The 71,257-nt window shown below is 43.6% G+C and overlaps 2 protein-coding genes and 2 long non-coding RNA genes across 4 annotated transcripts in view; 2 read left to right on the forward strand and 2 right to left on the reverse strand.

Moving 5' to 3' along the window:
* Positions 1-2,001: 2,001 nt before the first annotated feature.
* Positions 2,002-44,678, forward strand: Mttp (microsomal triglyceride transfer protein). Its single transcript, XM_060392651.1, has 18 exons — positions 2,002-2,304; positions 7,798-7,985; positions 9,102-9,245; positions 14,817-14,924; positions 16,509-16,625; positions 16,888-17,027; positions 17,702-17,852; positions 18,771-18,928; positions 20,469-20,637; positions 21,331-21,438; positions 26,720-26,932; positions 28,749-28,960; positions 30,576-30,673; positions 30,760-30,881; positions 32,191-32,418; positions 39,664-39,788; positions 41,705-41,875; positions 43,285-44,678. The coding sequence occupies exons 1-18, from the start codon at positions 2,244-2,246 to the stop codon at positions 43,457-43,459; spliced, it is 2,688 nt and encodes an 895-aa protein (XP_060248634.1). The 5' UTR covers positions 2,002-2,243; the 3' UTR covers positions 43,460-44,678.
* Positions 30,767-32,195, reverse strand: LOC132656880 (uncharacterized). The gene is made up of 2 exons (XR_009594663.1): positions 31,949-32,195; positions 30,767-31,817 (listed from the first exon to the last, which is right to left on the reverse strand). It is a non-coding gene; the product is annotated as an uncharacterized LOC132656880 (long non-coding RNA).
* Positions 44,679-49,572: 4,894 nt separating the features above from the next.
* LOC132656882 (uncharacterized) lies at positions 49,573-65,019 on the forward strand. Its single transcript, XR_009594664.1, has 5 exons — positions 49,573-49,682; positions 52,053-52,349; positions 52,461-52,559; positions 58,521-58,588; positions 64,606-65,019. It is a non-coding gene; the product is annotated as an uncharacterized LOC132656882 (long non-coding RNA).
* Positions 56,326-71,257, reverse strand: part of C10H4orf54 (chromosome 10 C4orf54 homolog) — a 15,082-nt gene continuing 150 nt past the window's right edge. Inside the window, exons 1-2 of the mRNA XM_060392652.1 lie at positions 65,904-71,257; positions 56,326-57,421 (exon numbers count right to left, since the gene is read on the reverse strand). The exon at positions 65,904-71,257 is cut by the window's right edge and continues 150 nt beyond it. Of these exons, the coding sequence (XP_060248635.1) occupies positions 65,925-71,257 (5,333 nt within the window). The 3' untranslated portion in view covers positions 56,326-57,421; positions 65,904-65,924. The remainder of the gene's footprint in view (positions 57,422-65,903) is intronic.

Below are 71,257 nucleotides of genomic sequence, written 5' to 3' on the forward strand. Positions count from 1 at the left end.
TTAAAGGATGATATCATGACCAGCAGAAGCAGCCTATCTGTGTGTCTTGTGATGAAACGACTATTGAATATAGTGCTTTCTAGTGGAAATAAAATGCTGGATTGAAACAGCACTGACTTGATTGGGTAATAGTGATATGGCTTTTATTGGTTGGACTCTGATACAAACACCTGACAACTACTAGAACTTTACCCAAAGAGACACGTATCACACACCACACAGTCTAATGATGGCTGGAAATATATGCAACTGTGACTCTGAGATGAAAATGTAAGATATTTATTATGCGCTTGACTGAGATCCAAAAAAGTTGTTGATTGAAATAAATATGAGTGTAATCTTAAGAGACGATAAGGGCTTTCTTTGTCTGCCTATCTAATATTGTGGACACATTTGGCAATCTATTAAAATTAAAGCAAAGGTAGAGATTGTGGCACACGTGTTTAATCCCGGAACTTGGGAGGCAGAGAAAGGAGGATCATTGTGAGTGGAAAGCCATGCTGTTTTACACTTCGAGTTCCAGGTCAGCCAAGGCTGCATAGTGAAGTGTCATCTCAAAAAACAAATTATAGTAGCAGCAACAGCAGCTAAATAAAAAGGAAGTGACAAGCACTTTCACAGTACATTCTATGTGGATATTTAGTATCCACAAATTCTTTTCCAGTAGAGCTTTTTTATTTTTTATTTTTATTTCTTTTGAGCCTGGCCCCAGAAAGCAGTGATAACAAATGAAATTCTAGTTTCAAGAGGGGATTCAAAATAATTTTCACCTTTCAATTCTGCTTATAAAAATACATGTCAAGGGCTGGAGAGATGATGGCTCAGAGGCTAAGAGCACTGGCTCTTCTTCCAAAGGTCCTGAGTTCAATTCCCAGCACCTACATGTTAGTTCATAATCATCTGTAGTGAGATCTGATGTCCTCTTTTGGTGTGCATGCACATATGCAGGCAGAATACTGTACAAATAATAAATAAATAAATCTAAAAAAAACATGCCAAAGAAAATGCTTGTTTGGAGATTTTTTAATTTTGAATTGTGTTTTGCCAAACTTATTGCTGGCTATCTTTAATTAAGTTCTTTAAAATATTTAAACGCGAGGTTTGAGGAGTGCTGGGTTTTCAGAGAAGTCAGGATAAATTTAAGAACCCATTTTATACATAAAACATGGCCATGCGTATTTTCATAGGCATTTCAATAACCCTGCTGCCAGACTTTCTTCTCCTCCTTCTCCTTCTCCTTCTCCTTCTCCTTCTCCTTCTCCTTCTCCTTCTCCTTCTCCTTCTCCTTCTCCTTCTCCTTCTCCTTCTCCTTCTCCTTCTCCTTCTCCTTCTCCTTCTCCTTCTCCTTCTCCTTCTCCTTCTCCTTCTCCTTCTCCTTCTCCTTCTCCTTCTTCTTCTTCTTCTTCTTCTTCTTCTTCTCCACCTCCTCCTCCTCCTTCTTCTTCTTCCTCTTCCACCCCGCTGCTCACCCCCTTTCCCCCTGTCCCCTGCTCCCCTACCTTCCCCGACCACTATGACACTTCATTGTGGAAATGTTTATGTTTCTATGAGGACTCCAGTGGGAATTTCCTGTGACAAGTGTCTGGGTCAGCTGCTGAGGCCTGAGCCTGAGCTACACAAGGGCATTCACCTTAAAGAGCTCTCCTAAATAATATTTGGCTGCAAGTGGTGAGAATTGGGACTCATCCTCTGATGACTAGTATAGACATTCAAAACTAACCATAGAAGATGTATTCGGGCTCAGTCAGTTTCAATGTGTTTGGTACTAATTGGACCTCACCACTTTTTTAAATATAAATTAGGGAACTATTCCAGCTTGATAATAATTATCAACTTGAGCAGAAAAGTATTACAACAAGTGATTTTTTTTTTTTTTTTTTGGTCATATACCCTCCCCTACCCTCCACCCACCCCTACCCAGTGCCTTCTGCATTTGTAACACTGTGGACTGGTTTAGTTTGGATTCCAAGATGAAAACTTCCTTGATTTTCCTTCATGAACGAAACAAATGTCTTAGAAGTGAGAGACTAAAAACTATAGCCCACCTACGTTTAATCATTAATAGTGAGCCCTTCCATGAACTTAGGTCCTGATTTTGGAGTTTGGAATCTGACCTTTCCCCTATAGATAAACACTGTTGTCGCAGCTTCTGAGGAGGGTCACTTCCTTGCTGGCTGCCACCAGAAGAGTCCACTTCTCAGTGACTCCTGGGAACTGGATGTGGCAGAGGGTAGCCAGGCAGCATGATCCTGCTTGCCGTTCTTTTCCTCTGCTTCTTCTCCTCGTATTCTGCTTCTGTTAAAGGTAAGTTTATGTTGCCGCTTCCTAAACTTGAATCTCAGTCTCCCCTTCGCTCTCTCTCTTTCCCTCTCCCTCAACCCTTACTATGTATGTGGGTGTTGAAAGAGTTCCTAACTACACAATTTTTAAAAGTTGGAATAAGACTGGAATATCTGGGGGTGGGGGTGGGAGACAACTAAGTGGAAATGAAAACAAAATTTTAATTTCTGGCTGTCTCATACAGAAACGGGGTCCCTTTCCATTTCAGCCCACCATTCCCCAGAGCAGTGTCTCTAGCTTCGGTTTCTTACTCCTGGAAAACAAATGTGAGCTATTGTTACCTGCTGCTGATGGACACACAGAATTCATTTGAATTGTAAAATAGGATTAAAAAAAAAAAAAAGAACACAAAAACCCAGTCCTGAAATTTTCTTCTAGTTGCTTAGCAATGAAATACCAAGAAGAATCAGACTTAAAAAAGAAAAAAAAAGGGGGGGAGGGGGATTTGATTGCCAAAGAATTATGAATGAAATGGTAAAACATGTATGGAATTCTGTTGGCTTTCAAAAGAAGTAGAATAATCCAAGTCAGTGAATTAAAGGAAATAAAGCTATATAATATGGATTTAAAAAATAAGACATCTTAAAATATGTATTACTAGCCAACAGTTTCTGTTTTAAGACGAAAATTACTTTAAAAATAATGTAAGAAAAAATACAAAAGAAAAAGCATCTCACGAGGAATGGTTTCAAAGTGGTATGTAGAATGTACTAATTTGAAATCTATCCACCAGTTTATAAACAAGTTTGGGTTTTGGATTGTTACCTTGTATAAAGATGTCATCTTTTATAGTTCATAAAAAGTTATACTGTTCAAACCAATGATCTAAGGGCATTCTGTCATAGTAGAGGCCAACTTTTAGTACTATGTATCCTGAGCGATTGATAAAATAATTACACACAGACTTGTTAAATCTGTGGCTTGTGATCATAGAATGAAGTTTGTCTCAAGATGTGTGTGCGTGTGTCTGAAGTTTCTACTTGAAAAAGGACTACAACATGATACAGAGGGCTGTAATTCAATTATTTCACCAGAGCAAATATGTTTTTAAACTAGATGGAATATTTTCAGTACCTTCAAAAATCATTAGTGTAAAAGAAACAACCCTTACATAGGTGGAAAAAAAATCTTGTAAAGCATGTAAGACAGTGTTTTATTGTTTCTCTAATACGATGTAAACAGTATAATATAGAACCCAATACCATGATTATTTTGAAGAAAAAATAATGGAGATATAGTAGTTGCTGTAGCTTCTTGCTTGATTCCCATTCTGTAAACTAAAAAGTAGCAAATGCACACACACACACACACACACACACACACACACACACGCGCGCACACACACCTCAGCAGCATGCAGGCACGCCACCAGCGCATGGGAGAAAGGTGACTTAGAACATGACAGTTTGTTGTGTACAAGCCCCATGACAAATTTAGAGTTTTCAGAACCCAAGGCTTGTGCAATTGAGAGGCCGTCTTTGAGAAAACATTACAAAAATACCTTATGCTTACAAAGGTTACTGAGGGAAGATAAGGAATGAGTACAGGTTGCTAGGACCCTCCTCCAAAGACTTGCAAGGGGCCCAGGGAAGTGAGAGGCCTAGGGATTATGCTTCTTCACAGGAGTTTCTCCATTCCATTTTATTTCAAAGACTCTCTTATGCTAAATATAACAAACATACAATATAGGGCTTAATTCCCTCCGTGTACATGCAATGTCCTTTGGGATTAGGGGACCCCTGTAGCTTCTCTGCCCTCAGAATGATTGATATGTAACCGGCAAATGACTCGAGACGACTCTACCTTCCTTAGGATGAAGGTGGTGTGGAGGGCAGTCAGATTTATGGAGCACGAACTTCAAAGGCTCAGGGAGTCCCCACCTGTTACAGGTGCGCCTGCTGAGAGTGGATCTGTCCCCAGTACTGACTTGGGTTTTGTTCATGTTGGGCTTTTACTTTCTATTTGCTTTGTCAGCTATTGTACTTCCTATTGGCTTCTTCACTTCCAGTCTTCACTCGGTGCCTGACCCACCCTCAGTCTAAGTCCATTGGCAGTCATCACCCGCTACCTCTGCACCCATCCCTCCTTCTGTCTTACGTTCTCCCTTCCGAATCTCAAACTTTAAGTCAATGATATATTGGATGCCCAGTGTTGCCGGAGCCCTGGACAACATGAACAGAGAACTACCAGAGGAAGGGTGGCAAGTAACACTGGAGCACAGGCCAGTTATTTGGACCATCTTAAACTTTGATGAAAAGGTCAGACCCTTGCGGCCTGGTGAAAGAGGGAGAGAAGCGATGGGAGAGCAGAGCCGTTCCTGCTCTGGGCTTCACCTTCCCAGCACAGTCAGGCGCTCATCTGTCGTTTGCTCCTTGTTACTGGGAAAGTAAAAGAAAGAAAACATCAGCACAATAGTTTTGAAAGCTTTGGACTTTAAGAAGTACTCCCACCTATACATTTTCCATCATGACTTTCATCAGAAGGCACCTTCATGTCCATAAACTCAGGTTTCATAAAACCTAAACTTCAAAGTCTGCACTGTGTAGGGGTTGAACTTGGAGTCAGCCTTTGTCAGCTCTCCCGTACTGCTTACCTTTCAAAATTGCTGTCAGGATTAGATAAGACAGCACACAGTACTTTTGTGCCCTATATGGAATTTGATAGATGTCACTAAGAATTAAAAAAAAAAAAAGTCTTTCTGGCCAAGATTTCCTTCCTGGCCACAAACTAGTGTTTGAACTGCTGCAGAGCAACCAGTTAAAATGCAAATGAGGTGGAGGAAGAAAAGGTTGACAGAGTTATAGACTGTGTCCCATTCAAGGTCTTCTTGACATCTTCCTTCTACATCTCATGCCTCAGGCTTGGCCAACTTGGTGTCTGATGCTTTATTTATTTATTTATTTATTTATTTATTTATTTAGTGCTTTGCCAGCCCTTACTCATCTGTCACCTGCCTCTTCTGTGTTCCTATTGAATCTCTTGCCCTCCTTTTGAACCTTTGTCAGAGCATGGAACCTAGAACTGGGTCAAAAAACTTCTTTCAGCTTCCTGTCTCACAGAGTCAAACTCTAAGCCTATGGACTTGTCCCGTTAGTCTCCCTGGTGCCCAGAGGCACTTATTTAACCCCACCTTCTTCTGCTGTGTTGCTCACTTAGTTAAGTCTGCATAAGCCCTCTTTGGGGCCTTTGTGCTTGCTGCTCTTTGTGAGAATCGGAGTGGGAAGAGAAGAGCATGACTCTTGCTGTAGAGGTACATGTGGCCAGCCTAAAGCTGCCCTTGCCACACAGAGGTCCACCCAACCCCTTTTCTAGCAGACCTGTCTCCATTAGCATGCATGGCATCCTATGGTATTTCCTCATACGTAATGTTAATTCCGTAAGGGTAGAGATTGTGTCTCCTCGCTCATTGGCATGACTGTTGACTCTAGAAAACTGCCCATGTCCTAGGAGTTTCTCCGCACATCCTTGTTGAAGGAAAGAGTAAAGTCCTGTCTCCTTTCCTAGGAATTAAAGAAAAGTAGATCTGCAATTTTAGAGGCGTGTGGTAAGAGAGCAGGATCTTTAGAGCCAGATGGCTATTGTACCCGTCATGTCACTATTGTTAATTACCTGAGTAACCCTAGGCAAACTGCAATCTTTATGTCCTTCCATTTCCTCATCTAACGAAGAGCAGTAATGCCCATGCAGCACCACATGTGGGGGTGCAAAATTGTAATCCAAGCAACTGCAGCAAAAGGCAAGAGAAAGAAAAGTTCCAGGCCAGCCTGGGCTACATAGTGAGACCCTGTCTCAAAAGAGACAAATAAATAACAACAGAACAAGGTTGAATTTATTAGATTTTTCTGACTGTCATCACACGTAATCTTGAGGCAACATGTTTTGGTCTCTCTCTCTCTCTCTCTTTTTCCTGGAGACTATATAGTTATTGCATGGCATGGATGGGCAGTATCTGATGTAGACCAAGCTGGCCTCAAACTCAAATCTACTTGCCTCTGCTTCCCAAGTGCTGGGATTAAATCATGCACCACTAACATCTGGATACGTACATACTTAAGGAGAAAGTAATTTGTGACCTCCCGTTAGAATTAACTAACAAAGCAACCCCAGTAACCCCAAGGAAGAGTATCCATACCGAATCCTTCTTGACTACATCCAATGAGCGATACACAGAAAATATACACACTGGCTTTGGTGATCAAAAACTTTCTGTGTCTGAGAAAAATTTGAACCTACACCTTTGAGTGTCGTGGGAGTGAGTTAAAATGAATTGGAAACTCTGTGAACTTCTCCTCTGTGCTTATGTTGTTGTTGTTATTGTTTGTTTTTTGTTTTTTTTGGGGGGGTACCCAATACAGACCTGTATACTATTTGATATTAAATATCAAATTAAATCCCATGTAAAGATTTTATGTAACTGTCTTTTTTTCAGGAACAATCAATTTAAACTTATTTATAGGAGTCTCTAAAATGTTCCAATTTTCTTTAAAATATTATGACAAAATAACATACCTGGGCATGTGCTTTTAATTAATTAATTAGTTAATTAATTTATTTTTGAAACATGGTCTCACACTGTACCCTATGTCGGCATGAAACTCACCATGTAGTCCAGGCTGCCCAGGCTACCCTCAAACTCACAGGCATCTTCCTGTCTCAGTCTTCAAAGCTCCAGGATTACAAGAATGAACCAGCACAACCACCACTGAAATGTTCTTTGGACAAGTTTCCTAATTAAGCTTGTAGAGAAAACTACAACGAAAAGACATTCTTTAAATGCAGCAAGTATGCAAACGGAAGAACTCTTTCAGATGACTAACACTTTTTGACACCCAGCTGTTGGAATTAAAAACATATTAATTATGGTAAAGATAGATGTGTGGTTTGGGTAAAAGAACCTGTTGCTCTTCCGGAAGACCTGTACCCACATAGCAGCTCACACCGGAATGTAGCTCGGGTTCCAGGAAATCCAATGACCTCTTCTGGCCTCTTTGGGTACTGCGTGCTTATGGTGTACATACAGGAAGGCACCCATACACATACAACTTTAAATGTTAATTACCAATGCTGTTACTCAATTTGTAAAACAAATCTGGTCAAGACCTTTGCTTGAACTTAGAGTCACGTGACTGAAAGCAACCTGACTGTTACTCTAGAACTGAATTGCTGTCCAATCAGGGCAATATAGGGATAGACAGGGATGACAGGGATAATTTACAGAAACAGTGTTTTCTGTAATGGAAGCTTGTTTGTATGTTCATCAGTTCACTTAGGCTTTGTGGTTTGTGAGCCACTGATTTTAGTAGATGGAGAAGCATACCATCTTCGGTTCAGGAGGTGCTTCTAAGCTCCATCAGCCCCAGTGAGCTGGAAGAATGCAATGGTGGTGAGACGGTATGTTCTCTGGCCTGACAGGTGCCTGACAATTAGAACTTGACCAGTGTCCTTCCTTTAATGCAGGTCACACAACTGGTCTCTCGTTAAATAACGAGCGGCTCTACAAGCTCACATACTCCACTGAAGTGTTTCTTAATGGGGGCAAAGGGAAACCGGAAGACAGCGTGGGCTACAGGATCTCATGTGACGTGGACGTTGTGTTACTGTGGCGGAATCCTGACGGGGACGATGACCAGCTGATCCAAGTCACGGTGGGCACTTTCTACCAAAGTGAAACACACAAGACCACACTGAGATTAGATGTCAGAATCACCCAGATGCACTTGTTTTGTACTCTTGGTTAAACTTGGTTCGTTATCTTTCACAAAAGTTGCTGCTGATCACTAGTGAGTATTTGGCAAATTATTGGAGCAGGCTGTTAGGAGATACTGGCTCCATGCTGCTGAGTAGCTGGAGTCTGATCTCCAGTTCTTTATCTCATCTTAATATGAAAGGGACATTGTATTGGAGTCCGTTCAAAAAGTTCTGCGTGGAAGGGATTTGCAATGCATGCCGTGCAAGGAACCACGGAGAGTGAAATAGAGATATGTTAGAAGAGGCCTTATTTAACAGGTGGAATTACTAATGAGGGACAGAGCCTCTTCTAGAAGGAACCAAGTTCTTTATAGAATGGCAGTATTTGATCAGCCATGATGGTTTAGATTTGTGAGACTTTTTCTAATGTTGAAACATTGTGATTCTACTTTCCAAGAACCTGACAGCAATGGATTCCTTTTGAAGTTAGTTTTTCTTCTGCTGGTTATGGGACCTGATACACTGGACCAAGTGCTTGCAACAAATAGCTTTGGCTGTTCTTTATAGTGTGGTTTATTGCAACCTAGTTGCCAATCCCTTGCTGTTTCTTTGGATGTCTCTAGTGGTCATTGTATTTTCAAAGCTGGATCAAAACATCACAATCCACTCTGAGTCACTTATCACTAACAGCAAGCTTTCCTGCAGAAAACAGTGCCTACATCCTTATTCTGTAATGCTCATCTTTCATTTTAAAAAAACACAAGGATGCAGGATGGGCAGGAATCCTTGCAGACACACCACAGACAAGGAAAGGATGAGGCAGATAGCAACTGTTCAAAACAAGTGACAAAAGTGACAGTGACACAGAAAAGCCAAATTCAAGCCACAGATATAACTCGAGATGACGGAGTCAAGTATCTTCATTTTTGACTAGTTAAACTATCCAACATTAAATTCTTTTAAAGGAAATGACATGGTAAGGCTCTGTAGCTTAGTGGGCTCCTTTACCACTTTATTTTTCAAGAGAGCAGACGTGGGAATTTTTTCTCATAGTTTTATTTCATTGACCTTAGATAACAGCTGTCAACGTTGACAATGTGAATCAACAGAGAGGAGAGAAGAGCATCTTCAAAGGCAAAACTGAAGCTAAGATCCTAGGCAAGGACAACCTGCAGGCTCTGCAGAGACCCATGCTTCTTCATCTAGTCCATGGAAAGGTAAAGGCTCTGGGGTTGTCTTCCCTGCTTCCTAGTCTGGTCCCTTCAGCAGGCGGTGCTCTGAGGGAGTCATATTGCTGCTGCCTTTATTTTCAGTGGAATCCTCTCAAGAACCGAGGGGCAAAGGCTACTGACTAAATGTCTCCAAAGTAAATAAAATCATGTCCTGAATTCTATTTCCTATCCAGCTTCTCTCTCTGTGTGTGTCTCTCTCTCTTTCATTAAACTCTTTGTAATAGAATGGCACATTGGCTTATGTGAGAAACACTTTTCTAAAGTGCATCTCTTATTAATATTAAATTAGGAAGGGTTTCAGAGCTAGCATAATAATCACAGCATGCTCACATAAGTTCAGGAAAATAGGCAGATTAGAATGGAAGGTTAGAGCCTAGAAAAACAGTATTCATTTGTGAGGATATCTGTCTGGGCAAAGTACGAAACTAATGTTTTGCTGTATCATGTTGAAGACAGGGCAGCTTTCAAAATATTTAGATATTCTTTATAAATCTGACTTGAAAAAAGCATTACACAGAGCAAAATGATGAATGAATATTTTAATATCTACCTAGAAGCCTGGCAATGAAATTCTATAAGCTTTCAAAAGTTTTATGATTTAAACCCAACCCATGTCATGGTCTTAATATGTTGAAACTGAGAATTTTGATCAGTTAATTATTAGGCATACCACATTCTGTTTTAGGAAAATTGCTGAAATTTTACTCACATTGAGAAGATGGGAGCTCAAGTTCTGTCATGAGAGAAAAACAAATGGGAAAGTTAGTTTTTGCTTTGCATGTCTCCAAAGTTCTTCTTTCTTTTCTCTTTTTTCTTCCTTTCTTTGTTTGTTTCTTTCTTTCTCTCTCTCTCTCTCTCTCTCTTTATTTTATTTTATTTTATTTTATTTTATTTTATTTTATTTTTTGGTTTGTTGAGACAGGGTTTCTCTGTGTAGCCTTGGCTGTCCTGGACTCACTCTGTAGACCAGGCTAGCCTCAAATTGACAGAGATCTGCCTGCCTCTGCCTCCCCAAGTGTTGGGATTAAAGGCTCCTGACACCACTCCCAGGTTAAAGTTTAACTTTCTACACTCAAAATAACGAAGAGAAGTACTCGAATGTAAAAAACATCAGAAACCTTTACTGCAAACAGTATGCACATTTTTATGTTATGAAGTCCTGAAAGAAGAACTGCAGGCAGGCATCATAGAAAATGCGAACCCCAGTCTCTCAGAATGCCTTCGTCTTTCTCCACCACTCCAGTAACTACGTGATTCGAGCCTTGCTCACATGTCCGTCTTTCTTTTCTGACCCTCCTAGTCAGCAGGAAGCAAGCATTTGACTTCACAACACTCCTGATACTTGGCAGCCCACTCATGGTTCTTCCTGTTTTCCTTTTACCATCTATATCCATTTCTAATTTACAGCTTTCAGCTGAGAAAAGGCCCAATCCTCTCTACAGTCCAGCCCCTCCACTCTCTGCACCTTTCCCAGAGTACCTCCGCCTTGTGCTGACTGGTGTGCCCATGAAGCTTTCCTCCCATCCCCCAAGCCCACAGCCCCTTGAGATCATTTCTACTGAAGAAGTTGTCACCTTGCACTCCATAGCAGCGAGTTTCTCATGGGCTGCCATTACATCTTTCTCTCAGAGCATCGGGCCACTTGCTTATAGTGAAAATTCAATGAATGCAAAGCAAAGGGATGAACACAACAGTTTATGTGAGGCTAAGTAAGCCATGAGGCCTGTGATTTGGTCAGTGATAAGAAAGGGGAACTCGATGCTTACAGCACTGAGCTCTATCAGAAGACACTGAACACTGTCTCCTGTGTTAGTCACACACCTAGGAGGCGCCTGCTGGGTTATTATCATCCTTCTGTGATGTCTGAGGAACTAGAGTCCTGAGAAGTTAAGAAAATTTCCAAAGAGCACAGAACTGGTAGGTCCTGAAGTTGGCACTTGAAGCAAAGTCTGTACTCTAAGCTTCTCTCTTCCACTGTCCTCTCTCTCATTGCAAACCCTTCTGGGCTGACTTGGAGGTTTTTTTAATTTCATTTATTTTTTCTTTTTACCACATGAATTCACGTGCTTGATTTGCATATGGCTCAACTTTATTAACACAAAACAGTCGTTTTCTTCTCTGGCCCTCCAAAGTGGCAAACTTCTTGAGTGCATTAAATATTAATTGCATTTATGATCTTAACCACAGCCTATCATTTTACAGTGTCTTTGCAGAAAGCTGAGTACAAAGTCTTGTTACACTGACACACACACACACACACACAAAGAACTGGGTGCCCTCACTGTTCAAAGGCTGGAGGAAGCTGCCACATCACTATTTCGGTGACACCAATGTGCCAGCCCAGCGGGAGCTGTGCTCTGTGACGATTTGCTGTAGCCACAGGTTAAAGTGCATCATTCTATATCTCTCAATTGTACAATAAAGTACTCGGAAAAGGCTCGACCCTGTAGACTAAGAAGAAGCCAAAGGGAATTTCCGGCCACATCACTGTTGGAAAGGTCATTGTCATTTCAGAGTACAAGAAGAGAAACTGTGAAGGCAGAGAACTGTTGATGAACTTTTTTTTTTGGAGGACATTTTCTATTCTAAGCCAAAATTAAAGTCTACATAAAATTTAGGGGATTTCAGGAGAATCTTTGTTCTTCTAGAGCACCCCCTTTCTCCTCTCCCCATTTAAAGCTCCCGTATTTACATTGTGAAAGAACCTAAGGAAATACCTAGATACATATTCGTTGTGTATTTTCTCTTCCACACAGTCATTCATTGCCCATATGTAAGTGCTTGGGCATGATCTGACTTTGTGTGCACGGGATAAGTAAGCTGGGAACGAGGCGGTTACCTGTTAAGTTCATTAACACTGAATTAACTTTAGTCATAACACAGAGTCTGAAAAGCTAATCCAGCCAACCAGACAGCTTCCAGGCTCCACACCTGCTTTTGCTTCTCTCTGTTGATGAAATTTGCCTCTTATTTTGCATTTTTTCCTGGTGTGGCTCTGCTATGTAAATCTGGCAAAGGAGCTGTGTGTGGTACCTGTCAACATCACCTTGGAAGCTTCCAAGTTCTTCTTCACCCATGTCTTCCCTTGCTTCTGTCTCAAGACAGCACTTGTTAACTACGCTCTGTCTTAAATAAATACCAAAGATGAAATGGTGAATCCCTGTTTGCCAGGATCAATCTGACTTATTCATGTTGTTTAGGCAATGGATGTAAATTTGCCTTCTGTTATTGTGTCCGTAAATTAAGAGGGCATTTTGTTCCTAGGGAAAATATAGTTCCCACCCCACCCCCCAAAAAATGGCTCTAGGTTTGACCGCGTGATCTGGATGCTCCTTGCTGGCAGCCTGCCTAACCTCACTCTGAGTTCCTTGTGTAGAAAACTCAGCTTGCTCTTCTCTGGAAACTCTGTTGACTGTGGATTCAGATCAGAGGCTTGAGCACGTGGGTATTTAGAACTCATTTCAGAGCTAAATGAAGTTATCAGTTTTATGGCCCGAACACCATAAAACATACTCAGCTCCTCTTGCAAAATAGTGAATTTAAGATTACTGCTGTGACAGTCACCTGGGTCAAACTTCAAAGTTCTAGTTTATTAATATTATCATTGTTAAGTCATTTTCACGGTTGACGGATATAGGTCAGAATGTCAGCTTCACTTGGGGTCAGATGGGCCTGCTTTAAAAACGAACAGTTTTAGCTTCTGAAGTTGCAGCCATACAAAGGAAACAAAACAAAACAAAAGGCTTGTTCACTTTTCTAGTTGTAGGAAAACAGTAAATATCAATAGAAAAAAATTAAAACTTTTTGGTTGTGTCTCAGAGTTTATGCTTTTCAGATTTACTTACTTGGGGAAAAAATAATGCTGTAGCATCGTTTTCTTTAAGTGCTGAGGCAGCCAGATGGACGTCACAGAGGTGATCAGTGAAAGAACAGTGTGTGACCTGATTTGTAGACTTAATCCAAGCCATGTGTCTCCTGCGACACAGCCAGAACTCTAAGAACTCTTTGTGGGCTAGGGACATAGGAGCTAATGAGATAGTGCATTAGCTTCCCCATTTAATGCCTCCTGAAGCATTTAAGACTCTGACCAAAAAATGTCACTTTCCATGGATACACATGCATGCAGAACTCTAGTTATAAGACTCCTGGAGCCATGAAATCCAGACATATTCTTCCCCCAGGCATTTGCACTGGAAACCATACTGTTAGTGCTAACAGAAGAAAATCCATTTGCTAGTATAGAGGTCAGCTCTGAGAAACAGCCAGTGATTTGTTCGAGAAGATGTTTCCTGGAGTTTTAGACAGTGAAGTCACCGGCTCAGGTCCCTTTTAACCAGCACAGACAACGCTGTTCTAGTCCTTAAGGATTATGCAGTGTAGTGACTAAAACTGAACACAGATACAGTATCCAGAAAACCTGGCTAGGCAAAACATGTCTAGGAAGTAAAAATAGAAATTTGAGACACCTGCGTGGTTAATTCAGGCACAATATTGTCTCTGAAGACATGAGAACTTTTTAGGTAGGCTGAATTATTCAGATTAGTATTAATTAAAATCATCCCATTACTGAGGTTGTTTTTTGTTTTTTGTTTTTGTTTGTTTTTCCTGAGACAGGGTTTCTCTGCATAGACTTGGCTGTCCTGGACTCGCTTTGTAGACCAGGCTGGCCTCGAACTCACAGCGAATCCACCTGCCTCTGCCTCCCTGAGTGCTGGCATTACAAGTGTGCACCACAGAGCCTAGTGAGTTCTCTATTTTGTTTGAAATTCTTTCTTTCTTTTGTTTGAAATGCCTTCCTTCCTTCCTTCCTTCCTTCCTTCCTTCCTTCCTTTCTTTCTTTCTTTCTTTCTTTCTTTCTTCCTTTCTTTCCTTCTTTTTTGAAAATAGGAAAGCATTGGGGGTTGAGGGTAGGGGCAGAAATGCTCTTACACAGCTTCTGTAGAACATGGTAATTTTTAGAGGAAAGGCATATCTGTTCCTTGCTTCTGAACCATGTGATATATTTAAAGTCAATACAAGGTGAAAACAATAGGCTGCCCTCTAAAAACTTCTCCATATTTTGTGTTGTTTCTTACAGATGGTCTGACTCATTCAAATAATAAAATATAAATATAATGTAAATGTCAAGGATAAAACAAAGCCAAGCCACTCTTATTCTTGCCAAATCACATTCACCTCATCTCAACCTCTTCCTCTATCTTCTTTCTGATGTGAACCGTAAGCAGTGGCTATGGGCAGGCTGTACGGTAGAAGCACCCTCTAGTCCTTCGACCTCTAAACGCCCTTCTACCCAAAGCAGTATCAATGCTCTGGAAACACTTTGGCCCTCATGATGCTTAGAGCCTTCATTTTTGGCTCCTAAGTCCCATTTTCTGATGATCTAGCTTCTTAGAAACCTGCTTCCTTTCACAAGAAAGAAATCACAGCCTTGTACTAACAGAATAATCCCTCACACTATCAGTAGGGGTGAGAATCTGGTCTCTCTGGCCACTTATTTAACCAAATTTGATAAACAATGTACCATTGCTTCATTTGTATTTCTCTTTTCCCCTTTAGGTCAAAGAGTTCTACTCGTATGAAAATGAGCCTGTGGGCATAGAGAACCTCAAGAGAGGCTTGGCTAGCTTATTCCAGATGCAGCTGAGCTCTGGAACCACCAACGAGGTATTTAGTGACAGTTCTAAGAATGCAGTGAGCATCTTGGTGAAGGGGGAGGGGGGCTCATCTGCAGTCTCAGCTACGAGGAAACCCAGGCCCTATTTCCAGCGAAGGCCTGCCTGGGCCATACGTAACTTTAAGGCAGCCTGGGTAACAGTGAAACCCGCCAGATCTCCACCACCCTTATAAGAGCTGGATGTGGCCACTTGTGTTGCCAGTACTACAGGGCAGAGGCGGGTGAATTCTGAGAGTTCACTGGCCAGCCGTGCTGACCGAGTTGGTGAGCTTCGGGGTCAGTGAGAGAGCCTGAGCAAGGCAGTATGTGATGGAGGAAAACACTCTATGTCCTTTATGACATACATGTATGCATATGGATGCATACACACATACACACAGGTAGTCACACATGCATTTACCACACACACATACACAATACACACATACCTCCCCAGCAATAATAAAATAAAATATAAAGATGGCTGGGGGTATGGGTCAGCAGTAGGGAGTTCTTTGAGCATGTAGGAGGCCCAATTCAAACTCCAGCACTACAAAATAAACAAGCAGGTCAGTAGATACATCAACCAGCCTCTTATTTGTTAATAGGCACATCAAAAACATTTACAAGCATTTCTGCCTATTGAAATGCCACAGGAAATTATAACTGCTGTGTTGTTTTAGGAAAGATGGCTTGAACTGAATAGTCAGAGTTCATTTACATATGAAATTATTGCTTCAATACAGAATTAATCAGTTACGTGAAAGGAACTTTGGATAAATTGTTAGATATGCAGAAAACTTTGGGGACCCAATGGTTGTTAGGTGTCTCTGTCCTGCTGTGTTGTGAGAAGCATGTTGGTATATTCCCCAGAATTTTCCTAGGGAAGCTGAACTCGTAGATAAGCAAGGAGCTGGGCAGCTGTGTTTGAATAATCTCCGGTATTTGGAATGTACTGTTGGTATGCAGAATCACTGCTCAACCCAAGTCCCCTGACTCAGTGAGGAAAGAGAAATGACTTAGAGAACTCAGGGGATCTCAGTTATCACTCTTGAGTCAAGCTGGACACCAGTTTTCCTGGTCTTAACTCACCCTGCCCATGAGAAAATGTGATGGCAGGGTTAGGCCAACGGAATGTGGCTAGCTTGCTAAAATAGCAGCAGGCATGGTGCTGGCTCCAGGCCTAAGGGGAAGGCTCAGAGGAGCCAAACAGAGTCTATTTTGGGATGTTTTTGTCTAAACTCAAATTCTTATATGAATGAAAATGAATGTAGTTAATCCCGTGAGTTTCAAGAATTACAAATTTCAAAAATTTCCTCACTTAAAAATCACACATACCATCTTTATACAGCCTTTAAAAACATTCCACGATTCTTGGGACAACTGAAAAGGAGTTTTAAGACTTAACCAAAGACAGTGAGAATCAGCATCCTGTAAGAGCCTTCAAATGGTTCTGTCTTTTTTTTTTTGTCATCCTGGGGTTGGGTGGGGTTCTTAATGGCATAACAGGAAACCTAGGGTTCAAGCACCTTTCCATGAGAATGCAGATGGCCCACATGGCACCCCAAGCATTATGATCTTGCTTTCTGTTCCAGGTAGACATCTCTGGGGATTGCAAAGTGACCTACCAGGCTCAGCACGACAAAGTGGTCAAAATTAAGGCCCTGGATACATGCAAAATCGAGAGATCTGGATTTACAACGGCAAATCAGGTATGCCTACCGGATAAGGACATTTTGTAGCAATTTCAAATAACAGAAAAGGCAGCAAAGCGGCAACATTTGTTATTTTTAGTTTAGCTTGTATTTTCACACAGGCCAAAACAGCAGACATTTAAATGTGTGGTGGCTGTGTGTGGGTGATGGGTGATGGTGTAAAAGAGGCACTCTCCCGCAAACTGATAGACAGCCGCTATTTGATTCAATTACATGATTTCAGGATAATCTACTTTCTACTTCCTGTTTACTTGCACAGGTGCTGGGCGTCAGTTCAAAAGCCACATCTGTCACCACCTACAAGATAGAGGACAGCTTTGTCACAGCTGTGTTTGCAGAAGAGACGAGGACTTTCTCCTTGAACTTCCTACAAACCATCGCAGGAAAAATGGTGTCGAAGTAAGACAATGCTTCAAGTCTTGTTTTCCTTCAAAATATTGCTAGAGTCAACCTTTTCTTTTATACATTAGTGTATCTGACTTGTAAATAGGTGTGTGTGTGTCGCGCACAGACCTTCTTCATTTAGACTGAAATCCTTGTGAGCATCAGGTACAACTTGTTCATCTTTCACACACACTGGAGGACCCCTAGGAGGTACTAGTTTCAGGATTGCCTGTATTTTGATGACAGGGAGACAACATTCTAGGAGAGTATGTCAGAAAAGAAACCACCACTAAGACCAACTCTTGGAACATGAGCTTTGCTGACTGACTTGGTTAACAGGCGACACGTATTTGCCTTGAACGTGACCCTCAGGAAGCTGGTCTGAACTCAAGAGGGCTAGCATCCCATGTCTTGCTCGGCATCCAGGCAGTTTTTCTTCCTTGTATTGTCTGGCATGATATTTTGAAAATCTAGACTCAAACTTCTAAACCTTTGAATAAAATAGCACCAGAAAATGCATAATGTTGGGGTTTAAGGTATCCCTCGAAGGGCCGCAGCTTGAGGGTAAATGGACCGGAGGATGTTAGTTGGTTTTGTGCTTTCTGAAAGAATTGAAACTTTAGTATCCTTTTCTCTCTCACACACACACCAGTTCTTAAAGTGTGCTGTTCCGGTTTGGTGTTGCACAGGCAGAAACTGGAGCTGAAGACGACTGAAGCAGGCCCAAGGCTGATACCTGGGAAGCAAGTTGCTGGAGTAATTAAAGCGGTTGATTCGAAGTACACGGCCGTTCCTATTGTGGGACGTGATCTCCAGCGCGCCTGTAAAGGCTGCCCCTCTGTAAGTGCGCAAGCGCCACACTAGCTAGCTAGATTGGAATCGCTCACTCTCTTTCTCTTTCTTTTCCTCTCTCTCTTTCTTTCTGTCTTCGTTCATTCCTTCCTTTTTTTCTTCTCTCTCTTTCTTTCCTCCTCCCTCCCTTTCTTCTTTCCTTCCTTTCTTTCTCTCCACAGCAAACGTATCTACTAATTCTGTAAAGGGATCAGCCATTCTCAAACAGACAGCATGGTGATTTACCACAGAGTTAACGGTCACCGGTACAATTTAGCACTCTATACAATGAGTTCTGAAAATAAAAGTACTGAAGGAGGGAAGCGAAGTTATTTGGCTTGTTTCAAAGCTGAAAGGTGCCACTGATTAGAATTATTCTTATTTTCAAAACCATTGTACAATAACCGTAGTGTGTGAGAATACTGCCCTTTTCTCAATACTACCCATTAGCATAGATCCAAGCTCTTAGATCCCAGCAACAGCATGGTATTGGATTTCACACAAGCAATACCATAAGGAGAGCAGGGAGCTCGGACTGTTTGAAAATGTGATTTGCAGTGAGGTTCAAGTAAGTCAGAAAACAGATCTCTCTTCGCCCTTCCCAAATACCACATCCCCTGCTGTTGGTGAAAATTCTGCACACTTCCACTGGTGTTTTCCAAGCCTGGCCTCGGGTGCAGTTATCACAACCCAGTCATAGGTGGACCTACACATCCAAACATCAGTTGGCTATTGTCTTAGGTCCTGCACAAGCAGAGGGTGATGGTACTGAAGAGCCAAGGCCCCCAGGGGAAGCAGGCTGCCCTACTTGATTCTAGCTTCACAAAGTGTATGCGATGAGCATCTCTGCATCTCTGTGGAGAGCAGCAGCTTTGGTAAACTGGGAGCTCTGGATTAAGACAATGGCACCTGTGGCTGTGTTCGCAGCTGGCGGAGCACTGGCAGTCTATCAGAAAGCACCTGGAGCCTGACAACCTGTCCAAAGCCGAGGCTGTCCGGAGCTTCCTGGCCTTCATTCAGCACCTCAGGACTTCCAGAAGAGAAGAGATCCTCCAGATCCTGAAGGCGGAGAAGAAAGACGTCCTGTAAGCCACACTGTTGCTCAGGGCCATCTATCTGCCAGGCAGAGAGTTTCACACTGTTACTGTCTTTTAATTTTCTTAAAAGATTTACTTATTAATTATGCATGCAGTCTTCTGTCAGCATGTAGGCCTGCAGGCCAGAAGAGTGCACCATATCTCATTATAGATGGTTGTGAGTCACCATGTAGTTGCTGGGAATTGAACTCAGGACCTTTGGAACATCAGCCAGTGTTCTTAACCTCTGAGCCATCTCTCCAGGCCCCTCTTTTAATTATTTTTAGATAGGTTTGCTTTATGTGTACAAATGCTTTGCTGCATATCTTCTGTCTTTGGAGGTCAAAAGAGGATATTGGATCCCCTGGAACTGGAGTCACAGGTGGTTGTGAGCTGCTACATGGGTGCTGGAATAGAACTAGGTTCTTCTGCAAGAGCAGCAGTGCCCTAAACCACGAGCAATCTCTCTTATTAAGTGAGAAGGACTCCTTTCCAGTCTCCTGTCCTACCTCCATACCGGTGGCTCTTCTGGCCTGCATTTTCTGTCTAACAGCTGTGCCACAGGTCAGAAATGCAATGCTCACTGGGCCTGAAATGCAGTAGCAAGTTTTCACACTGATTCTCATACTATTATTTTGTGTCCATGAGTCTAAATTAGTACAGGCTTGGGTTTATCATGCCCTGGGATGAGGGTTGCTTCCCTCTGTGAAACTGTATTCTAAAGCTATTAATTGATTTTGTCTGTTTGGTGTATTTTGAGACAAGGTTTTACTCTGTAGCCCAAGCTATCCTGAAACTTACTATGTAGCCCGGGCTGGCCTTGAACCTGGGTTGATCCTCCTGCCTCAGCCTCCTTCCTGCTGAGATAACAGGAGTGAGACAACTGTGAGCATGGTATTTAGATACATATGTTCATTAGCATGAAAATGCAGTTAAAAATTTTATCATACCCAGACTCAACGAACCAATGATGTTTTTCATGACTAGTTTTTAACTAGAATCTTTCCATGGAAGACAATAACATATTTGTTGTGGATAAAATAGAACTACCATGATGTCTTTTTTATTTTTCAAGGGAAAAAAATTCTACCTTACATATGAATTTAAAATAGTTATCATCATTTTCTATCAATAATGTACTTTAATTAAACTAGGCATTTGAAAAAATTATTTGAGAAGTGTTTATGTTTGCAAAGCTTATTAGACAAAAGTGTTGAAATTTGGACTTTATAGTTTATGTATTAATTAGGAAATATTTTCAGCATAGTTTATGATTTTATTTATCTAATTGTAACTTAAAGATCTTCAAATTGTATTTTTGGGGCTAGTATAGAGTAATAATTTAAACGTTCTAAGAAAAAGAAAGAGAATTAAGGAATCATTTAAGTAGAATGAAGAGGTATTTTGAGAATATTCATATTTTTTGTTTAAAGGAAAAATGTACTTCTTCAGGAAGTTCAAGTTACTGAGTAGCTATGGGCGGCAGAGATCTGGAGTAATGTCCTGAGCGCTATAAGCACTGATGCCTGAGGTGACGCTTGTTTTACAGACCTCAGCTTGTGGATGCCGTCACCTCTGCTCAGACTCCAGATGCATTGGAAGCCATCCTAGACTTTTTAGATTTCAAAAGCGACAGCAGTATCATTCTCCAGGAGAGGTTCCTGTATGCCTGTGGATTCGCCTCCCACCCCGATGAGGAACTCCTTCGTGCCCTCCTTGTAAGTAGGGGACACTGGGAAAATAGTGAAAGTAGTGAAAACAAAAACCTTTTAAATGTTAAGCAGGTGTTAAAAGTGGATCCAACCAGAGGGAGAGCCCTCCTAGCGTTCACATGTGGGGGTAGGGGGTGGGGGAGGCGGGCTGCTGGCTTCTATTCTACATATTAATCACCAACAGCTCAGCAAACCTTCTCACTGAGGTTCTTTGCAAACCTAGTGACCAGCACAACCTATACTTTCTGACAACCTAGAGATTACAGGCTCCTATTTTATCATGTGACAAAGGACAAAACATCAGAGCGGAGAGTCTATACGATGCTTCAATAAGCAGATAAAATTACTTTGACTTAAAAAATCTTCTTGCTGTTTCTACATACACTTTGATGTCCCTGCTTCATATAAAGAATATCACAGACTTTTTGGGGGGATCCTAGACTAACCTGAATAATCAAATCCCTGAACCCTGAAGGGTTCACAGACTGAGAGCAAGATCATCTGGGATTGGGCATTCTAGTAATCCTTGATGCAAAACCAGACAACACGTTTCTAGGTGCCTCACGAACAAAATTCTGAGTTGGTTGTCTAGAAATGTAAAATAATTTCCCCAGATGTTGACTATTTTACTCACTGGAAAGTGTCCCTTTGGAATGAGGAAGTGTCCTGATGACTTATTTGATCCCTGTTTGTCCACAGAGTAAGTTCAAAGGTTCCTTCGCAAGCAACGACATCAGGGAGTCAGTTATGATCATCATTGGAGCCCTTGTCCGGAAGCTGTGTCAGAACGAAGGCTGCAAGCTCAAAGTAAGTGCCAGAGTCTCATGTCTGCTGCTGCCTGGACCCCCAAGGGGTATGCCATGTCGCCTACACTCCCCACCTCTCAACTCCGCTTGTCTTTTTTGCCTAGCCATCGTTCCCATCTCACACACTTTACAGTTTAGCTTAGCTTTCTTGTTTATTTCTGTCTCTCGCTGGAATGTAAGCTCCACACAGTGATGAATCTTTGCTTTTCAATGCCCGTTGCTTAAATGATGCCCACCGCATAGACTGTGGTCAACAAACACTCTACAGAGCAGATCACCCATCAGTCTTCCTCCTAACACAAGTTTGCTGAGAGTCCTCCATTTATGCACTCACGCATATTTTGCCTTTGTCTTTATTTGTCTTTGACAAATTATGCACCTATATGTATGTATACACATATGCATACATATGAATGAATGTGTTCGTGAGGTAAATGTGATCCTTGATACATGAATGCATTGTGCAATCATCAAATTGGGTGATTAGCATATCCATAACCTCCAAAACATATTGTCTCCTTAGAATAAAGAGATTTAAAATGTATTCAAGGAATTTTGAAATACAACAATACAGTATTATTAACTGTAGTTGCTATGCTGTATGGCCTCATGTTTCACTGGAGCTGTGTGACCAGCATCTCTCCACTTCCAGTCTATCCTCCTCTGCCTTGCACCTCCAGGGTATTAGGTTCTCTGTGCCTGGCCTATTTCACTTAGCACGATGTCCTCCGGATCTATCCATTTAACAAGCGATAGAATTTCTTCCTTTTTAAAGACTGAATCACATTCCACTGTGTGTGCATACCAAATTCACAGCCATCGTGAATAGAAGTATAGTGAGCACGGTCGTGTAGCTGTTTCTTCATCATACTGACTGAATTTTCTGTGGGCAAATTCTCAGATGTGGCTGCTGTATAATGGGTAGTCCCATTTTTCCAAAGCAACTGCACCATATGATTTCCAAATAGTATCTTCTAGTCTCTCTGCTGTCTCTACTCTTCAACCCTTTGCTGCGCAGGTCTTTAATCTGAGGCACTTCCTTTAGTCTATTTTTGCTCTCTTTCCCTCCATGTCTTGGGGGCCTCTGTGAGGAATCTGTTTCCTTCTAGATATTTTGCAGTTTCAGGTCTCAACTTTAAATAACTTGATTGATTTGAGCTCTTTCTTGCAGAGGAGTTAGGAAAGGGTCCACCTTCATTCTTTTGTATGGGAATGTACATATTCCCATAGCCATTATTGAAGACACTATCTTTACCCCATTGTATGTTCTTGACATTTTTCTTTAAAAGCCTTTGGCCATTGCTGTGTGGGCTTATTTATCCCAGGCTGATTCCATGGGCTGTTGTTACTATAAATTTGTGCCAACAACATGCCATTTTTATGACTGCAGCTTGGTACTGTATTTTAAAATGGGATGCCTCCAGCTTTGATCTTTTTGCTCAGTTGTTTTGGCAATTCAGTATCTTTTTTTATTCTGTACAGATTTTAAAACTTTTTTTTTTTTTAGTTCTCTGAAGATATCTGGTATGTTTATGTGGATTGCATTGAATCTGCAGGTGACTTTGGATCACATATACATTTAACAATATTGATTCTTCCAACCCATAACCATGGGATATCATTTTACCTATTAGTGCTGTTTCCACTTGTTTCCATCACTATTTTCTCGTGTCCAGTACGCAGTGTCTCATGTCCTGGAGTATACTCTAAGTATTTTTGATGCTATTCTAAAAAGATCTGTTTTATTAACCTCCTTTTCAGATAGTACATCGTTAATGTCTGGAAATACTACTGATTTTGTTGGTTGACATTGTGTCCTGCAACTTGACCAAACTTATTTATCAGCTCCAATAGTGAGATAGTGGGGTCTGTAGACTTTCCTATGTCTAAAGTTATCTGGCAACGAAACAAGTGAGCTCACGTATTTCTTTTCCTCTTCAATAGCTTTTATTTCTATCTTCTGGCTAATCGTTCCGGCTAGGACTTCCACAGCGACGGTGAATAGCGGTGCCCACTAAGCGTTCTTTTCTTGCTCCTGGTCCTGGAGACACCCTCAGCTTTTCAGTGTGCAGTGTGTTCGTGAATTATGAGTTCATCACCTATGGGATGGTCATGAGCGACATTCCTTCTGCACCCAGTTTGTTGGGAGTTATCAGAATAGACAGCAGCATTTCGTCTGATGTCTCTTCTACACGGCCATATAGCTGCTCAGATGGTCAGCTACATTTGTTCATTTGCATTTGCAAAACCCTGACTGCATTCGTCACAGGGATAAATCTCATTCAACCGTGCAGAATGTGTATGTTGGTATTCTAGTGTACTCTTGCCGAGTTAAAAGGATTTATTGATTTCATGTGTATGAGTGCTTTGCCTGCATGTATGTAATTACATTGCATTTGTTTCTGGTGCCTGTGAATGGCAGGAGAAACCCCGGAGCCGGAGCTACCAGTGGTTGTCAGCTGAGGACCAAACCATGTTCCTCTGGAAGAGCATCGAGTGCTTTTCACTGCCGACCCATCCCTCTTTCTCCCCGATGCTGTTCTTTGTTGAGAAGTTTCAGGTCTATGTTCAGCAGGGAAATTTGTTCCTAGTCTTCTGTTAGGGTCTTTGGCTCTGCTGTGGGCTGTCTCCCTAAGCTGTGTAGTCTGTGTGCCCCATACTCCTCACAGCTGACTCTGAGGACTTTTGTGTTTGCCTTATCAGCGATAACTTCTCATCTTTCAGTTCTCATTTTGCCTACTTGAGTCTTTTATCTTTTTTTCTTATTTTAGCACAAGGTCTGTTAATTTTGATTATGTTTTTTAAAAACTCACAATTTCGTTTTCATTGATTTTTTTAAATTATTTTCTACTTCATTTATTTCTGGTTTTTGTTATTTTCTTCCTTATGCTAATTTTGAGTTTAGTTTGTACCTAAAAGTTATTTGAAATATAATATGCTACTTATTGGAGACACTTTTTGATGTCAGTAATTACTGCTATAAGCTGTGTTTTTAGGGCTGTCTTTACAGCAACCATAAAGTATGCTGTGTTTCCTTTTTTATTAACCTAAGATGTATTTAAAATTCTTTGACCCAAGTTGTTCAGGGGAATATTATTTAATCTCCACACATTTGTCACGTTTTCTGCATTTCTCTCTGTTACTTGATTTCTAGTTTTACATAATTGTGGCTGAAAAATATTAGATATGGTTTCAGCCTTCTTAAATTGTTAAAAAGCAGTGTGCCAGATGTAGTGTTGCTTTTAATCTCAGCGCTGGGAGGCAGAGGGACACTGATCTCTGAGAGCGCAAGGACAGCCTGCTCCGTATAGTGAGCTCCAGGCCAGCCAAGGCTACATAGTGAGACCCTGTCTCAAAAATGGCCCCAAACAACAACAGCAAAACCCCCAAAGTTATAGTGTAGCCTAATAGATGATGTAGTCTGCACATTTTTTTTGTCTACTTTGTAGGTATTGAGTGTGATGTTCAGCACATGACTTGGATCCATTGTGCCCCAAGGGGAGTTCAAGTCAGGTGTTTCCTCACTGACTTTGTCTAAATGGCCTGTAAAGTCCTATCTGTTTCTTGGGTTGCAGTCTTTCTTCTTTCAGATTTCTAACTGGCCCTTTTATGTGTGAAGATGTTCTGTTACTTGGGTGTGTATGTGTCTATAGTTCTGACTGTAAGGGGTTCGATGACCAAACCCTCTGCACAATCGAATGATCTTCTTTCTATCTTTTGATTGATATGTATAGAATAATTCTTGTCCTTAGAAGTTATGGAACTCTACAACTTCCTCCCTGACTGGAACCTTTTCTGTGATGGGTGCAACCTTCAAGTGTGAGTTTTGTTGATATGAATTTACATGCTGCTGGTCCCCTAGAATTTTGCGTCACATTTGCTTAAAGCTTTTTGCTTGCCTGAGCAGCCTATCAAATCTCTCATCTGTTCCATTAAACAAACAAACAAACAAACAAACTTTATTTGTAAGCATAATTAATATGGAAACCCCAAGTGGGTTCAGTCTAGTAATATCTATTAAAAAGCCTGTTTTTCTATTCTACAAGATAAAAATGCTGAATATATACAGACTCTTTTCTCCCCATAATGATTTTGAGCTAGCAGTCAGCTAATAATTTTCTACAGAAAGACATCACTGTGTCATATTTTTCTTCTAAATATTTGTTATTAAAAACAATATGGAGCCAGGAGGTGGTGGCACACACCTTTAATCCCAGAACTTGGGAGGCAGAGGCAGACAGATCTATGACTTCAAGGCCAGCCTGGGCTGCAAAGCAAGTCCAGGACATCCATGATTATTATACATAGAAACCTTGGCTGGAAAGACCAGCCAACCCAACAAACAAGCAAAAGCCCAACATGGAGGATCATTCTTGAGACCAAATGGTCCCACAGAGAGCAGGCTACAGATAAAATTCATTGTAAGCATGCAACAAAGGACTATTAAAACAAGGATATTGAAAATGACTATCAGTTTTGAATTTAGTATTACATCTAAGACATCTGAGAATGACAAATCCCTACATTTCCAGTTTCAATAATTACTAAACAGCTGATTTATTTGATCCATTTCTGTGTTAAATATTGTGTCTGAAGACAAACCCCACACATAAAAGAGCCAGTCATCATTATTTAGTGAACACTGAATTTACTAGGCATGATGCCAATCCTTTAATATAAAGATGCGTAGGATATCACACCACTCTCAAAGAGTTCCTTGTCTGTTTATCAAATACAAAGATACCAGCATATGTGGATTCTCTAATGAGGCCTGGGTTGAAAATAGCATGTGCAATGATGATGTAGTCAGCACGGCACGCCATTTGCCCACCAGTCACATTATATTGAAGACAACAAATAATCTAGAGATTACTCAAGTAAGCAGGACACTTGGACAAGCAAATACTGTCTTATTTTATCTGAGGATCCCAAGCACCCATGATCATGGTATCACCAGGAAGTCCAGAAGGCAATTCCTACAGATGCTGTAGTATTAAATGGGAATATGGAACCACAGTTGCCTTTTGTGTGAGCCGCTGAGGAAACGCTCTCCACATAGAACACCGAGCTTCATCTGGAATTACCCTTCTGCATTCAGAGCGTGTTAAAGACTAAATGCCCTATTAACTGTGCTCTGCCTTTCCAGAACACAGAAGCACACATTTGAGAAGGCTCAGTGCCTTCGTAAATTTTACTTGACAGCCAAAGCAAGTCAATGTCGATGTTGCTTTCTTGTCTGAGTGTTGCAGTTGGACATTTGTCTGAGGTGTGTGGTGTTTTAGGCAGTGGTTGAAGCTAAGAAGCTGATCCTGGGAGGACTTGAAAAACCAGAGAAAAAAGAGGATACCAAAATGTACCTGCTGGCCCTGAAAAATGCCCTGCTACCTGAGGGCATCCCTCTGCTTCTGAAGTACGCTGAGTCTGGAGAAGGGCCCATCAGCCACCTGGCTACCACGGTTCTCCAGAGATATGACGTCTCCTTCATCACAGATGAGGTAAAAATTAACAGAAGGAGGGAGAAAAAAAACATTTCTGGTAAAACAATGCTATCTACACTCAAACAACTCTGCTTTGGTTGGGCTTTTACTCAGAACAGTCAAGCTCTCTTGCTTAGAAATAATTCTAAGTTGTATTGGAGGCTAATTCCAATCAGCCTCACATTTTGAACAGGTATAACCTATATCCCAAAACATATATATATATATATATATATATATATATTAAATCACATTTTCTTATTTTAAGAAACAAATTCTAGTAGCTGGCCAGGTAGCTCAGCTGGCTAAAATGTGGTGCTAAGAAACAAATTCTTTAGAAATATCTTTACTTTTGTACATTTCAAAACGTTGGTCACGTTTTCTGCTGGTTGACGTATGTGACTTCACCTGCTCACGTATCATGTCCTGGAAGTCACCTACATTATGATTTGGTTAAAGCAGAGAGTGTTTCAAATGTGATCTTTCTGTGAGGGTGTTTGCCACTTGGGATGATCTCTGCACTTTGCAGCCTAGTGTCCTCCTACCCCTTTTTGTAAGAAGGTAGTTGGCTATGAAGCATGAGATGGAGGGTTTTGAGAAAGACCAACCCAGCTATAAATTCTCAGTGGTCTTTTCTCAGTTGTCTATTCTTGGGTGGGTTATTTAACTCCTACAAGTCTGAGAGCAAAGGCAAGATGTGATGAGGTAGGAAAAGACAAGAGGCAAGGAGAACTAAGAAAATGGCACAGTACATGTAGACTTGAGATTCAAGACTGGTGTAATCCCTTCCAGAAACCAACTCTTGAAGGGAAATAGTGTAGTCCCATGAAACCTGTATTCTTTCCTCCCGAGGGCAAGGCTTCCATGGCCTGATTTTCTTCCACTATACCCCACCTCTCAAGGGTTCTGCCATCTTAACACCACCATACTGATGACCACATGCAAACCTCTGCGGGGGACACACTCAGACCAGAGATTGGTGCAGAATGTTGATCTGGGGGAGTTGTGCATGTGCTGGGGTTGAGGAAATTTGGAAATTCTACTTCTGCTATAAACATAAAACTACTATTAGAGACTGGCCTCATTAATTTTTAAAGAGAGAGAAAGAAAGAGAGAGAGGGGGGGGGGGAGAGAGAGAGAGAGAGAGAGAGAGAGAGAGAGAGAGAGAGAGAAAAGGAATCTAAGGTACTTTACTCTAAGAAAATACCAGTTCACACTACCTTCCCCCCTCCAGGTCCCCCATTGTCACAGCAACAGACTCAGGGGTTTATTGGATAATACCATGCACTGTTGTAATAACACGTGAACCATAAAACCTTGATCAAAACCTTCATCGACTGTTTACTACTCACGCTGCGTCTAACAGGGGTTAGGCAATATGCAGCTATGTGGTGATAGCAGTCACGAAAGAGATGCAGAAGTCATGCCAGCTGGTGACTGCCTCTGCCTAAAAGCCGTTTACATCAGTTGTGTTTATGGTCCAGTAGCTAGCCTCATCACGTGGCATTCACCTAATTTGCAAAGAAATCTAGCAAATGTAATAACAGGCGTATCTGAATAAGCACTTGCTATTCTCACTACAATGTCAATTTTAAAATTATTACATTAATTTATTGAGTGTGTGTGTGTGTGTGTGTGTGTGTGTACCATGGCATACATTAAAAGTTGAGAGGACAACCTTTTGAAGTCAGCCCTCTCCTTCCACCACGGGAGTCCAGAGGGTGGAACTCACACGTTATCAGGCTTGGCCACAGAAGTGGTGACCCATCTCACCGTCCCCACAGTATCAATTTTAAAACTCCATGGGTTGCTAAGATTAAGAATCTTCCAACAGGTAAAGAAGACCTTGAACAGGATATACCACCAGAATCGAAAGGTTCACGAGAAGACCGTGCGCACCACTGCAGCCGCTGTTCTCCTAAAGAACAACCCGTCCTACATGGACGCGAAGAACATCCTGCTGTCTATCGGGGAACTTCCCAAGGAGATGAGTAAATACATGCTGACCGTGGTGCAGGACATCCTGCGGTTTGAGATGCCAGCCAGGTACGATGGGCTCCACAGGCCTCTTCCTAGGCAAGCCTATTTGCGTGTTGATGCCCACACGTAGCTAATAATCACGACTTGCTCATCAAACACGTACTATTACACAAGCCCAATGAGTGTCCAATTTCCCCAGTGAAACTTTTTAGGGAGTTAACTGAGACAGCTTCCCTTTCAAGGATCGTGATTTGGAACTCTGGGTAGGGCTCTTTCTCTGGGTATCGGCTCCGTATGGAAACGTGTATCGCCAAATGTTAGCAAAGTTCTAAAGCCTCAGTGCATTTTCAACAGGACTATTTTTGTAAGTAGCACAATGAGAGGAAGCAAGCTCTCAACAAATGCTCTTTCGTCTTAACTTTCTAAATGCAAGGGCTCTTTTTGAAGACTCTTCTCACAGCTCCCCTGAAATTGCTGCTCAAGTTGCAAATCTTAGTCGCAGCCCGCAGTTGAGGGAGCGCCGTACCAGCTGGCTTCACTGTGCTCTGTCACTCTTGCTAGACTCACTTCATCCCACCGTGCCGCCTTTCAAAGTCACTCTGATCATCACTCATTCTTCAGGGCATCTCCACCCAAGCTCCGGCTCACGGGAATCAGAGAGGGATGTGCGTCTCCTCTGAGATGCATGAGGAGCACTCCCCGCAGGGAGGATCCAATGTTGGCTTTCAGTTACAGAAAAGGGAAGCAGGACTGGGGTTTGGTGGGAGTAAAAGGACACGAAAATGAAAAGAAGAGGGCCGAGAAAGAAGAAGCAGAAGGGAGAAGGGACAATAAGTAGGGTTAGAACAGAGGGAAAAGCAGGACAGTTAGAAGGGAGGTGAGGGAGCAGAAAAGAACCCAGGCCTTTCTGGACTGTGTGGATCAGTTTCTTCTGTCTCTTGTTTGTCATGGGAGACTTCTCGGAAGAGGCCTCAGGCGTGGTTGGTGCCTCTGCTTTGTGAACCTAGCAATTGGGGACAGGAAAGAGGAGGTAGTAGGGCAGACAGAAGCCTGAGACATGGAAAGAAAGTCATTATAAACATTTACATCAGAGTCTCAGAATCCAAACCCTTAAAGCTGGATGGGATTTTACTGTCCACCTTGCTTGGTATGTATCTCTTTCCAGTGTAGGGGTGGCTTTTTTGTTTATTTTGCTTTGTTTTTGTTTGTTTATTGTTGTTTTTCCATCCTGGCAAGTGGCACCAGGCTCGACTTGACTCTCCTGTATCATCTGTCAATGGTGATTTTAGAAGGCAGAAAAAGAGTAAAGAAAATGTATGGAGCCTCCTGTTTGACACAGCTTCCTTAAATGTATATACTATTTTAACAGTACAACTGTGATGGCTCAAAGGGTATGCATTTTCAGCTCCAAAGGTGTCCACCAGGCAGCTGAAGGCATCTCATAGCTGGCCATCCTTCCTCTCTGCCCTTTCCACACCAAACTAAATTCCAGATATTTGAGGACCAAAGGGAATGCCCCTCATCTGACCACTGATGCCCAGCTAGCACTTCCTTCAGCCTTGGAGTGTCGTGAGGAAAATGTAGCCTCCTCTTTTTAACACTGAGGGTTTGACTGCATTCCCGACTTGATGTGGGAAACGGACATTGCTGTGGGTGAGACGTCTTCTCCTCTGTGTTGCAGCAAGACTATCCGTCGCGTTCTCAAAGAGATGGCCGCTCACAATTACGACCGCTTTTCCAAGAGTGGCTCCTCCTCCGCCTACACTGGCTACATAGACCGTAGGTGATCCCCAAAGAGCGCTCCCTCCCGCCCGTGTCGTTAGCATTGCCGGAACTGCTGAGTCCTATGGTTGTTTCGCCTTTAGGTAGCCCCCATGCGGCTTCCACATACAGCCTGGACATTCTCTACTCCGGTTCCGGCATCCTGAGGAGAAGCAACCTGAACATCTTCCAGTACATCGGAAAGGCCGAGCTTCATGGTAGTCAGGTACCGCGTGTCCCGTGAGGTATTACTGGGAAACAAATAAACCAAACAAACAAACACTGCTGGTCTGAGATAAAATGACATACACTGAGAGGAGCTTTGCAGGATGCGTTTGCAAGCGAATGGTGGTTTCTGCCAAGAAGTTTCAAATCTAAAATCGAAACCAGATTACTTTGGTTTGCTTCACTTCCCAGATGTTCTGCTTGTAACTCTAAACAAGCACACATTTACAGAATTGAAGTGGTGACGGAATTTGCTAGTTAAGCTTTCATTCGCAGATACGTTCCTTAGGTATTCCTTAGGTCTTCCTAAGTATTTAACTTTATGCTGTGTTTGCCTCCTCACTTATCTCCACAGTGACTGATTCCCCTTACAAGAAAAATCATAATATAATGTACAGCTCTTAGGGAATTAGTTTATTTTTTTCTCCAATACTGCTAGCAGAGAAAAGAACTAAGGATTAGCAGTTGAGAACTGGTTGAATTTTTGCCCAAAATTAAACGTTGATTTATCTTTATTATGAAGCATACAATCATTTTAGTTTTAGGAATATTAGATTGTAACCTCTAATTGAAGTTATCCAAGCTTCAAAAATGATCCATTGCTCTGGAAACTTGAGTGTTCATCAATGTGAAACGACCACAGCCTTCATAGCACCACGGTCAGAATCCCATACCTTCCATGCCATGGCACTGCCATCTGCTTTCTGATATGCACACAGAAATGCAAAACACACAGTGCCGAGAGCCTGGCTAAGCACGATGGAAAATACCCAAAATGCCTTACCTGCTTGTCATCGGGGTGCGAGCCCTCCCATGGTGCAGCCTCATTTTCATAGTGACATGCAGGCATGTTGATGTCCCCCTCAGAGTAGCAGATTGGGTGGCAGTACTTACGTCCGTCCATCTCCTGTCAGAGGCCCACAGAGATGGCGGGTCCCTTGTAGGAGACAGCGTGGGGAGATTAAGTGTCACAGGTGATACCGTCCAACAGAAGGCCTTCCAACTTTGCGTCACATGGCAGGGGTTCAAGCCCGGGTTCTGCCCCATGCTAACTAAGAGAACACTCACCTATCTCCGCCTCCTCTCCTAAATGGGTGAAATCTTCCATACAGCTAAGGGTAGTTATGAAGATTATATGAAGAAAACCAATCTCCATTATGTTAGGCACAGAGGCTTAGTTTCCATTTTTGCCTAAGAAGATATTTGAGAGTTGGGTCCTGAAAACGTTCTGTCTGTGGCTGAGGGCTCTCATGGACTCAAGGAGCAGGAAGGGAATTGCAGTCACCAACCTTGTGTCCTCTCCTCCCTAGGTGGTCATTGAAGCGCAAGGGCTGGAAGGCTTGATTGCAGCCACTCCTGACGAAGGAGAGGAGAACCTCGACTCTTACGCTGGCATGTCAGCCATCCTGTTTGATGTGCAGCTCAGACCTGTCACATTTTTCAATGGATACAGTGACTTGATGTCCAAAATGCTGTCAGCGTCTGGAGACCCTATCAGTGTGGTGAAAGGGCTTATTCTGCTAATAGACCATTCTCAGGTAACTCTCCACCTCTCTTAGCCTGCAAGTATTTACTGAGTCCCATCCCACTGGTGTGTGTGTGCGTACATGTTTGTGCACAGTAAGCACATCATTACATGATCCGATTTATGTGGAAGCCAGAGGCCAGCCCCGGAAATCTTCCTCAATTGCTTTCCAGCTTATTTATTGGGACTGTCTCTCTCTCTCTCTCTCTCTCTCTCTCTCTCTCTCTCTCTCTGATTCTGAAGCATGCTCAATTAAGCTACCACAGCCAGACTCCCATCGCTGCCACCCAACACTGGAATTACAGGCATGCACTACTATGCCTTGATTTTGCACGAGTGATGGGGACTGAAATCAGGTCTCACGAGGCAAACAGTTCTCCCAGCGGAGTCTCTCCCAGCCCACCACACACATTTTTAACATGTCTAGAGGAATACAAGCTAAAGCTCTGTGGCCCTGGAGCTCACGCTCTGTGCATTTAGTTCTCTTGCTACTGTGGCCCTTTCTCCTGTGCTATAGATAAGCAGCCTTTGCTTTCCCGGTTATTGGTTGCTTAGAAGAGCATGCCTGAGTTGCAACAGAGCAGAGTCGGCATTATGTGCATTCTTGGTTTTTGTTTTTGTTTTTGTTTTTCACTCTGGGGCTTGCCTATCTATCCTGAATGCAGGAGCTGAGCTATCTGCCCTTGTTAGTGATGACAGTGATTTGAAAATCAGTGTGGCACATCATTTTGATGATGCCAAACTAGTGAAGGCCTGAGCCATTGCTGACCCCAACCCATGTGTCAGGTTCATGGGTTTTTAGGGAAGCTTGCTCGTTTATAGAGAACATAAGCACTTTCTTTCCTTCTTTCTTTCTTTCTTTCTTTCTTTCTTTCTTTCTTTCTTTCTTTCTTTCTTTCTTCTTTCTTTCTTCCTTCCTTCCTTCCTTCCTTCCTTCCTTCCTTCCTTCCTTCCTTCCTTCTTTCTTTCTGTCTGTCTTTCTTTTTGACCTTGTTCTTCAGGATATTTTTTCAGTGCTCCATGGCTCTAAGTCTTACAATAGTTCTTATGTGGAAGAGATTCAGTGACTAAGATACTGTGGTATTCAGATAACTTGCCCAATTGGATTTTCTGAGGGTTCACATAAACAGCCCTAGAGATTGAGGCACATTTGGTGCCTATGTTCTTTTTCTTTAATGTTTTGGTGCATGTCTTAGCACAATGATTTTAAAAATGGAACATTACAAAGTAGCATCTTATGAGGCCTTGGTATGTACTCTAACTCATATGTATTGGACTGAAGCGCTATACGAGATTTAATTTAAAATGTATGCATTGTGGGACTGGCTTCCTTGGTGGTGTGGTGACAGCATCCGTGAGAGCCTGAGTCGGAGGTCAGCTTTTACTGCTTCCTTGGTGTGATCTTGGGAAGTAAGCTACTGAATAGCGTCAAGCCATGGCTTCCCACTGCAAAGTGAGGCAGCCACAATCGACCTGAAGACTTTAGCAGCTCTATTGTTTTCCACCAATAATTTAAGAATTCTGGCTTGTTTGTTTGTTTTGTTTTGGTTATGAAGCATGGGTTTTAAGAGCCGAGGAAATCTTAGATACGGCATTTTGTTGAAGTTCACCTCAGCCAGCGATGGTTGTGCACTCTTTTAATCCCAATACTCAGAGTGGAGGCAGCTGGATCTCTGAGTTTGAGGTCAGCCTGGTCTACAAAGTGAGTCCAGGACAGCCAGGGCTATACAGAGAAACCCTGTCACAAAAAACAAAACAAAACAAACAAACAAAAAACCCAACCCAAACCAAAAAACATATCACCCCAAAACACCAATGACTGTAATTAAATGTTATTAGTCTCTTTCTTTATATCTCCTTATATAAGTTCAAGGTAGTCATAGATCGTAAAAGCATTTGATAGTTTGACTTTTATGGTGCAATAAGTATTTGGAAGTAGACAGTCCAGGGTTAACACAGAAATCCTCAGGGACCAGAACCTATGCACTTCAGCTCAGCCTGCCTAACTGTGACTTTGTAACTTTCTTTTTCTTTCTTTCTTTCTTTCTTTCTTTCTTTCTTTCTTTCTTTCTTTCTTTCTTTCTTTTCTTTCTTTCTTTTTTTTTTTTTTTTTTGAGACAAGGTCTTATTGTGTAATATTGGCTGGCTTGGATAATCACTGTGTAGAACAGGCCGGCCCCAACCTCACAGAAATCTGCCTGCCTTTGCCTTCCAAGCGCTGGGACTAAGGGCATGAGCAATCGTGCCCAGCTTTACTATGACTTGTAATCTCACACCTGTCACTTTGTGACTACGTGACAGGCACTTCCCTTCCAGCACAGCACCCATCCCCCACCCCTCCAAAGAAGGAAAAAGGAAAGGATAAAGAGCTGGTTGCCCTTTCAGAAGTCACTGTCCCATAGCTATCTCTAGCTGCAAGGGAAGCAGGATCTTGCAGCTTTGCACTGTATATATGTCTTAGTTAAATTTTCTATTGCTGTGAAAAGTCACCATAAACCATAAACACGACAAGTCTTCTAAAGGAAGACTTATCTGGGGCTTATAGTTTCAGAGGTTTAGTCCATTATTATCCTGGTGAAAAGCATGGCAAAACGTAGGCAGACCTAGTGCTGAGAGTTCTACATCTTGATCCGACCTTCAAGTAGCAGGAAATGACAGTGACACACGTCCTTCAACAATGCTATGCCTAATAGTGACACTCCCTATGAGCCTATGGGGGCCATTTTCTTCCAAAGTACCAAAGTGTAGGTGCACTTTGAAGAAAAGCATGTTTCTCTTCCTGTGAATGGAGAGAAGGAGAAAAACCAGAGGTTCCCTCACACTTTCCAACCCTCAAGTCTTACATAAATAAACACTCAGTGCTGGCAAACCTGTAGAGAGCAGAGGGTGAATATTTCTGGCCAAAAGGTCTTGATACACCTATGTAGCCCCGTGATTACAGAGTGAAAACAGCCATAGCAGTATGTTAAATGAGTAGAGCTGTGTTCCAATGAAAGTTTGTTTACAAAAACAGCCAGTGGAACAGAGTTTCCTGCAGGCCATAGTCTGTTAGTCCCCGAATTAAATATCCTTACATAGTTTTTCTGCTCATCAAGATAGGGCACCCTGGGCACAGTGTGGTAGATGAGAGACTGCCCCTTCACCACTAAACATACCCAGTGTCATTGTGTATCAGGCTGAAGAATTTGACAGATCTGGGGTTATTTCATAAATAAGCTGCCGAGGCCCAGGACTCTGAAAAACACTCCAGCAATGCTATCCTAGCTTCAGAAGCACACACCACTCCAGGTCAAGTGCTGACATTGAAGGAAATATTGGCAGCTGGCGGCCTGTCACAGCCACCAGGACAGATCGAATTATTCAGTGCTCTCTCTGTGTGTGTGTGTGTGTGTGTGTGTGTGTGTGTGAACCTGTCTGTCTCTGCCTCTCTGTCTATCTGTCTTTGGATTACATACCTGAAAAAGAAGAGCTTTCTTAGCCAGGAAGTAATGCGTTTTCTTAAATAGAAGAAAATGAGGAGCTGTCAAAATGTCAGGGTCTATTCTATAAGAAACAATTTTCATGTCATCATTAAAGAGCAAAGGGATCACATCAACCAGACAACCAGAGCTACAAAGTGCTGGCACCTTTTTTTCTCTAGCCCATAGACAAAGCATTAAATAAATGTATTCTGGGCCAACTGAGGCCTTAAGTTTATGCTCTGTCTTCTTTGCAGTATTCCTCAGAACAGACTTTCTTACAGACTATGAGATAAAGAGTTGTGACTATGTGACAGTAGTTGATAACAGCTAAGAAGCCCCAACCTTAGCCACAGAGTGTGTAGTTCTTCTGGCTCTAAGTGCAGGCTCGGAGCCATAGCATTCCTATCAGTGAAGAAATGTAATGCTTCTGATGTAGACCAGCAGGAAGTTCAAACCTGTATGTCCAAAGCACGCATGAGGCTTTGGACACACAGGTGCTCAAAATTTGCTAGTTCCACTCGCTCCAGTCTCTTAAAGAACTAGGACCACTGCGCTGTATGGTGTGGTCCCTTTTACAGAGATGGGGGTGGGGTAGAGGTGGGCAGGTTGTTTTGTCTTCATAAATAGATCCAGTAGAACTCCTTGTGGCTACAAACAAGAGTTCTTCCCTGGTCCCTCTGCAGGGAAGAAAAGGAATAATTTGAGAAAGACAATGTGGTTTTTTTGTTGTTGTTTTGTTTTTGTTTTCCAAACCACTTGCAGTAGTCATGGCCTTCTCACACAAGGCCTCTTGTCCGTTAACTGTGAGGTGCTCTTCTCTATGGCTTGGGTGCTTTGACAGCCAGCTCATATATGGCCAATGGGAAGGTCGAGAGCTCCATCATAGGGTCCTGCTGGGGTAGATGGATTAACAAGACTACATACGTCAAATGAAGAAAACAAGATTATCTGAAGAAAGGAGTATTCCTGAGGCAGGACGCAATCGGAGTTACTTGGCAACAGGTGTGGGCGTGGTGGGCAGCAGACCTCTGATGTCTCCTGGTTTTTCAAAGGTTTAACTACACATTTGGGCATGGCTGTTGTGCATTCTACAGGAGAGGTTGTGTTTCTTTCCATTGGTTAAAGGCATGGCATAGCCCCTATATCCTATGGCAACCACATTTGTGTCCAACAGTAAATATAGCTTTAAGCATCCTAAAGGTTGTCGCTTCATGTGTCCCAACCCTGCCATTGAGCACTCGCTACTCCTTACAGGAGTGTCCTTCAGAATGAAAGCATTTTTGTATCAAGGTCAAACTTTCTCAGTCTACTTGAGTGTAAACCATTTCTCTGAGGTTTCCTGCCATGTTTGATTTGCTGGTTTGTTTGAAATCCAGAGAGAACGGCACAGTCCTACCTAAAAGGTGCAATCATGGCGTTTGGGCTTGGCGAAAGCACGGCTTTTCTGGTCTGCTTATGGCAGCTACACAAAGAACTTAGTCATGCTCTTAGCTGCCAGGAACTCTTAACCTCTTTGGAGGGGTACCAACATAAAGGGTACAGACCTAGATTCCCGGAAACATTATCATATTCAGAGCTTCCCCAGACCACCTGATCTCAGTCTAGCACAAAACCTCCTCAGCTAGCGTCACCCCACTTCATGAACACAGAAAGTGTGAGGGTTAAAGTCTGCATACAGGCAGACCACACAAAGCAGTTGTTTTGTGGCAGTAAGAAAGCCATCCAGGAGGGGCTTTCTTTTTTAAATGGTCACTGTGCTTTGGGGAAATACTGTTGAATTTGTGCTTGGCTTGGCCATTGTCTGAATGTCATTTCAAACGTCAAATGGGTGGTTGAAGCCTAGTTAAATTGCCTTCCCTTGACCTAGGGCAGTTCCTGGAACTTGAATCCTGCACTGGGAATTATCATCCCTTTTCTTTTTGGTGGAAGATGTAGTTGTCTGTGTTTGTCCCAGCATTCAACTAGCAAAGTGCTTAAGGACTTGAAGAGATCATTTTGTCCAAACTTTGTGTTTGTCAGGCCCAGCAAGAGCCTAAATATAAGAAGGTATGAAGAGAACTCAAGAAACTAATCATCCGTCGATGCAAAATCACAAGAGGTTCATCTTGACCATTTCGCAATGGGGTCACCCCTGCTGGTCAGCTAGGAGTGGCACCGGGAGACAAAGACCTTAGGTTTTTAAAAGACAAGGCGAGTTAGTCTGATGGGGAAAGGATAGGAGCTCCACAAGGACCAAATATATCTGGGCACAGGGTCTTTTCTGAGACTGACATTCAACCAAGGACCATGTATGGATATAACCTAGAACCTCCACTCAGATGTAGCCTGTGGTAGCTCAGTAACCAATTGGTTTCCCAAAGTGAGGGGAACAGGGACTATTTCTAACAGGAACTCAATGACTGGCTCTTTGGTCTCCCCACCCCCGAAGGGAGGAACAGTCCTGTTAGGCCACAGAGGAGGGCTTTGCAGCCAGTCCTGAAGATACCTGATAAAACAGGATCAGATGAATGGGGAGGAGGTCCCCCCCTCAGTGGACTTGGAAAGGGGCACGGTGGAGATGAGGGAGGGAGGGAGGGACTGGGAGGGAATGAGGGATCGGGACACGGCTGGGATACAGAGTTAATAAAATGTAACTGATAAAAAAAAAATAAAAAGAATAAAAAAAAAATAAAAATAAAAGACAAGGCGAGGGGAATTCTAGGGGTTGCCTTCTTGGCAATTCATGATTGGATGAGGTATTTAACTTTTAAAATAATTGGTTGGTTCTGGGCACCCTTAGGTCCGGTCAGCCCTGTCATAAATATCTGATCTTCAAGTCAGTTTGGAATTTCTTGCCATATGAGATATAGCCACAGTTAAAGGTGGGAAAGTGATTAACTCATCCCGTGTCTGTTCTGAGGAGTGGGGGTTACAGGCTTTGGATCAAAGGTCAGGAGAAGGATTGGGGCCATTTGGCCCAGTTTCCAAACAAAGCTCATCTCACAGGCGCCAGCCGGTGATTTTCTCTTCATTTAGTGGAGATCTCTGCTTGTTCTTTTCCTTATCTCTGCCCTCACAGATGGCTAATGTCAGGAACTTTTACATTCCTTGGCTCTCTGGAGAAGCACTAAGAGGCTTTAATTAACATGGGCCTAAAACTTGCAAATATAAGTTATAAGGCAATTAAAGAAACATAGATTACAAAGTTGGTCTGATTCTTTCATGTTCCCAAAAAAAGCCACAGCTGGGTTTCTGATGGAAATACCTTCATCTTCTTGTTCCAGAGGTTCTCAAATTCAGTTGTTTCAGAATCACAGGAAGGCATAGTAGAAGCAGGTTGCTGGGCCCCACCCACAGGGTTTCTAAATCAGTAGGTGTGGGGGACTGGAGAAATTGTGTTTGAAACTGTTCCCAGAGAGTGCGGACTCTCTGCCTAAAGCCACACATTGAAAATGAATGACCCCACCACCACCAAAGGGAGGCAAGGATCAAAGAAAAAGAGCCTTTTCAACTGATACTCCATTCCCTATTTTAACTGCCTTATTTAGCAAATTGGCAATGCCTTCTTTTGGTGACCAAGTTGAGGATAGCATATTCCTAAGCCTTCTTCACTGGGGGTATATTGTGAGAGCAGACCAATAGCTTAGAAGGTGAAAGGTCCTGGGCTTGCGCGGACGCAAACAAAAAGTGTGCATTGATATAAAAAAGTCCCTCCAGTGGAGCAGGTTGACTGTTCACTGTATAGCAGAAAGCCAAGCGCGTCTCTGGAGGATGTATTAACTAACTTGTGCTTATTACTGTATTTCTTTTTCTTCTAGGATATTCAGCTGCAATCAGGACTAAAGGCTAATCTGGAGGTCCAGGGTGGTCTAGCTATTGATATTTCGGGTTCAATGGAATTCAGTCTGTGGTATCGAGAGTCTAAAACCCGAGTGAAAAATCGGTAAGTGTAATGAAAAAAAGCAGGAAATATGTCTTAGATGCTGTTTAACCTTCAGACTTTTCCAAATCTGTGCTTTCTCTTTGCAACTGTAAGCCAGGGGGTCAGAAATGATTGTAGAAATTTATTACATTGATAACATCTTAGAAACAGGTCAGTTTTATGAGCGCTGAGGGTCTTTCTACTTTTAAGGACACCCACAGACTGTAGAGAGGAACACTCATCCTGTTTTCACATTTCACATTAGTAGTTGACAGTTGTCTTAGTGGGGTTTCTAGTGCTGTGATAAAACATCATGACCAGAAACAAGTTGAGGAGGAAAGGGTTTATTGCCTCTTACGGCTTGTAGTCCATCCTAGTCCATGCTCTGGGGAAGTCAGGGCAGGAGCTCACGGAAGGAACCGGTGCAGACAGTGAGAGGCTCTGCTTACTGGCTCGCACAGCCTGCTTTTTATTAAATAGCACCCCGGAACATTCAGAGCTGGCACCACCCACAATGAGTTGGGCCCTCCCACCTCAGTTACTAATTAAAAAAACAAAACAAAAAACGCCCTCTAGCTTGCCTGCAGCCTGATTTTTATGAAGGCATTTTCTCAACTGAGAGTCTCCTCAAATGACTCCAACTTGCATTGACAATCAAGCTAGCCGGCACAGTTGATCCCTTGTCAAACTGATGCACAAACACATTGCTGTTAAACCACAGCCTTTTCTTTTCTTGTTCATCCCCGAGATCTTATGTTATAAGACACAAAATTCTAAACTTATCTCTGTTTGGCATCAATCTCTCTTAATTTGCTAATTCTACTAGGCTATCATAAAATGATAATCTCATTTTTAACCAAATTTAATTTTTTTTCATTGCATGTATTCATATGCACACTTTCACATAAGTATAAACTATTTGTTGCGCTCATTTCTCCTTCATCCCCCATTCCCCAGTGTCCATATTGTAACTATCCTGTCTTCTATCTTTATTTGCTCGCTCATTCACTTAAATAACACCCCTTGAACATTTGCTTGAGTATAACACAGTCTGGTAAAGCACTAAGGTTAAGACAACGCATTGGCCTGTCTTATCCTGAGAACAACAGCAGCAGAATTTCTTTTAGAATTCTCTTATACCTAATGTTTGCCAGACAGAAATTAGTATTCCTCTTTAAAAAAAATGTATGGACATGTAAATCTGCTTTCACCATGAACATAATTTCCCACCATTTAGCTGAAGTTTACAATTGCTTAAAGAAATCCAAGCCTGTACTAGATTTTATTTTTTAATTTCTTCATTGTCATGCAAGCCATATCGCTTAGTCATCCAACCTGTCTGTCTAGTTCTCTCAGTGACCACTGCTAACCCCATCCTATTTTTCACTCTATATCCCACTACAGGAATGGCTTTTTGTTACCCAGAACTCTTTCAAGTACGTTGACAACCATACACATGCCTCTAAGCAAACTTTTGGAGAAAATAATAAAATGCAACTGAAACAGTGAACTTGAAGCCAACAGAGATAGTTAACAAAAAATATATATATATATATATATATATATATCATAAATGCCTGTTGCCTTCCTGACGTATTCATACTTCTAAGAAAATGTGGGTGTTTCTGGGATTGAGAGAGGACTAGCTTTCAGGCACGGCTCATCTTGGGTTTTGGTACACACATCCCAAATAGTGTTATATGTGATCTGTGCTTAGCTCCCATGTCTAGAATTCCAGGCAAGGGAGACTCAGGGAAAGAGCAACTCTTCTGTGGCCAACCACTGGCAACACTGTGTCCTGCTTCCAACAAGGCTTTATGTGCACTGAGGGTCTGTCTCCATTTTGAAGTGTTTCCTCTCAGCCAACTGGTGCCGTGAATGGAGAGTTGGTGAGTTGTTCAGTTAAATGTAATAAGAGATGTTTGTCTAAACTACAGGGTGGCTGTCGTATTGACCAGTGACGTCACAGTGGACTCTTCTTTTGTGAAAGCTGGCCTGGAGAGTAGAGCAGAGACAGAGGCAGGCCTGGAGTTCATCTCCACAGTGCAGTTCTCGCAGTACCCATTCTTGGTCTGCATGCAGATGGACAGGGCTGAAGCGCCATTCAGGTAAGACCAATGCTCACCCAAGTTCCAGCATTCCTACCTCACCAAGAGCTTGCATTTAATCCTTAACATTCAGTGTGAGAGTTCAAAGGTGACAGACAGTAGAAACCGGGTAAGCAGCAAGTTATCTTTAAAGAAGTAAGGGAATGATAGAGAAAAGAAAGAAAGAAAGAAAGAAAACTCAGTTTCTAAGATACTGAAGTCCATTCATGTGAGACGGAATTCAGTCATATTTAATCTAGAAATAACTTTTCAAGGAAACAAAGTTTACTCTAGGAGTTAGCACGTAGTTTCAGAAGTAAAAATAGCACATGTGCTTTTGCTGTCTGGTATCTTTGCAGTTGCTTCTTTGTCAGAATGCATCTGGCCATCCATTTCCTATAGCCCAAGGGAACCTAGAGCTATTTGTACGAGAGCAACTTCACCTTGCTATACTTTTGGACCTTGAGAATTTGGCATCTTGGATTAAAACAACAAAAAGTGTTAGAAAGCTTAGGTCCTTAAAAGCTTATTATATACCATTGCTCATTTATCTTCACAACCCCTCTTCCATTCTGGGCTTGACTCTCATTAACCCCATGTCCTTAACATGGTCTAGCTGCCGTTCTGTGGAGCAGAGCTTTCCTGTAGAGCTAGAATGATTTGAGTCTAGGTAACACCCAACTTCTCCCTAGTAGTTATAATGGTTTCCTTGGACAGTATCTAACCAGATGGTATAATCTGTACAGTTGAAACAGCAAGTTACAATTTATATCATCTTTTGTAATAACCAGGCCAAAGTTAAGTACCTTATTCTCCTGAGATTTCATGATTCATCTTTTTAAAATGCATCAATAGTTTAAGTACAAACTGAGCATTAAGTTACATTCTCCTGGAACAAATAATGGTGGCTTATGCTCAGGACATTAACTGTTCGCTAATGTTAACGTATGTGTACATCTGGAATAATTCCCTACAAATTTACTCATAATGCATATGCATGTATTTATGCAGTGACCACAAGCCCGGCCACATGGCCAGCTAGACTCGGTCATCATTTTACATGGACCATAGGCTGGAAACATTTCTTTCTCAACATTCTGCTCTTAAACCCTGTTGGACTCAATGCTTTGACGGGACATGACCTTGAGGCCGGGCTTCTGGAATGAGTGGTGGGAGGCAGAAGGGCCTGTGAGGTTTACAGCCCCCCCCCCAGGAATTCAGCCCTCTGTTCCAGGACATGGTAGAACCCCCACATTCCAGCCAGTCACAATGTACTTACTGGTATCAGAAGAAACAGCAACAGGAACGCGCTACAGAATAGTACCTGCAACTCCTCTCCAGACAGAGCTTCCAGAGGGCAGCAGAGCGCCTGGGGCTGCCTGGGTGGCTTGGCTGTATGTAACTCTGTCCTTCCTCTTCTTGCTACACAGGCAATTTGAGACCAAATACGAAAGGCTGTCTACAGGTAGGGGCTTTGTCTCTCGGAGAAGAAAGGAGAGCCTCGTGGCCGGATGTGAACTCCCGCTCCATCAGGAGAACTCTGAGATGTGCAATGTGGTATTCCCCCCGCAGCCAGAGAGCGCTGACTCTGCTGGATGGTTTTGAAGCTGATGCCTGGTGTTTCCCTTGGATCCGTTTCTGCCAGAGTGGTGTGCCTTGACGTGCCTAATCCTTGCTCTCTGAGAGCACAGTGTTTACATATTTGCCTGTATTTAAGAAGTTCGTAAAGAGCAATGGGGTACTGCAAGTTGATTAAATTTGAGCCTATTCAGGAGATGCCCCACAGTGTCACTCTGAGTCAACACATGACCCAACACGCCTGCTTTTGGTACTTTGCAAAAGTCCTAACCAGGACAGTGAGTCTGCGCTTGCTCTAAGAAGAAACTAGTATTTGAATAAAACAAAGACAAAACAAAACAGAACAGAACAAAACCCACACCTTAAAGGCTTAGGCAAATGCCAATTTGATTCAACAACTTTTAGCCAAAGTAAACCCTTAACAGAACTTCAAGCTTGCTTCCTGTGAAGCACATTGCCTAAGCAGAGCAGGGGTGGGGGGGAACCCAAGCAAGCGATTTTTCCTCCTTTTTTTCTTTTTCTTTTCTTTCTTTACTTTTTTCCCTCCTGGTGTCTATGGGAAAGTCTATAGAAAGGGTAGAGACAAGACTTAAAGGAATTTTGTTAGTCAATGTCAAGAATTAATATTTATGTTTTTTGATAGTTTCATAACCGTGAAAGTAAGAGACAGAATTAAAGCATACTGTGCCATGTCTCTCCCGGCCAGGCAGTGAGACCACTTGGAAATCATTTACCCATTTAAAATGAAAATGGAATTATCATACAGGAATACAGATAACTGAGTTTCAGAGCATCCATTAGGTTTTTCTCAGGCTGTGTCTTTCTTGATACTGTTATATGGTACACAGTTCTTTGCAGGGGACACCCTTATAGTTACCGCTTTATCTATACCTCAATTGTTTGGACGCTCCATCCAGTACATTGACTGCAGTATATACAACATCCAACAGCGACTGGGATGATTGTTGCTTCAAGAAAATAATGGATTTGTATTTTAAAACTATGAAATTCAATAAAGACCATCTTTATTTGTATGAATTAAAAGGCCACCCCAAACATTTAAACGTAATTTATTAATAAAGCAGATATGTTTATTACAGTAACCCCTCCCCAATGTCAGATGCTCATTTGTCCACTAAACAAAAGGAAGTTTAAAATGGAACTGGAAAAAACATAAAATGGAAGTTTGGCTGCAGTAGAAAATAAATTGCGATGATGAAAAATAAACAAAGATGTAATTTGCTGAGCTCCTTTTGTCATGTTACTTTGAATCCGTGGCTTTTTGATCCAGCTGAGCCAAACCTTTGCAGCAAGGCTAGTGTTCAGGGGCTATCGATGGAAAGGGTCTCTGAAAACGGCCTGAATTCTTTGGCAGCTGGCAGCTTACAAACAACATACGACTAAATTTTCAGCAAAGTGACATAGATGGGCACGCTTTTGTTATTGAAGAGTGAGAAAAGGGATCAAAAGTTGAGGGTGGGTAGGGGCATGGTAGTAGCAGAAGCTGCTAACGGGGGATTTGGGGCACAAACGGAAATGACCTTCCAAGACCAGCTGCAGGAAAGCAATTTTTTCGGGGTGAACAAGGCTTATATAGGACTTTGTGGAGTGGGTAGGGATCTTCAGGGTGGGCAAAGGTCATTGGCTAAAGGGTTAAGGCACTGAGATGCCTCATTAAGATGGAAAGGTATTCCAGGAGTCCCAGCTACTTGCTGAATGGGTCTTAGGGGGTTGGGGGGGATAATGTGATAATTTCCCTGAGGACTAGTGACATTCTTCAGGGAGAGAGAGTAGGGGTCCAGGATCCCCAGGCAGAGAAAAGGAAGGCTCACCAACAAACGGAGTCCTCCATTTTGCACTGAGCTCAGGGCTTTCTGGTGATGGCGGATTGTGACCTTCGCAGCAGGGTTTTCCAACATCGAAGGTCTCCTTTTCTTTTCCCTTCTTCTTTTGCCAGAAGTCCATTCCTCTTTGAAAAGTTTTTGGGCTTAGAAGTAAGTTTTAATTTACAATAACATTTGTACATTTTTTTAGACAAAGCATCTACAGGATTAGAATTTATACACATTATCTCTTCTGTAGAAGTCAATATTTTAGTATAGTCATGGTGTTGTATAGTCATGATAATCATTTTTAGAACATTTGCATCATTTCAAAAAGAAATCCATCCCTTTACCTACTGCTTCCAATCTTTTCATTCTCTTAACCCTAGGAAATCAATAACCTGTTTGTTCTGAACACCTCATACTAATGGAATAAGATGTATCACTTGTTATTTGATTCTTTCACTCAGCATTGTGTTCTCAGCGTTTGTCTACACTGTAGCATAATCAGTGCTTTGTTCTTTTTATTTATGCCTGAATAACATTCCATCACAGATTTATCATTTATTTTCCTGTTCATCCATTGAAGGGCACATAACATGATCCTCCACTTTAAGGACCCTTAAAAGTGATGAGAAAAATTCTACAATGTGATAAACACTTTTCAGCAAAGTAGGAGGATACTCCATGAACATAATTAGCAGCTTTTCTATATACCAATAACAAGCTTCCTTAGGAAGAACCTAGGAATAAAATTTCATTCACAGTATATTAAAAATAATTTTCAAGGAATAAGCCCAGAAGTTAGCAAACCTCTATAATGAAAATTTCAAGATGTTGTAAAAAGAAACAGAAAAAGGTACTAGCAGATAAACGACCTCCAATGCTCATGGATTGGCAGAATTAATATTGTGAAGTGGTTGCCTCAAGGAAAGCAATCTACTATGTGCCTCCACCAAAATTCCAATGCTGTTCTTTACAGAAGCAAAAACAGACAGACAGCAGCAACAACAACAACAACCACCCCCCAAAACTCAAAACTTCATAAGGAATCACAGAAGACCTACAATAGCAAATACAGTCCTGAGGAGAAAAGCAATGCTGGAGGCACAGAAGTTCCTGACCTCAAATGACACTACAGATCCTCTGCAACAAGAACAGCAAGGTACGGACCCAAAACAGAATAGAGAACCCAGAAATAAATCCACATCGCCATAGCCACTGAAATTTTGACAAAGGTATCAGGCACAAAGATTAGAAAAAAATAAAAAAAGACAGCTTGTTCAGCATCTGGCACAAGAAATTGCATCAATATCTTTCACTTTGCACACACACATTTTTTTTTTCAAATGTTAGAGAAAAGCTCAGACAAAGTATCTTAAGACAGAGGCATAGGCAAGGACTTTTTGTAGAGAGACTCTAATAGCATGGGACAAATAGAATTGCATAAAATTAAAGAGGCTCTGAACAGCAAAAGAAACAATCAGCAGAAAGGGGGGGAAAATCCGCCAGAATAGAAGACTATCTTTGTCGGCTACACAGCAGACAAGACATTAATAGCTTTTGTATAAAGCTATTCTACACATTATATATTTTGTATAAAATCTATAAAGGCATTTGTTGTGCTTTGAATGCACAGTGTCCCCCATAGGCTCATGTTTGAGCACATGGTTCCCGCTGGTGGTGCTGATTTGGAGAGGTGTGGAAGTTTTAAGAAGCCTCCTGGAGAAAGCAGGTCTCAGACATTAGGCCTTGAGAGCTTACAGCCCAGCCACACGCCGTCTACCACTTCCTGACAGCAGACCTGGGGTGCCTCGTGTTTCTGCTGTCATGCCAGTCCACAGTGACGGACTGTGTCCCCTCAAATCAGAAGTCAAAACAAACCATTCTCTCCTGACCTGATATTGGTCAGAACTTGGTCATAGCAACAAGAATAGTAAACAATACAACCTGCAAAAATTAAGCCCCCCCCCCAAATGGACTGTTAAACTAGCAATTCTGAAAGGAAAAAAACACAAAAAGCCATTCAATACTTGGAAAAGCAGTCAGCATCTTTAGCCATCAGGAGAAATGCAGGTCAAAACTACATAAAGACTCTACCTCATTCCAGTCAAAATGGCTGACATCCAGAAAACAAACCGTAATTGCTGGCGATGATATGGAGAAAGAGCAACATTTAGTATTCATTACTTGTCGGAATGTAAACTGGTAGGGTCTTTATGGAAATCACTACGATTGTTCCCCGAGAAGTGAAAGCTAGCATGTGATCCAGCTGGGATACTCTTAGATATTTATTCAGAGGATACCACAGAGATACCGACATGGCCACATAGCCAAGATATGGAACTAGCTCAGTTTCCCATCAGCAGATTAATTCTTGCATATAATACATGTACACAGTGGACTTTTAGTCAGCTATATAGAAGAAGGCAACCCTGATATTTGCAGGAAAATACATAGAACTGGAGAGCATCAGGTTAAGTGATATAAACAAGACTCACAAAAACAAATGCCACCTTTTCATTTACATGTGATGGCTAGATTTCAAACCGTCTAGAGTGTGTGTGTGCGTGTGACATGAAAGTAAAAAAGAGATAATGAAAGGAAAGAAACAGGTAAAAATCAAAGAAGGCAACAGAGAGTAATAGAAAATATGTGGCATGAAAGCAGAGGTGAGGACTATTGGGTGGAGAAACAGGACCAACAAGGCAAGGGGATGCAGGACAGGGGAAATAGGGCGTGGCAAGGGGATACATAAGAAGAAAACACACACACATACACAAACGAAAATTTCACAATGAAGTCCATGACTCCATGTGCCAATTTTTAAAACATTGAAAACTAATAAATTATTTGAAGCTCTAACACATTTAAAACCATTTTTAATTTTTCATTACAGTGAGTCATTTTTCATTACAGTGTGCTCCAGTAAACAACCCTTAATTAAGTCCAGCAGGTTAATTAAAACAAACAAAAAGCCAACCAAACACACTAACCAACAAGGAAGTAAGAGGGGGCCCAACGGGAGTGGGATGGACATTATTGAGGGTAACGGGGGATGAATAGGAGCAAAATACATCATATATTAATCACGTATGAAGCTGTCAAAGAATAAATGTTTTAAAGTTCTGTTACTTCCATCTTCTTGGGCTATGTTGTCTCGCCTCAAGAAACCTTAAAGTAAACAGTACAACTAAAACAATATCGGTGTGTTACAAACCCTAAGGGACCATGGAGGGAGGAAGGAAAAAATGCCCAAGAAGTGATATTTGAACTAGGTCCCATAATTTCTCCAGCTTTACCCCAGCCACTACTCACCAAGAATGGGCCTCTGGATTCAGCTGTTTCCCAGATTCCCTTGCTATCTGGGTCATCTGAGATCTCAGAGAGGGGTCGGCCCTCTATCTTCTCTCCAAGAGACCCAGCTGTACAGTTGCAGACCGTGTGTGATAAGATTCAAAACAACACAAAAATCGAGATCTCCTAAAATCTCTACCACTGGAATGAGCCACACTCATCATTTCTCTTCTGCCCTGGCGTCACAGGTGGGTTAGACTATCAGTGATTTTTCTCCTCTCCTGTCCTCCTCCCCTATTAATGAAGGTTTAATTTTTTTACAGTTGGCTTGGAGCATCACACAAACCTATAAAATATTTTCGCCCTTCTATCTTTCCCGGAAAGATTCCTGCTCTCATCCTCTGGGATTACACATAAAAGTATGGGCCTTCCCTTTCCAGCATAGACTTGAATGACCTGTTTGGTTGGTGGGTCAGTTGCATCGTGCTTTGGGGATCTGTCTCCACTGTTTTATCCGTGTTCCACTAGCTCCGCTTGAAAACCAGCTGTGTAAACACAGCCACAGAGCTCTAGTCCAGCGTGAGGTGGAGTGCTGAGAGAGAGTGAGGTGCTTCCAGGCAGAGGTGGTCTCACACTCTTTAAATGTGAAGTTGGGCATCTGAGGGGGTTGAGGGGAGAGCAATACAGAGATCTTGGAGGGTAGACAGTTTCCAGAAGCTAAAGGCTCCCTCTCCCTTTACTGCTCAGCACACAGGCAAATCCTGTGCCCAGTTCTAGCTGCTTTGCAGATATCCAAGCGTTCCCTGCTTCTCACAGTTCTGGGTATGGAACTGTCACTTTGCAATCTTAGGTGTATAGAAAGGAAGTTCCGAAAAGGCTAGTGAGCCTCGGCATTTCATTGCAGCCACATGGACGTGGCTCTTCACGAACACCCCTTCTGCCCTCCAAGGCCTGCTTTTTCCAAACCAGTTATACATTTACTTGGCTGCTCCTTTAGTGTCGCTCTTGCTTTCCTTTGCCTTTCTGCCCAAATGGACCTTCCCAAGCTCACCTCCTGTCCCATCCCCTGCATGCAGAAGCTATCAGGGACAAAGGCGTCTCATTCCCAAGTGCTTGTCAACTATTACCAGGTGAGAGTAACTGCACCAACAAAACTGGCTGGCCTCTGCTGTTAGGTTTTTTAACTTTGTTTTTACTTTTAAAAATACTTATTTTTATTTTTAAGTTGAGTGTGTGTATTTAAGAGAGAGAGAGAGTGTGTGTGTGTGTGTCTAGTTCATTACTATAGTGTGTATGCATGTAATACTCTAATGTCCGTGACTATGCTAATTTCACAGCAATGATGAAGGCTTAGGGAATCAAAGTAATTAATAGGAAAGACAGAAATATCTTTCAAAACTAGACATTTCTGTCTTAAATAAACCCATTCTTCCTCTCCATTCAGTAGTATTGAAAGTATCTAAGCCTCCTAGAAACACTGTTAAGGATATTATACTGATCAAGCTATAACATCAAAGAACAGGAAAACCAACCAGTTTTTCTCCTCCACACTACTTGTGTTGGTGGTTCCTGACTTGGGGTGCTGATGACGCTCCTTGTCTGCACACTCTTCCTCACTGCCCTGGGTGGCTGCCCTGTTCTCTGAACAGCTAAACAGCCTCTTCACTTCCAATCTCTTGCAAGACCCTTATTTCCCTGCTCCTGTCCACACCCAGTGCTCTTCGCCCCCTGCCAGTCATGTGCTGGGTGGCAGACGAGTCTCCCTTTTTGGTGACCGTTGGCCAGTTTCCTTTCACTCTCTAGGCCTTTGTAAGGCTTCGACTAAACAGCTCTATAAATATGTCAGGCATTCCCACAATTAGTTCAAGGCTTCCCCAAAACAACATCCCTCATGAACCAGAGTGCCTGGCATAGAAAAGAAGCTGATTATCTCCACACTGGGTGTACAACTGTGATGACTGTCCTCCCTGACTCCAAAGTATTGCCCAACCCTAACATAAAAGTCTGCGCACCTAACCCACTGTCCACTGCCCTCACTCTAGATATGCTTTTCTAGAATGTTTGACTGAGCCTAAACTTATCCAAGAACTGACTTCAGAACTCCTTCCTAAAAAGCCTGTTTCTAACACTGGTTAGTGTGAATAGTGGTAGGAAAACATCCCGCCCAATTCTTTAGCAAACCTCTCACTTAGAGGCGGCGGTGACATTCCTGCCTACTGCCTCTTTGTTTTATGGTTACCTGCTGGGTGGAGTTGATGAAAATAATGCTGCATCCATTTCTGAGACGGGCCCTAAACAGCTGGCAACATCTGCTCCCTGCCTCCTGGAAGTCTCACTGATGGAACCTAGCCAGTCCATTTTGAAGATGTCCGAGCGGTCAGCCTTTCAAGAGGAAGGGAAGTCATTTTGCCTATGGCTCAGCACAGTGCTCAGCTGACAGCAGCAACTTGTCAGGTCTGTAAGTGGGCAGTGGGAGACAGTAATCTCTGGTCCTCGCCAACTGCCCTGTGAGGCAGAGACAAGCCTGCCATGCCAATCCCTGCTTAACCCGAAGACGTGTGAGCTAACCACGTGATTACTATTCTAATTACTAGGTTTGGAGGCGGGGCGGTGGTTGTAGAGCACTGCTCAGCGATATATAACTAGAAGAATGGTCAGACATTGTTTTTACAATATTGCAGCAGGTCTTGGATAAATGGAGCCTTATTAGGTAGATAAGTTATCTATCAAGACAACACGGGATTGGTTGGAAGCCAGCAAGACGGGGAGCAGAGGAAGCAGAGGGTCAAAGGAGGGACAAAGTTCCATTACTAAGGATAGTGGCTGAGCACAAATGAACTAAAAAATCAGTGAAAATTACCTCATATCAAAAGTGGTGTGAGCCTGTTTGGCGTGAGCCTGTTTGGCGTGAGCCTGTTTGTGAACAAGAACTCCAGCAGTTCACGGTTAAGGTGTTTTACTAACGCAGACACCGGCCTGTGATGTCCACAGCTGAACTGCACGTCATTAAGCTCAACCTTTAGGGAAATCTTATCACACCTATAGTCTGCCGAGTCTGGACTTAAGGACTTGGTGGTTAGGCTGAAATGAAGACTAGCATGCTGGTTAGTTTTTGTCAGTCGACGCAAGCTTTTGTTGTCCAGGAAGAGTAAATCTCAACTGAGAAAATGTCTCCATAAGATTGGCCTCTAGGCCAGTCTTTGGGGCCTTTTCTTTATGAGCGATTGATGTGAATCATCCTCACTGTTGGTGGTGTTAGCCAGGGTTGGGTAATGAAGCAAGCTGAGTGTGGTGGTCTAAATAGGTTTGGCCCACATTAGATTCATGTGTTTGAATACTTGGCCATAGGGACTGGCACTACCAGAAGGTGTGGCTTTACTGGAGAAGGTGTGGCCTTGTGAGAGAAAGCATGTCACTGTGGAGGCAGGGCATTCGTGTCGTAAGTGCTCAAGCTATGCCCGGTGTGAAACAAATCCAGTCTCCTCCTGGCTGCCTTCCAGATCAAGGTGTGAAACTCCTGGCTCCTCCAGTACCGCGTCTGCGTGGATACTGCCATGCTTCCTGACATGATGATAATGGACTAAACCTCTAAACTGTACTCCAGCCTCAATGAAACGCTCGCCTTTATAAGAATTGCCCTGGTCATTTATCTCTTCATAGCAATAAAACCCTAACTAGGACACTGTGCAAGCTGTGGAGAAGCAAGCCAGTCAGGGGCATTTCTCCAGGATAGGTGCTTCACTTCCTCCTTGAGTTCCTGCTCTGACTCTTCTCAGTGACGGACTTTAATCTGTGAGGTAAAGCCTTTCCTCCCCAAGTTGTATTTGATAGCATTTTATCGCAACAGTAGAAAAGTAAGGACTGTTCAGAGCAAGACGGAATAACTTCTCTCCTCCCCACTTTGCTAGGACAACTAGGGAGGTAGCACAGTGCGGAGGAAAATAGCGTACACCTGACATGACATGAAATCTGAAAATTTCCCAAGGAACAAGAACCAGAAGCCAGAGGTGAGTCAAAAATATAAGGGAAGTGCTCCTTTTCTTTCTTGTTCTGAATCGCCCAACTCCTTCCTAGTTAAATGCAAGGTGTGCTGAGAGTCTTCTTGAGTGTGGGTCCAGGTGTCTGGAACGCTCATGTTCACACTGATGTCAGTTGGCTATTGCTGTGCTTAGGGACCACGACAGCACTGAGCTTCACTGGGTAGTAACCTGCAGATTTTAAGAGTAATGCCCTGTTTGTTGCGCCTCCGTGTGGGTGTCAGAGACACTTGTCAGCGTAGCTCTTTGGTGTCAGTGAAGCAGCACTTACCGTGCTGAGAACGCCACAAAAGCTACTTAATGAGACAGACATGCTTCGGCCACACTCAGGTTAGCCCAGTGATATTTTCTGGGTACGGCTCGAAACTCCAGAGCTATAAGAGCATAAATGTGCCATTGCCTTAAGCCACTGAATCTGTGAGTGCTTGTTACCACACCAATAGAAAATGAATGTACCGGGTTGTACAGTGTTCACAGAATGTATTTGTTAAACGACGACGTGAAACTGCAAGTTAGGAGAAAACGAAACCGTCCAATGCCTGCTTTATGAGTTGAAAGAAAGACCAACCACGCGAGCTTTCTTTGTGGTTACTTTTACTGGAAAAACAACAACAAACATTTTTTTTTCAAAACTGTCAAAATAAAAAAACCAATACACAAGATTGCACCATCATTTACAAATGCTGGCAGCTAAAGGCAAGCAGGCTTCTCGCACAGAATCCCGTCTCAGTAGTCTTCTACACAGGCAAGAGCGCTTGAAAGGCAAATCTTGGAGCTGTTGGCCGGATTCAATGTTCCATCCCTGTGCCATGCTCATGGCACTGTACCATTGAATGCCAGCACACCTCAGCTAGGGACTTCTCCCCCAACGCTACCACACTGATGCAGTTAAAATGTTCACATTCTTTCCGTACGCCATCCTTCACAGTCTGGGGGGGGGTCTTTCAACAGTACCCCACGTCTCTCTTCATGCGTCACACAATATATAATCTTCTCTTCAGACATAACTTCCACAGTCATCACATTCTCTTCAACCACCACTATCCTTACGACACAAGAACATCATTTTATAGATAAGTACATAAACACACACACCTTCAAAGGGGGCGGGGATGGCAACTCGGGGAACCCCAGTGATGCCACTGGCTTGAAAAAAAAAAAAAAAAAGCAATTCAGAAACTTAAAGGAAAACCAAACTAGATGTGTGTATTTTGTTGTGCACCATTTTGAATTAAACAGGAATAAATCTAACAGTACGCTCACGACATGAAATACTGAGTGTGTTGACAGCTCCCGGGTGTTGTGGTGAATGCTCAGTTCTCCTCAGAGACACGGGCACGCGTAGGAGTCCATGTTTTAGAGTCTTCCTTCTTAGTCTTACGTCACACATGTCACAAATGGAGTGTGATCCAGGTTAGATTCAAGTTCAAGGCACTTTTGAACAAATGCTACAGGCTTTCTTAGTCGCTCTATGCACCTGTGAGGCCTGTCTCAGACCCAGAAGTTAAAGAATATATAAGCAGTCTTTTGGCAATATATATTACCTATGTATACATCTCCTTAGAAATTATGTAAAAGCCCAAGAGCTTATTGACTTGATTTTTTATGAGCAGTTTTCTCAAACTTACACATAATTTTCCTCCATCAACAGTACTGAAAAAAATACAGGGCACCTTATTCTTTCAAGTATCTGGGTAAAATAGCATACCCTGAGAATTTAGAGTGCAAATATTACACCTTGTAAACTGTAGAATGAAACTCCTCAAGCACCACGTAGGAAAATGCATACCACGAGAGTCTTAAATACAAAGAGAATCGCTGAACATGTTTTCTACACACGTGTACACACTTATCACGAGATCAAGGCCCTCTACTTAGAAATCAACACTGCACACACTCATTGTCAATTCTGCACTGCACCCATCTACTTAAGGGTTAATTCTGTCCTACAGTCCCAGATAGAGTTCAGGTAACAAGAGCATTTGGTTCTTAGCAAATTTGGGTTTTTGTTACTACAGTGGATGGAGAGAATCAGCTCTCTTTAAGAAGCAAGGGTGAAAAGGTCAAATCTAAATAAAGAAAAAAGTATTTATGCCACTAGACATTTTCTAATGATATAAGATGAATTTGAAATGCATGCTAATTTTTGAAATTTATCATAAAGTTGTCAGCGTATAATCCATTTTTGGGTTAATTACTCTGAGACAGTTGTATTTACACAGACACTTAATCCTGGGCTTCTTTGATTCCTGAGGGCAATTTCAGTGGTGTTCAAAGAAATATGTTCTGGTGAACTGAATTTTCATACTGGCTACAAATGTATTTAGTTTTCAGGAAACAGGTCCGACGGGCCTGTTTCAACATGACCCCATTACCAACAGAGAAAAAGGATAAATAAGTCAAAATTCCATCACTGAGTACAGTACGATCATTCTGAAAACTGAGCCTCACACCTGACCTTGAGAGAAAATTGCAAAGGTCAGGGCACATTCTGTTTAGAGTCAAGCTCATGGTTCCATTTAGGATACTTTTATTTGATGGGTCTCTGATATAAAACCTGGCAGGTAGTTCAGTCGTTAAGAGACATTGCTGAGAGCTACTGCTTCTTGCATGACAAGACTTTCTAGAGTCCTGGTTGGTTTCACTTGGGTTGGAAGGAGAGGGAATAGCCACTTCGTTCAAGTGTCCACGCAAGCTCAAGAAATGACAAAACTAAGGAAAGGGAGACTGGGAGTCTATGCGTGCCCAGAAGATAATGATGAGGAATAATCGATAACTGGTATGAAAGGCATAAACATTAATGTTTACTACATCCTTGGCAATTTGCGGGAGGACCTGGCCTTTTACAGAGAAACAACACATAAAAAGTTCTCTCTTTTTCCCCCTCAGTTTCTCTCCTACTGTGTGAGAGTGGAAGGCTCTGGTCTGCGGGTGGTATTAACGATAGCAGCCCGTGGGCCCTGGGCTGGCGCATTTTCTTCCTGTCTTTGTGGTGTGCTGGCAAACACACCATGGGGCTTTCCCGAAGGTCTGCTGGGACTAAAGCTGCCTTCCTGGCATGGATCCTCTCTACCCAAACCCTGTATATTCCATGTTTTCCATCCAAGTCCTTGAGCTTTCACACGGCTTTCAGGTCTACAGGTTTGAGAAATGGATTCTAGGTTCTTGTTCCAAGATAAAGTGACCTTACAGGTAGCCAGCCTGTGTGAAAAATGTTCAAGTTCTGGGGTGAATCTTCTATGAAAAGAAAAACAATGTTTTCCTGAATATGGCATCTCCCATCCCAGAGCTCTTGCTTCTTCTGCCTGCCTGAGAGACAAAGGGGACAAGGGTTTATTTCACAGCTCCCTGGTGAGGGAGCAGATTGTGGCCAATGTCCACTATTCCTCCTTCAAATCTTGTTCTTTGTCTAAAAGAACTTTATTTTTAGAACTTGTTTTTCCCCTTTAAAAGTGACTCCCCCAGAAGTGACATTGAATTTGCTTGTTTGTTTTTGAGCCAGGATTAAAAACACAAACAAAACCACAGTTGCAAAGTATTAAATTAAAAAAAAAAAAAAACTTAGAAAATTCAGTACTTTGAGTGGCATAAAATCCCTCACTTCAAGAAGCAATTTTAAGAAGAAACAAAAATACTGATGATCAAGAAAAATCAAAACGATCGTCTAAAGAATTTACCAGAATGTTTTATCTTTAAACAAATAAGTAGCTAAATGGAGATTCCTTACAGAAGTCCTGAGAATAATACACGGTTCTTAAAGGAATATTGAGGTAAAAAGTAATTTACAAATATTTCACCTTATCACTTGATCGAGACACCAATTAGGACAAGCTGAATTGTATCAGTTCAGTTAGAACTGGGTTATAGTGGTCAGTAACACATCCCATGATCTGGAATCTTAACATCTATTAAACCCTGAAGCAAGAAGCAAGCTTTGCAATTATAGGCTTCTCCTGCAGGATGGTTAGGGCTGGAGCGAATTGGAAACACTGAAGCGAAGTTCTCAGCTAATTCTACTTCCACAAATAGGCAGGAGACAGCTATGAAGGCGATCATTAAAGGGGCAGAGTGTGTGTGTGTGTGCAGCCTACAATGAAGGGTGGCTTCCTAAAGGAAAACCGGTGTTTTATGCTTTCTGAGACTGAGAACTTAGTTTTCAGCTCCATCACTGGTTCTCCCACACCTCAAAACATTCTACTTTACGGCAAAAACAGTGCTGTGGCACTTAACAAGTGGAAAATAATTAAATCACAAATGTCAAAACCACTGTTTGTCACGACTGCATTGGAAATCGTGCCAAACCTGGTGTAGAACCCAGACAACACAGCGACAAGAATGATGGAGTTGCTGTCTCTTACTGTAGGTAGACTGTCCTGTTTAACTTCTAAGTAGGAGATGCCGTTCTGTCAGCTAGACTTGATATAGCTCAAGAAACTCCACAGCAATCTGTGATCCTAAGTATTGATTTGCTGATTTGGTTTACAATAGAACCAACCAGATTCTGCTGCCTGTTTTGAATGAACCATTCAAACACTCAGCGTACTGTTTGCCTGGTCACAAGTGCAGGAGAGAAGGCGGTGGCAAGAAAGCTTATAACCTGTATTGAAGTATAAAAAGAAATGTTTTATGGGGAGAAACGCAACCATTCAGTCATCTTTAGTAAAACCGAAATAAACAAAAACTACCTCAAGGGAGTTGTTCAGGAAAATATACAAACTTACACACGTGGTTCATAAGAAATAAAAGTTTGTAACACAGTTGGAAGTTCTTCAGATGAATCCATAGTGTTACAATGCAACAATTAAAGAACAGTCCTCATTTCTGTCTTGCTCCTGCAAAAGAAGAAGAAGAAAACACAGAAAATATGGTCAAAGAAAAGATGGCTAATTCTGAAAGAATATTATTCCCTTTCAAAGGTGTAAAAAAAATAGCGCCCCCATCTCCTATTTGATTATTTGCCTCATTTCTCTGTAGTACGGAACTGACAGTTTTAATTGTGTTCAGCAGCCATGCCCCTGAAGGTATAAACATTACTGACTTCCAGAAAATGCCACCAAGTGGAAACTTGTCTTTAAAATTTGAATCAGATTTAATCAGTTGTTCAAAGTGATTTTAGAGTTAAATGTTTAGTGTCTCTGAAATCATTCACAAGGACAAAACAGTATACTGCATGTCTCCTTAAAAATTAGCTGATATTTAAATTAAATGGCATCATTTGAAATTTACTACGTCAATAACCTAGTTAGATGAGTGAACTCTTACCCTGGGAATTCTTGGAAAGCACATGACTGCTAACTAAATGATGTGGGATTTCTGACAGTGTGCTTTGTTATATAAGTTAGATATTCTGGCTATAGCATGTAACTCAATTAAACCCATCTTAAGGTAGCACTGACATTATTCAAAAGTGTGTAGGAAGTTATCCCTTTCCCCTATTTTATAAAATTTAAGTATCACCTATTAGAACTTGGCTTAAGAAATTTCTTTTAATGCTTAGAAGTTGATATTTAGGTACAATATTATGAAGACAAAAGCAAAACAAACCGCAAGTGGTAATTGTTGAGAAGTAAGACGTCTCTATCATGTGAAAACAACTTTGAGAAAGAAGAATCAAATAACAGCCCCTTCACTAAATGTAACCGAAGCAGCAAGGCAAGGGATACACTAGTCCCCTGGTCTAGAAAAAAAAAAAAAAAAAAAAAAAAAAAAAGCCCACTTGAGCACATGTTTATTAAGAAGGAAATTTAGAATAATAATGCTCCTGCAGCTCATATACGTCAAGTGTATCTTCTTGTTTCATATTTACATTGAGAAAATAGATTCCAGGCTAACAGAACTGTTGGTGTGTGGGGCAGGCACTGCCCACTACTCAGCAGTCTTGGGGAACTCGCCGGACACACACTTAGCAAAACTTGATTTTCTATCTTAAAGCACACAGAACAGCAAGAGGAACCTGGACACAATCACAAGCGAAGAAGGAGGAACCATGCCACTAAGAGGTACAACTTCAGTTATTAAAGTCAATTTTTGACAGTAGTTCTGGCTCGCCGTCATGAGGCAAGGTTTATAAGGACTCCTTGAGCAGAGTGACAGGGTACCAATGGGAGGGGGTGAGGGAGGGGGAGTCCAGGGAGAAGCAGGAGGAGGAGAGGAAGGAAGAAACTCCCTTTCAACATGACAGCCAACTAAGAAATGGGGGACTAAATCTGTTCCTGCAATCTCCTAGCATCATATCTGGGGATCATTAGTCTAGATATTTCTTTCTGGGTATCCATAAGGAATTTTTTTTCTGCTTCTGTTAATTTTAGAGAAATTTTGTTTGAAAAATTGAAAGTGTTGGTTTAATTCTTATTAAGGATAAAATAATAATAATTAGCCAATAAAACCCATCAGAGGCCTCTCGGGTGAATCCTGGAAGTAAAGATGAAGTGTTAGCTGGACTGCTACCAGGAGGTTTCCCTGGATGCCTTTCCAGTTTAAACCCGAAACACTGACAGCATTCAGCAGAGAGAAGAACCACTACGTGCAGCCGGCACGCTGGACCCCGAGTTGTAGAACACTGTAGGCTGGGGGGGGAGGGGATGCTAGAATGCTGGCGCCCAGCCACCTGGCTTGCCTGGAGAACAGCTCTGAAGGGACAGAAGAGCTCTAGACACTGTCTCCTAACTGGGAAACTTCAGATATCTTTTGCACAGGCCCCTGATGCTATCCTGGAACAATAGGGTTGATTTCCTGCTTTGTTGAAGGCCTGGGGAAACTTCAAGGCATTTATGCATTCTAGTTTCCAAGAAACATTGACACTTGCTACATGCCATGTTCTTTGAGGTGGGCTGACAATTCCTTCTTTACAACTTTTCCCAAAGTTACTTCTATTTTACAGATAACAGAAAGTGGATATAACACTGGCCTAGACCAGTAAGTGTCAGCACTACACCCTGAGTCCCAGCTGCCTGACTTCAAGTCATATGTACCTGTGCTCTGGTCAGAGGCTCATGGTGCCGCTTCAACCAAAATGTTTCTACCATTAGGACCCCGAGGGAGGTGGGGGTCCCTCAAATGTACATCCCATATCCTTCTTCTTCTGAACTCTCTCATCCTGAATATATAACCTTGAGTCTAGCGTCTCTCATAGGGCTCAGGTTTCTCTTTACACCATAGAATGTTCTGACTCTTAATCATGAGAAGCTTAGTATATGTTGGATATATTCAGACTTCAACTTATTCCCTTCTCCCTGCCTTTCTTTTTCTCAGACTCAACACACACACACACACACACACACACACACACACACACACACGTGTCTCTCTTGCTCTCTTGTTCTCACTCTCCACGATAGTGAAACAACTAGAAGATTCAATTTTCTCCTGGGTAGAACTTTTACTTCCCACCTGATTGAACAGAAGTTAGAAAAAGTAGCATGAAGGCAGCCAGCCTAGATACGTTCTGCCATCCTCCATGAGGACACAAATTTCACATAATTAATCCTTTACTAGGCTGACTGTCCAAGCTGCAAATAATGATGCTTAAAACTTTCAGAGACCATGGCAGCTCAGCATACAAGTGTGTTCCCTAGTAAGGGGAACAGGGACTGTCTCTGACATGAACTCAATGGCGAGCTCTTTGACCTCCCCACCCCCCGTGGGAGGAGTAGCCTAACTAGGCCACAGAAGAGGACATTGAAGCCAGTCCTGGTGAGACCTGATAAGCTAGGGTCAGATGGAAGGGGAGGAGGACCTCCCCTATCAGTGGACTTAGTGAGGGGCAGGGAGGAAATGAGGGAGGGAGGGAGGATGGGATTGGGAGGGAATGAGGGAGGGGGCTATAGCTGGAAGACAAAGTAAATAAATTGTAATTAATATAAAAAAGCTTTCAGAGAAATTGAACCTGACACAAAAAGACTGATAAGGGAAGGGAGACAATGCATAACAAAGTGAAAAAGAGGATAAAAAGTAAGAGAAATGGGTGAGCAAGGACCTTCTGTAGCAATGCAGGCATAGAGTTCAAATGGCCTGGACTTCATTTCCTAGGAATTGGGACAATTTATGTCTTCATTTGCCTACCTGGGATTAAGAAAATTTTCTACTTGTTTAAATAATCCAGTGGCACGAAACTAAGTTATGGTAAGAAAGAAAATATAAAGGTAGACAGAGCATACCTGTAGTCATGGTGCTTGGGAAGCAGAGGCAGGAGGATCGGAGATTCAAGGTCAGCTTTGGTTAAGTCCCGAGCCAGCCTTGGCTAATATGTTTATGCACAATAGAATTGTGGAGAAAGGTATGAGAATAAGCTAAGGAAAGCTCAATCCAGTGAAAAGGGGGAAGAGAAAAGGCAATTAAAATAAAAGGACATTAAGAATATCATAGAACAAAACTACAGCTAAATATAACAATTAGGAGAGAGAGCACAACCCTCTTGGGAAGCAGAAGTAAACTGTTGATTGTGGGATGTAATCATGAGACAAACTGAAGATGAAATGTGGCGTACACAGCACCCCCCACCTCTGGCCTCTGGCCACCAGGACATGAAGGGAGCCAGAGTCCTGACCTACTAGAGATACTCAATGATTTGAAAGATGTGGTGAAAGAGCTGGCAAGCAGGCCTGAGCTTTAAGCTATTTATTCTGTTTAAAAAATAAAAATAAATAAAAAAACCTGAAAAAAAGTAAGGACACGGGCGTAAGTATAGATGCTGTCTGGTAAGCCATTAAGGTCGTTTGGGTTGAACTGAATAGGAAATGAGAAAGCACAGTGGGGAGGATATTGGGAATAGATAAACAATTAACAGAGGGCCCAGAATAATCTCTCTGAGAGCAAGGAGAACTCTAGAGCAGGCAGCAAGAAGTAAGACCATCGGAGTATCCCTGGAGAGACAGAAAAAAAGAAAAAAGACAGAGACTAAAACGACACTGACTGGTATGAAAACCAAGCCTTACACAGAAGGGGCGGCAACTAAGGAAGGTTCCCCTGACTTCTTTAGGCCTCACTTTCTTCCTGCAACTTTGACACTGAAGGACCTGGGTTTGGTAGTGTCAGAACCCCTCCGGGGCCACTCAGAACACACCATGAAAGTGGGTATTGGAAATGTCTCTCCCCAAACCCCACTTTCTCTTTCCTCTGTAGTTGTTGACATACGAAGTGCTATTCCTGGGGCAGAAATAACCCTGAGAAGCGAGAAGAAAAGAAAGGTCATATTCATGGAGTGAGTGAAAAAACAGAACTGTATTTCCTGAAAATCTGTATTTAATCAGTGTACAAAAAGGCAAGCAGAGACACCAGTAGGTCAGAGCCAGATGTCACCAGGGAGTAAACCACAGAAGCATACTCAGAAACGAAATAAGGCGTGCAGAAAGGCAAGGGACATTCAATTAAAACAAAATCATTTCCGTTCTCTCAAGCCGAACCCTAGGTAGCAGGTAAAGTGCTAATTAGAGCTTTCTTAAAGTCAGTTACTATGTCAGAAAGGCACCAAAGACCCTGTGGAGAAATAACGTTCAAAGCCAAGCTAGACCAAAAACCAAAACAAAAAACTCACACAGAAATTCTAACAAAAATAGAGAGGGTGGTGCAGATCTGCAGTCCTGCTCGGTGTGTTGCCATGGCATTAACCTTCCAGCTACATGATCACTGGGCCACCAGGTGCTAGGCGGCAGCGAGATTTGCTTGATTGTTCCAGTGCATGGGTAAATGATAATAAGTAAATAAATTGACCAACGATCGTTTTAGATGCATTGTGGCATAGCACAATTTAAGAAGTAATGAAAATTGAGCACAGGACAAGTAAAAAAAAAAAAAACAACCCCAATTACGGAAAATTATAAGAAGGAGAAAGGAACAATTCATAATGGAATAACCAGAAAGAAGACTGGCAGCTGTTTGTACTTCCTCTACGCGGCGAGCAAAGCAGAATGCGCCCTCGTGTACGGGGAGAGGGGAGGGGGATGCTAAAAATAGACAATGAGATTGTCTTTGAGCTGAAAGGACTCTTAAACAACACTTGAATGTTAGTCCTGGTAGAGCCATAGTTTGTCACCTTGTGGGTTTAGAGCCCACCCTAGCGCACACAATGGCTAGAGAGCGTAGACTCGGAATTCATATTCAGTGACTGCATGAAAACCACAACCTTGTTTCCTGGAAACAGGTATTTAATCAGTCTCCAGAAAAGTAAATGAAGACATCAGTAGTTCAGAGCCAAATGTCACCGGGGAGTAAACCACAGATGTCCTCTTTGGAAGCTCAAAGCAACCACCCTTTGTTCCTTTGTGCATATCTGACCAAAGCACACTGAGCGTAGCCTGCAAGCGGTGAGGGCCAGCCCTTACACTCTTCATTCTTCCTCCCACTTCGGTAAAAAATATCTCTCTTAAGTCCTAGTTTACCTGTTTTTTGTGGGACGAGGGGTGCGGGGTGACTGCTGTAACTGGATCAGATCTCTTACGTGGCTTGTCATTGTAAAGTATGCCATCAAACCTCATCCCTGTGTAAATCCCTGCAGCAAGGACTGATAACAAGTCTGGGTTCTGAAGGAACCAGAGAGACCCAGGAGAACCAATGAATGCTTTGGAATATTTGAGCATTGCTTTTTTTCAAAACTGTCAAACAAGAAACAGTACTGTCCACCACTTTGTAAAATCTGATTTTTTCTTGGAAAGTACAAGGTTGAGGCATTCTGAAGACCTTCCATTCATATCTGAGTTTGGCCAGCTAAATTTTTGCCTATACCCTGGCAACTCCTCTGCCTAAATCAACGCCAACATTTATCTTTCTACATTTAGAGCCCTTTGCTAAGGTAAACATTGTGCTTCCGGCAAGACCCTGTGGAGAAATAACGTTTAAAGCCAAGCTAGACCAAGGGTAAAAAACAGGTTCAAAGCTAGATTTCAATTCTTGAGATGGAAAGCTCAGATTCATGCCTGTGTCTGATGGAAACAACATCACACCAACTCTCTCCAGACTCAGCAAATCAAACAAAAGCTAAAGGCATCCACTAAGAGGACGCCATGGGAGTGTGCAACCGTTCTGCACCCTCTTCAGCTCCTTGCATCTCCACAGTTTCACAAACTCCTTGGGGATAGAGGCTCCAAACAGCTCCTAGGTAGACGTACTGTCTGTCCAGGGAACCAAAACCCTGTTTCCTATAAGACAGTGCTCTGCAAAGCTGCTCCTCCGTGCTAAGTCTCCTCTGCAGGCATAAAAGTTTTCCTGTGTGTTCCTCCCGCCCCTCTTGCCTAGTGGCGCTCGCCACACAGTGAGCACCTGTTGCAGACTCCTGGAGAGGAACAATCCGAACAACCTTTCTCTGGGATGCAACTAGAAAGAAGTTTGTGCTTCCACTTGAATTCTTAGCAAAAGTCCCTATACGGAGTTTTCTTATCCTGGAAGACACTTTATATCATGCAAGACGCTGCTGCTGCCATAGCAGCTGACGTCACACATTGGATGACGGATATTAATGTCCCCACGCTGGTAACATAGATCTGTTCACCTTATTTAATAATGCATGGATTTTATCTTATCTTATTATCTTATTTGGTAATGCATGAAACAGCATTACACGCACACAGACACACACACAACCACACACGCACACAGTGGTGGGAGTGGAGGGGTGGAGTGGGGATAGAATGTGTCCCCACTAGAGATAATGTAGGAATGTGAGAGAGTTTGCCATCTCCAAGGTTACAGTGTTCTCTTATCTCAGTCCCTCCCCTTTTCTTCCTCATGCTGTGTGGCTTTACCCAGGAGTGAAAATCCTGGAGACACATAATCTCGACCCTTCCTCCTTCGAAAGGCAAAGAGTATACAAGATCAGTCTGCCTGCAGCCCTGACAGCCACGTGCTCCTCCTGGAAGGTGTCTTACTCTGTCTTCTCTGTCTGACCTGAGGTGTCCTGGTTCCAGCCACTCACATTCATCCCTCCTATCAAGTTCCATGAACTGTATTTCCAGCAGAAATCCCTGCCGGCGAGCGCAGGTCACACTCCGTGTCAGAAATAGATTTTCTCTGATTTCCTTTGCAGCGTGGCAGCTGATCTTTTCCAAAGGGAGAACCACAGATCTGATGGGAGCTACGGGGATTAACCTTGGAGCATGGTGGCTTCAGCCAGAACAATACTGCAGAAAATCCAAGGAGTAACTTGGGCCCCAGAATCTCATCCCCTTGTGAAGGTCAAACTGTGTGTATGTGTGTGTGTGTTGTATATCTTCCCACACATGAGAACACATAAGATACACTAAAGAAAGTATTTTGATCATTTGGAAATTCAAAAAGAAGAACTTTTTTTTTTTTTTAAAAAGGTGTCTCTTGATTCTTTTGCCTGCTGGTAGGACCCTTCTCCTCCGACTGGGTTGCCTTGTCCAACCTTCATGTGATGGTGTGTTCCTGGTCTTATTGTAGCTTGTTATGCCATGTTTGGTTGATGTCCCTAGGAGGTCTGTGCTTTTCTGGGGGGAGGAAGGGGTGTGGATCTGGGGGATGGGGAGGGCAGTAGTGGGGGTGAGGTTGGCAGAAGGTGAGAGAGGGGAAACTGCAGTTGGGATGTAATATATGAAAAAAGAACCAAATAAAGACGCAACGTGAATAAATAATAATTTTTTTAAATGGAGAACGAAATAACTACTTTAATAGATCAGAATAAATAATAAATTTTTTAAATGGAGAACGAAATAACTACTTTAATAGATCAGAATAAATAATAAATTTTTTAAATGGAGAACGAAATAACTACTTTAATAGATCAGAATATTGGGTCCAAAACAAACAAAAAAGTGTGTTTTTTTAGAATAAGAAATTCCAAAGGGAAGATGTGAAAGAAGGGAGAAAAATATGAATTTGTGATGACTTTAAAAAACTTCCATTTTAAACTCTCCCTCCCAGCTAGGGAGCAAACAGGTTAAGTGTGTTTCTGGTGATCTAAGGTGGGGTGCCTATCTCTCCTGGAAGCCAGGAACAAAGAGAGAGCTCAGCCCACGAGATCTAGACCAGGCTAGCATTTCTTTCTCCTCCCAACCTCTACTAAAACAAAGACCCAGAGACTTTACAGAAGGTTCCTCTCCCTGTCATTCTCTAGTAGGAGAAACACTCAGGCAATTCGCAAACGTCAGAGGGAAAAGGCCATCCATGGCAGATTGAGGAGTAAGGAGAGGAGGAAACGTGGAAAATAAATTAGTTCCTTCACAAATCAGTGGGAGATTAGCGTCCTTCTCCTAAAATGCCCGCGTCTACAGACAGCCTTTGGAACCGCCCCCTCTCCCACACAAAGACACAGAGTGCTTGCCGCTCTCAGATCATCAAAGCATCAGAGTAACCTTCACTCACCAGGCTTTCCTGTGACTCTTGTCATCTGTGTTCCACCACGAAGCTCATGGTGGTGCCATCAAAGGAAGGGGGAGCAATGATCCGTGGCCCCAAAGGCTGTGAGGTGATGCTGATAACAGGCTTGCCGTGCAGCTGGGCAAAGCCCTTGGCCCCCACAAGCTGGGAGGTGGCTGCTGGGGCTGAGGAGGAAGAGGAGGCAGGGGACTGACCAGAGGCCATGAAGTATGGGGCTTCCGGGAACGCTGCAGCTGTCTCTTTGCTGGGGGTCTCTGCGGCCACAGAGAGCTCACTGCCTCCCGGAGTGTGAGCAATGGGCGTGGGCTGCAGGGCGTTGGGGGGCAGCACGGTGGGCAGAAATCCAGGGTAGATCATATAGGTGGGCCCATAGGCCCCAGGACTCAGGGCCAGAGGAGGCACAGGAAGGGACATGGGTGCCACAGGCTGCTGTTGGGAGGTCATGGGCACATCCACATATTGCCCTGTCTCGGGGTCAAACAATCTCCGGGTCATGGGTTGAACTGGCGTGTCCACCAGATAATACTGGCCAGTGGTCACGTCCAAGAGCATCTTGCGCTGCGTCTGCTGAGGCTGTGGCTGCTGAAAGGGGTCTGTGGGAACAGCGGCTGGGCCTGCAGGTGCCGGAGCTGGCATCCCGGGTGGGGAGAAGCAGAGGACCTGAGGCTGGGTCCCCTGGAGCGTGAAGGGCAGTGCCTGCTGGTGGTAGACAGCAGTCGGAGCGTGCTCGGGGCTCTGCGGGCCTGCCGGGGCAGCCACTGTTTCCCGGTGGCTGTCAGGTTTGGTGCGCCAAGCCGGCCTGCTGGTTCCACTGACTTGCGATCCTTTGGGGTTATTGGGGACCTGACTGCGGGCACTCAGGGGGGGTAGGCTGCAGAGAGTGGCAGCTGAGGAGCTGGGGGGGCCCTCTCTGGAAGCCCCAGGCCTGCCAAGCAATTCCCCTGAAGCAGCACTTCCTTTAAGGGGGATGGTCAGGTAATTCTCACAGTCACTGTTGCTCTTCTCCAAACAGATCGCAGTTTTCCTGTTGGTGACATCATCAGGAAGTGCTCGGGTGGCTGGGGAGATCTTGAGGGATCTGAGTCCCTGTGATTTGATGCCCTTGGCTGTTGAAAGGCTCTCGGGAGAAGGCCCTTGTGGGAATTTGCCGGCGACACCCCCAGTTTTTTGAGTGCTGCTAGCACTCACAGTGAACACGTTCCGGTTGCTGGGGAGTGGGGGGAGGGGCTGCAAAGGTTGGGCTCTTTCGACATCCTTGTGGACTGGGGGAATATAGAGGGACCGGGGCCTTTCTCTGGCCATGTTCTCAAAGGCAGCTGCCCGGGCAGAGACGCTCTCGGTGCTGGGGTTTGAGTTTCTCCTCTGCAGGCGTTCGATGGGGGCCCCTCGCAGGACCACGCCGCCTTTATGGCCTGTGTCCCGTTCTTCTGCCTGCCCCAACTGCTTGGCCAGCTTGTCGGGGTCTCCTTCCGGTCCGGCTATCCCTTCCCTCTCCTCGCTGGCTATGAGGGACAGCACATGGCTGTCAGCCATCATGGGCAAGGGGTCACTTTTGCGCTTCCATTCGTTCCTGTTGAAGCTGTAGAGCTCCTCCATGGACCTCACGGCAGCTGTCAGCTTCTCCAAGGCATTCCGGGCTGGCTTTGGGGCTTTCCCCTCCTCCTTGACATCTTCCTCTTTGGGCTTCTCCGGTGTCCTCTGAGCAGAAGCTTTGGAGACAATCTTGAGCACAGGTAGGTAAGAGCCCTGCTCAGATTTATTGGGGGCAATGGTGGCCACCGGCAGCCTGCCAGATGCCCTGTGAACCAAGACAGTCCCTTCTGGGGAGGAGTTCAAGATTCTACTGCCGCTGCCCGATTTGCCCACGCCCTCCCTGGGTTCTCGATCCACGCTGTCTTCTCGTGGGTTCACAACTGCCTGGCAGGTAATCACCATCGGGGACAGGGACCTGGATCCTCCTGTTGCAGCAGTCAGCTGCCTAGGCTTGGGCCCTGTCAGCCCCTGCTCGGGGGTGATGCTGCCTTTGTCACTGCTGTCGCCTGACCCTTTGATTAGTTTCCTGACATCTCTCACCTGGTGGAGAGGCCCTGGGGCCTTGGACTTGTCTCTGACGTCTCTCACCTGGAACTGGGGCACCTTTTCCAGGTTGTCGCCACCACGGAAGAGTTTCTGCTGGGCCCTGCTGCTGTCCTCCACCGTCTTGAAGAGGTTTGAGCTGCCACCACTGGCCAGCTTGGGCGTGAGCAGCTTGGCGATGTTGAAGTCTGAGCTTGGCTGCTGTACACTTCCCAGCCGGATCTTGATTTCAGGAGCCTTAGGTCTGATCACGGCCATGGAGGTAGCCTGGGCAGCAGCCGGGTACTTGGTGGCTTGCTTCTCCGGTTGTTTATCCTTGGGTGTCTGCTGGATGTTGGGAACAAAGAGGCGAGACATGATGGTAGACTTGCTGGCAGAGATCTCCCCAAGATCAGCCCTCCAGTCCCCACCTTTGGGGAGCTTCAGCTTCCCAACGGGGGCTTTCTCTTCCAGCTTCTCTGCCTCTTTCTCCTTCCATGTCCGGAAGGCGCTGTTCTGACTCCGAAGGAAGATGCCCTTCACGGTCTCCGATGCGCTCTTTTTAATCTCACACACTTCAGTGTGTCCATCAGAGAAGTTTCGCCCAGGGCCTGTGTTGCCCTCTCGAGGAGTGCTGGCTTTGAAGACGGGGGATTTAGAGCCGACGACAGAGCCTTCTCCACCTGCATCAGACACACTGACTACCGTGTACTCGGAGCTAGCCTCAGAGTGACGTGAGCTCTGCCTCTGCAGACCCCTCTCCCACGGCTTCTCAGCCCCTGGAGGTCCATCTGTCTCCTTAGAGGTGCTGGGGGGATTTTGGTGAGACGTATCAGTGACTTCTCCCCTCTCCATTTTGAATTCGTGTTCTCGCTGCATCTTCTTGGAAATGACGTTTTTGAGCAGGCTGGAGGCAAACTTGGACTTCTTCTGGGGGCCATCACTGCGGGGGGCAGGCTTGCTGCTCTCGGAGGTCTCTGATCCATCATCTGTGTACACAGACCCTGGACCCTTGCTAGAGCCTTTGGCACTTTTGCAGGGCCCAGTCACTGAGCTGGCTTTGCTCTCGCTACGTAGATTGAGGGGCTCCAGAAGTGTGACCACCCGAGAGCCAGTTTGGATCTGTTTCTGGAAGCACAGGGGAGTCTCCACATGTTTGATTTCTCCCTCAACTTTGCTGACCACAAACTCCAAGGCCTTGGTCTGGGACTTCTTGGCCTGGAGGTAGAGCTGGTCTGCCGTGGCTCGGGCGCCCCCACCCTTCCTCAGGCCTGCAGCCACAGAGGCTGCACTGCTCCTCAGCAGACTCTGTTCCACTCTGGCTCCCACACCTCCACATTTTAAGTCCAGGAAGGTTGACCATCGTCCAAAGCCCACTTCAGAGAGCGTGGTGGAGGATTCTCGGGAGCTGATGTTCAGAGCCTCAAAATAGGGGTAAGCAAGGCTCCGGAAGGCCCTGGAAGTTAGGTTCCTCACCTCTTTGTCCGCATCGTCCAGCTCACTCACTGCACTGGAGGCCCCGCTGGAATAGTCCACCAGCTCCTTCGCCCGGATGGCCCCGCATCTGGTTTGCAGGCGAGCAGGGACAGCAATGAATTTCTTTGCATGATCCTGAGCCACGGCTGCAGCCGAAGTTTGCTTTGGTGAACTTGAATTGTGTTCAGCAGCTGTAGAGACCCGGAGGCTCATGTCGCCTTCATGCTTGGCAGCGTAAATAATGTTTTGCTTTGCACGCACGTTGCTAGGCTCATTTATAGCCCGGGAAGTTGGCTTGATTGATAGGAGGATCTGGCTTGCTGCACTCCCACAGCTGCTTGCAGCAGCAGCCGATGCCCCTAAGGCCGTCTCCGGGAGCTCCAGCAAAGGCTCAGGTGGAGTGGCAGTGCCAGGTCCAGTGGGTGGGGGAGTAGTGTCACTGTCAGAGGGGCCGCTGCCCACTTCTGTGCTGCTGGTGTCACGGCCACTGCTGCCTGCGCTAGGGCGAGCCGGGTCGCTGCTGGTGGGGCTGGGAGTCCGAGCGGTGTTGGTGCTTGGAGTGGTGCTGACGTAACAGCTGTTGTCATCGTCTTCTTCGGTGGTGATGTCTCCGGGGGTCTCATCACTGCCGCCGAAGGAAGCGTAGTCCACGAACGAGTAGATCACGTTGTTGTCCTCGAAGTCCCAGTGAGAAGCCAGCCCCACGTCGAAATCCATGCCCTGCTCAACCTCACTCAGCTGGATCTCATGGGTGGTGATGTAGTGTGCTTCCTCATTTTTCAGGGGGTCCCTCTTGCCACGGGCCTTGGCAATAATGTCCTTGCAATCCGCTCCATCGTTGGCCCCGGCTCTTCTATCCTCCCCCGCTCCTGCCCCGTCTCCTGCTTCTTCTCCCTTGTGTGGCCGGCAGCTCGATTCTGGCTCACTCTCAAAGCCTAAGGATGAAGAGGAGGTGGCCAGGCCCCCCAATAACTTGGTGGGACCATCCATTTTGGAACGGCCATTGTCTTCTGCTCTGTCCACTGGGGAGGTGGAGGAAGAAGATGAGAAATCATTCTCACCAGCCTGGGAGCCGAAGCGTTGGGTAGAAGCAGTACTTTCCCTGGGGATTGGAGCCTCAAGGGGATGGCTGCCGGGTTCATCCTGGGCTTCTGTCTTTAGGCTCCTGGAGGCCTGCTCCTCAGGGCAGTGTTCCAGTAGCAATTTCATGGTCTGGGGGCTCTCCCTTCTGACTCCAGCTGAAGCACACACCTCCACATACTTGGCTTCAGGCTGGGTAGAGGCTGAAGACTCAGGAAGCGACTGCAGCTGCTGCCTGGGCTCTGGGCTGTCTTGTGCTCGGCTCACCGGGTCCTCCGCAGGCTTCAGGCTGGTCTCTGAGTTTCTGTCAGAAGTACCACCTTCCATTCTGAGCCTCTGCCCAGCTTTCAGTGACAAGAAGAGACAGTGGTGAGCTCTGGGGCTCTCCTGGGTCCTCCTCTGGTCCTGGAGGGGCCGCAGAATGACCTGAAACAGGTTCCCACGTGCCTGGGCTGGCCCCAAGGCTGTAGGTACTACGGCCACAGCTTCCACCACCACCCAGTTCTTCAGCCCCTGCGGTGGGGCCTCGGCAAGCCAGAATGAGGTGGGAGGGCTCCCAAGAGAGGCAGCAGAGGTGGTCTGTAGCCAGGGGGCTGCGGCTCTGGCCGAGACTGGGGCCAGTGTCCTGCTGCTGAGCCGCTCTGTGCAGTCACTTCTCTGGCACCTTCGGTGGCTGGGGGTCTTAATGCCATTAGCCAGTGAAGAAGCAGCATCTGTAGGTTGACCCC

The sequence above is a fragment of the Meriones unguiculatus genome, chromosome 10, assembly GCF_030254825.1.
Source record: "Meriones unguiculatus strain TT.TT164.6M chromosome 10, Bangor_MerUng_6.1, whole genome shotgun sequence".
In the NCBI taxonomy this organism is placed as follows: Eukaryota; Metazoa; Chordata; class Mammalia; order Rodentia; family Muridae; genus Meriones; species Meriones unguiculatus.

Bases quoted from the DNA above. Each gene is read 5' to 3' on its own strand.
- Mttp (XM_060392651.1), top strand. From the start codon at position 2,244: ATGATCCTGCTTGCCGTTCTTTTCCTCTGCTTCTTCTCCTCGTATTCT. The intron at 9,246-14,816 runs GTAAAGGCTCTG...TTTCCCCTTTAG, and splicing joins TTCATCTAGTCCATGGAAAG to GTCAAAGAGTTCTACTCGTA. The intron at 41,876-43,284 runs GTAAGACCAATG...CTTGCTACACAG, and splicing joins AGGGCTGAAGCGCCATTCAG to GCAATTTGAGACCAAATACG.